The sequence below is a fragment of the Cupressus sempervirens genome, chromosome 8 (genome assembly GCF_028749045.1).
Source record: "Cupressus sempervirens isolate cs-2001-9-10 chromosome 8, ASM2874904v1, whole genome shotgun sequence".
NCBI lineage: Eukaryota > Viridiplantae > Streptophyta > Pinopsida > Cupressales > Cupressaceae > Cupressus > Cupressus sempervirens.
In genome coordinates this window covers 284,951,990-285,024,078 of record NC_143125.1, presented here as the reverse complement: position 1 = coordinate 285,024,078, position 72,089 = coordinate 284,951,990, and positions in this window count along the sequence as shown.

Sequence of the window (72,089 nt, the reverse complement as noted above, 5' to 3'; positions counted from 1 at the left end):
TGTTCCTCCCCTTAGGAAGAAACAATGCCAAGGGTACAAATGAGATGCTTCCTTTGTGTGTGGAAAGAATCTCATGGATGAGTGATGTCTCTGAAACCTACTCAACTGGCTGAAGAACCTATCCCAAAGAACTATTTGTCTCTGTAATTGACGAAGAACCCTGCTGCAACTGCTGATCATAAGTATCCACAATCACTTCAACCTGTGAGGACTGATCATGTAGATAATGAACAAGAGAGTTAGATGGAGCTCTTGTGACAACTAAAGAAGGTAATTTTGCATCAAGAAGAAGAGGCAAATCATGAATGTTGTCCCCCAAATCTATCACTAAGCTTGTATCTGGAAGACTAGATGTACCTTATTGTTCTGGACTTATCACTGTGGTGATGTATGCATGTGGACTAAACTAATGAAGTGACCTATCATTGTATCTATCGATAGAACTCCACGTGTCTGAATCTATTGAAGCACTATCATTGACATAACTATTAGTATCCACACTATATGATGTGCAAAGAGGAGCAGAGGAAAAGCTTGGTGAACTTTCCTCAAAATGTACATCCTTCTCCACAAATATTTGATGAGTCTCTAGATCTAGAAGTCTATATGCCTTTACACCATCTTTATAACCAATGAAGGTACAAGGCTGAGATGACTGTGCCTTGCATCCCCTGGAAGATCTATTTGCCCATGCAAGAAAACCAAAGACTCTGAAGTGTGTCACAATAGGTTTTCTAATGCACCGTGCCTCAAAAGGAGTTTTTCCATCTAAGGCTGGATGAGGAGAATGATTAAGAATGTGAGTGGCACTTGAGATTGCTTTGACTTCTAATGATGGATCTAGAGACTTGGCATGAATCATGCAACTTGCCATATACTTTAGAGTTCTAATCCTCAAAGCTGCAACATCTGTCTTATGTGGACTGAAAGCTAATGGAGTCTGTCGATCAATTCCCTCATGTCTGCAAAAGTCCCTAAGTCTTCTGCTCACATCCATGTTTCCATTATCCATGTGGAGTACTTTCATGGCTTTCCTGGATTTTCGTTCTACATGAGTCTTGAAGTCCAGAAATGTGTCCAATACTTCACCCTTACTATGCAGAAAGTAGACCCAAGTGAACCTTGAAAAGTCATCAACTAAGGTAAGTATGTAGCGACCTTGGCTAAATGCGAAAGGACTTGCTAATACCATGTGAAACATCTGAAGAACACCTGTTGCTCTAGAAGACTTCCCTCTTTGTAACTTCCCCTCTGGATGCATATCCACTGAATCTGTTGAACACTCACCCTTACAAAAGTTGATTTGAGGTAGACCTTTCACCATGTGGTATGTGCAAAGTTGCTGAAGATAAGGGAAGTCAAGATGACCATACCGCTCATGCCATAATTGCATGTTTGAATTTGATTGAGTTAACAAGGCCTTTCATGAAGACTTGGGCACAAAATGCGAGAAAGAGTACAACCTCTTGTGATCATTCACTTTCCCCACTACAACCAAGGAATTCTCTTTAAGACTATGCACTTTTACTGAGTCAGGAATGAACTCAACTCTATGTCCATCCCCAAAGTGAGTGACTTGGTAGATTGAGAGGAGATTCAAACTTAGGTTTGGAACATAGAGAACCTCTTGAAACTCTCCATTTTCCATCTCCATGTTTCCTTTTCCTTCAACTTCCATTTTCCTATCATTCCCCATGAAGATGTGTGGTACCTTGGACTACTTCGTTGAAGAAAAATCCTCCTTTGAAGAACCCATGTGATATGAGGCACCTGAGTCAAATATCCATTCCTTTGAAGAGTTTGCATTTGCCATGAATGCTTTCCCTTTGCCCTTGGAATCTGAAGATGACCCTATATCCTTGTAAGCATTAGGCAATGGAACATTATGTTTCTTCATGATGTGATTCAACTCATCAATCTTTCTAAGATAACACTCATGCTCTTCATGACCCAATTTTTTGCAATAAGCACACTTCTTCTTCTCCATATTGTTGTCCCCTTTCTTGTTGGAATTCGAGGACTTGCCTTGTTGATTGGATTGAGGTGTTGTCTTTTCTGCATCCTCAGATTTACTCTTCCATTTCTTCTTACCCTTTCCTTTATTTGAAGACTGTCCAGTTGAATTTTGAGAACCCTCATTTGCCACCAATGCTTTGGATTGAGATGATTTGAGAATCCCCATTGATTTCAACTTCTTTTCTTCATCATCTAATAGTTTTGCATATTCATCAAAAGTGACTTTCTTGTAGGCAGACCCTAAGGTAGTCTTTGAGGTGTTAAAAGAAGATACAAATGTGGAATATTCCAATGGCAGCTTATTATGAATGAGATAGATCAGTTTGTCACCTTTTATAGAGTTCCCACAATTAGCAAGCTTCGTCCTTAATTCATTCACCTTGATGATGAAGTTTGATATTGATTCATATGACTTAGGATCTAAGGAAACAAGCTCGTCTTCGATTTTGAATACATGCTCTTCAGACACTTTACCATATAGGCTTTCGAGGGTATCCCAAGCTTCCTTGGATGTAGTACATTTCTTAATTTGATACATGATTTTATCATCTACCCCCAAAAAAATATCACCTAGGGCTTTCCTATCCATGGCTACCCAATTAGAAATTTTACTTATTGATACATTATCACCTACTAGTTTAGGAAGAGTACCATCTACATATTGTGAAACTCCATTATGCATTAAGTGATACAACATTTTGATTGACCACAAAGCATAGTTATGAGGAGTTAATTTAGGAAACTTAAAGTTGCCCATAATGCAAAAAATGAAAGAAAATTGTAGAAAAGAGAGAACACAACACCAAGAACACCCCCCCTTTTCACTAAATCAAGAAACCCCCCCAAAATAGATGCTTTGGGCACTTTATCAGTAGTGCGATTAAAATGGGCCACTTGCCAATTTTGGCCTTTGTGGACTTTTGATTTTGCTTATTACAACCTCTTAGTAGAGTACAAATCTGAAACTTTACAAAGTGCTACAATTCTAAAGCATTACAAAGCAAAGAAAGGCCCTATTGCTGAAAATGACAATTTTGTCCACAGAACACTATAATCTGATGCTAGACCTAGAAAGTAGACAAAAAATAACACACTTTCAAAAAAATAGAACCTGTTTCTAACTCCAGATGTGTCTGTACGGAGCATTTGAAGTTGCAAAATGCAAGATCATCTAGGTACAGTCACCAAAAAATATACATTTTGAATAATTCGTAAACCAAAACTAGAAAAGAGCTACACCACTAAAAAAATTAGAAAATTTTACCCAATTTCAAAAAAAATTGCACCTGATTTGGAGTCCGGATGTGTGAGATATGACCTCCTGAAGTCAGACTACAAAAACCAAAATCAATTTGGTGAAGGGTTGCACCAGAAAAAGATGAGGTTAAATTTGATGGTTATATGGCCGTCACAAAAGTTGAATTTGCCCTAGAATAACATCCAAATGGGCATCAAAATTAAGACTAGGAAATGATGATGTCGGCAAAAATTTTGGCCTCCCATAGATGTGGCAGATGATGTGGGTTTCCCTACTGTACAGATAGTACAGTCTATATAGAAAATGATAGCATGGCTGGTGACTGGGATCAAATGTGTCATTGACTGTATGTTTCAGCATATGCTAACTGGGCTTCCAGGTTTGGATGCCACATAGATTCCTATTGGGTGCTAACTGTGTAATTAAATTGCCGCGTGTCTTCTGCAAGTGGGATGCGTGGAAGTAGGTTGCTGAGGCTGTGTGTTTGAGGTTTGTGATGCTTTCACAGGTGCCAAATTTCTATCGATGATCGTTAGAGTTTGAAAAGTCAATGGTAGATTTTTACACTACTGCTGGAGTTCGCTATTTATCCCACATTCGTGGGTTTTGTGAGTTATGTGCAGTGTAAATACAAACTTCTGCCAACTACAATGTGAAATGTGAGCACTGTCGGCTTGCGGATTGTGTTGCCAGAATTGGAGGGTTTGCCAAAAATTTTAGTGGGCACTCAACCATGGGAAATTTTGGCATGCTATCTGTGGGTGCGGTTTGTATATGCCCAATAATGCAATAATAGAACCCTATGAATAATAATAAATTCCACCAAAAATAATAGTGCCAATCCGAGGTGTCACTGCTCAGTTTGGCCAAAAAAATTTCTCTGACTTACAACTGATCTGAAAAATTCCAAAATCTCAGTTCACAAATAAAAGATAGAGAAATACAATAATTGCAAATCTGAAATATAACAAATCAGATCAAATAAAAATAGTCATACCCAATTGCAAATCGGTGCCTTCGAGTGACGGTTCGCAAAAAAAAAATTTGCCTCACGATCAACTTTCACCAAATATAGGCAAATTTATAGTTGATCTTCACCGAATCAATGCTTTGGATGCAACGGAGATGTTAGATCTGGCTCTAGACACTCGTAATTTCTATGGATCTTCCAGAATCATGTCGAGGTGCTGAAGCGTAATCAGTCTCGAATGGCTACGTGATGAGAATCTCCCTCAGCTCTGATACCATGTAAGAATTTGGCTTAGGACAGAATTCACCCAAGAACTAAAGAACTCAACAATAGAAAATAGTAGACCAAAATAGACAGAGTGTGATCATAATGACTATATTCATTCAATAACTTGATTCGAGAGTACACTAGGAGTGCCTGAATATAAAGGCCTCAGGAGAGCTTCTAGAATGCATAGAAGTCAACATCATGATATGTCATACAACTAGGCACATGTCCACTAGATATGGATTATCCTCCATTAAGCATGAGATTAAGTGTGATGATGTGAGGATAAGTGTACAATGGTGCAGCACGCAAATCAGTGGTGTAGACAACATGTGCTAAATGAGGAGTGCGGATAACTATGTTGTCATCATGACAACTCAGTGAATGATGCATACTCCTGTGTTGTAGACACCATGTGCATAATTAGAGTTGTGTAACTCAATGAGAGTTCAAAAACTCCTAAGTGTCTCACCTAAAATAATAATAAAATAATGCAAAATAATTAAATAATGCATTAACCTAAGTAAAACTTAAGTAAGTGTAATAAGTGAATACTTATTTACACTAGCAACATGCATAGACATGAATATTTTATGGGTTCACTAAGCTAAGAGAAATGTCTTATTTGTACATTTGGACCTTGAATAACTGATTGACCCCCTTCCACTAGTTATTCTAAAGAATTTTAACAATTGGTATCAGAACTATCTGTTAAAGAGGACTAGTTTGAAGGTATTAGAAGCACAAGGATCAAGATGTAAAAAAAAGCATTACCCAAGCTTAATAGAAAAAAATTTCCTACATGGAAAAGTTTGATGAAGTTGCATCTTGGAGGAATAGCAGATCGTGCACAGTCCACCATCTCAGTGGAATATGCTAATCCTACTAGAGTTCCAACTAGTGAAAATATGAAGAAGAAGAAAGAACACAATCAAGCAATGTTGGAGATTGCCTCTACCCTAAGCTATGCAGAATTTGATGAGATCAAAGGTCATGACACTACAAAGAAAATGTGGGATGCCCTATACACTATCTAAGGAGGAGACAAAAATGTTCAAAGAGCCAAATCTGAGAGCCTCAGAGGTAAGTTTGATGACAAGAGAATGAAACAAGGTGAGAATATTTCTCAATATGTTGCTAGGACAAAAGAACTTGTTAGTGATTTAAGAGGAGCTGCTAGTCATATAGATGATGATACTATTTTAGGAAAAGTCTTAAGAACACTACTGCCTATTTATGCTATTAGAGTTTCTGTAATCGAAGAATTGAAATGTATTATGGAAAATAATCTAACTCTTGAAGGTCTAGTAGGTAGACTCACTACTTTTAAGCTATCTAAATTTGATAATTATAAACCAGAGAGTTTTGAATCTTCTTTCAATGATAAGTTGTTATTGAAAGATTCAGATGAGAAGAAGTAGAAGAAGAAAAGAAAGATAAAACATGTGACTAGTAATAGTGATACAGATGTTGAACAACTAGAAGCACTACTGGAAAGAAGATTTGACAGAGAAAAAGGAAAGTTCAAAGATAAGTTGCTTATCATTTGTTTCAATTGGAACGAGATTGGTCATATTGCTACTAGATGTCTAGAGAAGAAAAACTATAGAGGTGGTGATAAATATAAAGGTAGAAGAAATGAAGATAGGAAGGATTACAAAGACAAAGGCAAGAAGTGCCACATTGCTGAAGATAATGATTCTGATGAACATGATGATGAAGTAGTTTATGTTACAATGAAGAACAAATCTGATGAAGATGAGGCAACTGCACTTGTAACTTGTGTGAACAAAAATGATAGATGGATCATTGATAGTGGATGTTCACATCACATGACAAGAGACAAAGGTATGTTTATTACCTTAAACTATTATGATGGAAATAGTGTAAGATTTGGTAATGATGCACCATGTTTGGTAAAGGGAAAAGGTTTCATCAAATTCATAGATAAGATCTCATGTGGCAATTCTTACTATGTTGAAGGACTAAATTATATATTTTGAGTGTGTCACAACTAAACAATTTGGGATGCAAGGTTGAATTTGGAAACAAGATAGCTAACATATATAACACTAATGGGAAACTGATTGGAAAAGGTGACCCAATTAGAAGTAATTTATTTTATGTTGATATAAATGATGCTACTTGTCTTGTTATAAAATTTGATGATGTATGGCTATGGCACAAAAGGTTATGTCATGTTAATTTTAATAACCTGATTAGTATCAGTAACATGAAGAAAGTTAGAGGTTTTCCCAAGTTGAAAAAGCTTGATAATGTAATATGCAAACAATGTTAGCTAGGCAAAATGACAAAGTCAAGTTTCAAGAGCAAAATGTATACCTCTAAAGAAATGCTAAAGATTGTTCATATTGAATTGTGTGGACCAATTGAAGTACAAAGCTACAAGGGAGACAAGTACATAATGTCATTGGTAGATGATTATTCTAAAATGATGACAATCATGTTCCTAAAATAGAAATTTGATGCTTTTCAAATGTTTGAGTGGTTCTTGACAAGAGTTGAGACAGAAATAGGTAAGAGTCTAAAATGTTTGAGATCATACAGAGGAGGAGAATTCACATCAAAAGAATTTGAAATGTCCTATAATGATAGAGAAATCAAAAGACAGACATCTGCACCTAGAACCCCTCCACAAAATGGAATTGTTGAAAGAAGAAATAGGTCAAAAATAGAATGTGCCTAGACACTCATGATGGAAAAGAATATTTTTATGAAATATTGGAGAGAAGTTGAAGCCATAGTTGTCTATACCCTAAATCATGTGAAAATCAAGAAAGGTACTCATTCAACACCTTTTAAACTATGGTATGGATACTCACCCAATGTAAAATACTGTAAGATATATGGGAGAAAATGTTACATTCTTAAAGATGTTAGGAATGGTAATATTGATGCAAAAAGGAAACAAAGTATATTCCTTGGCTACTCCATAAGAAGTAAAGCATATAAGTGTTTGAATACTAACATTCAGAAAATTGTGGGAAGTGCAAATGTGAATTTTGATGAATATATAGAAGTACATGATATTGAAGACTTGATATGGGAAGAACTCTTAATCTACCTAGTAAGAGGGAGTTAGAAGAAGAAACTCAGAGAGAGTTATAAAAAAGAATTTTGTAACCTAATCAAAAGATGGAAGTTGCTAATAAGAGGAGAAATTTTGATATAGGTTTTCTTTTTGGTATTGTCTTACTATTTTAACTTAGTTTGGTTGAACAAAGTGTTTTACCATTTAGGTGACTTGGTTGATCAGTTTGGTTTGTCATAAATGTGAAAGAGAGAGATTGATGAGATCTGATTGAAAAGATCATTGTTAAAAGAGATTATTAAAAGAAGGAGATTTTTGAAGTAGAAAATTTGTTTCAATCACAATTTTGTCATTGATGTCAAACCTACTATTTGTTGGTAAGACAACTGCTTATAAGATTCACGTACTACCACTTAGTTGATTGATGAAGAGGATTTGATCAATAAGATGTAATAGTAGCACCTAGAGGAAAGGTTGAATTATGATTATGTAATGAAGTCCAAGGATTAGTTAAGATAGTGATGACATGATGTATTAATAATCTACTAAAGGTTATAAAGGCTGGTTATACTTAGAAACTTTAGAAGAACAAGTTACACAAAGACTATCTTCCAAGCTTGACCGATTTGTTAGTAGGTTCTGAGCAAAATTAGTACAAGCTAAGCAAAAAACTAGTTGGAGTGAAGTAAAAGAAAATTCTAGTTTATGCTAAGTGAAATATTTAAAACCAAGTGAATTCACATCTAATGTTGAGTAATACAGTATGTGTCGAGCATTAGTAAACTTTAGCTGATGCCAAGTGAGTTCACAAGTGATGTTCAACAATGCAGTATGTGTTGAGCATCAGTAGATTGATAATGCCAAGCTGCTACATTATTTAAAAGATCAAAGATTTTCCAAATATGAGCCAACATGTTTTTTTTTCTGAAATTTGTAAACTAGGTGGAAGATAAGGTTGATGAGTTAGTGGCAAAATTTTTGATATAAACTGTTTCTAGGAAAATTCAAATAGATACTAGGAGAAGTTTCTAGAAGAAATATGGAATATGAGGTAGATACATTGTAAGGTAAAAGCACATATTTGTGTCACCATTCGTGATACCAAAACCTGTTTTGGGCACATCTCATTTCTCTATCAAAACTCAATTTTTTTCAAAAAATAAAAATACTCTTTTATAGATCTCAGATTCAATATCATCATTATATAAATTTTTGAGTGTTTTAATTAGTTATAATATGTTATAATCTCAAAGTATTATAAGTTAATATTTCAACATTTCAGAAGATGCTCCCTCAAAAAAGGGAAAAAAATAGTATATCATATCAAAAAAAATAAAAAATAAATTTATCTCTAGAGGAGAGAATTCTCTTCATGAATATGTAATTTTTTTTCAAAAAGGTATAGATTTGAGAGGGAAGTTTTGATGGGATAAAAAAATTGTTGGATTCTGATAAGGTTGAACTTGAGTACTTATAACAAAGAAAATATACATCAAAAATAATTATTTCTTTTTTTGCTCACTAGATATACATGCCATCTATAAGATATTTTCAAATCAGAACAAAAAAAGATGATTTTCATATACTTGTTTGATGGGAACTACACTATATGTATTTTACAATTAAAAAAGGGACTTCAATAAAAAAATTAATAAATAAATTCTTACTCAAAAAAATTATAAAAATTATAGGCATAAAATTCATCTAATTCTACGCATTTCATTAGTTGACATCATCTTCATATTTTGAACACAAATACCATTTTTTTTGTCATTAATGTTGAATTGTCACATTCTGATATCATGTTCCTTTATAAAAGGCAACACAGGTTTGTGCTTTTACCCTATATCCTACCTAATCTATCCAAACACTAACATGGACAATGTAAAATAGAAAAGTATCTTAATTTCCTATTTATTGGAATGTCTGGTCATGAAGCAAAAAAAAGGAGAGAGGGTTAGAGAAGAAAAGGAAAAAATAAAAAGAAGAAGGAAGACAGGAAGTCAAGGACTTCTCTTCGTCAAGTGACCTAAAAGGTGACTACATTGGCATGCTAAATAAGAAGGCTTAAGGAGATATATGCTTGAAGGGTGAATAAGTTGTCAAAACTGCAAAGTATGCAAGCTAAGAAGAATTGAGGACTAAATAGTGATCTATAATCTAGAAGAGAAGTTTTAAGTTGAGTTAGATAAGAGGTCTACTGTTACTCTCTAATAGTTGTATCAGTTTAGGGTAAATATTTTGGATTAAGGTTGACGAAACATTTATTCGAAAATCCTTTAATCGGGTGGCATTCCAAGTGAATGGCTTAGAGTCCTCTAACAAGGCTCACTTCTAATAGGCTGATTGAAATCCCTTAATCGGGTCATATTTAACAATGTGTGTTGTAACCTTTAATAGGACATCAATTCAGAAGAGTGAAAAGGAGTAACTATTGGAAATATTTAGGACTAACAAGGTTACTGAGAGGGGAGGAGTGAATCAGTAAACTTTAAAAATTTAAACCAATTCAGCATAATAACAAATTCACCATTCATTCATCTACTTTACTGTACGCATGAAAAGATTAACACACTAATTTGGTGACCCAGAAACCTTTCAATTTGAAAGTAAAACTGGGGTGGGGATGATGCCCATGAAACTTCAATACTGCAGTATAAAGTTGGCCGGTTAAGGCTTACAATGATCACTTTTGGTGATCTGCCCTGTTAGGAGCAAGTAGGACTGCTAGATCCACCTTGTTAGAGGATTTACAAACACACAATGAAGTATGTACTCTGTTAGGAGATTTACAAAAGACTGTTAAGTCTACCCTGTTAAAGGATTTGCAAATTGATTCACCTGTTAGGATGAAGCAGTGGATCTGCTTGCAACTGGTTTGCTAATTAGATCTTGTGTACTGATCACTTGATGTGATGGATATATCTTTGCTGCTCCTTGATAACCTTTTTGAATGCTCCGCTGCTGATAATCTTTCAATTCGCTCAATTACATTCTTGCTTTGCTCTTACTTCTCTATCACTTCTCTATGACTTTTGTATATTGTAAATGGCACAATACATTACATATATACCATTCCAATATTTACAACAACAAGGTCGGCCAAACACAAGTGGACAAAACATTACTGAGTTGGCCAGATAGTAGAAAACTCAGGTTCCTCAAACTCACTCGGTGACCTTCTGACACACGGCATCCACTACATTACACGGCATTGTCATGCACTTGGTAGAGGTAGGGGCTCGATCCATACTAATCACTCTAAGTAGCTTGGAACTTGGTAACCACTGGTGACTCAATAAACATTGTGTCACTCGGTAGAAACTAACTCCTTCGATTCACTTGGTAAGCACTGAATACTTCTTTTACCTTTCTGTCTTGGTAATCACTAAAACCTTCATTTACCTTCCTGACTCGGTAAACACTAAATCCTTCATTTACCTTCCTAACTTGGTAAATACTAAATCCTTCGTTTACCTTCCTGACTTGGTAAATACTAAATCCTTTGTTTACCTTCCTGACTTGGTAAACACTAAATTCTTCGTTTACCTTCCTGACTTAGTAAACACTAAATCCTTTGTTTACCTTCCTGACTCGGTAAACACTACTGAACATACTTGGTAACCAACTAATGCTCGGTATGAACTGTAAACTGTGTAATGAACTTGGTAAGCATGCAGAATCAAATAAGTGTTGTAACTAATGAAAAATGTATCATTATTCCAACAATCTCCCCCTTTGGCATTAGTGACAAAAACACTTATGAGCCAAAATTTATATACAAGATCTGACAAAACTGACTTGATTCTACTATGCTAAATATACATGGGCTACCTTACATATAACTCCCCCATACAATATACACAAGGTTTTTACATGAGTTATATGACTTTATTCTTTATTACTTTATTGCCTTCTCCCCTTTTGTGTCTGATTTTCCTCTATATATTACTTTATCCCCCTTTTTGACAATAATGCCAAAGAATAAAGAATGTATTTACATGGAGACAACAAAATGTGTGATAAACTCAGAATGTACTTGAAGAATTAGTTGCAGAGTTTTATCCCAATTGTCTTGCAGGATTTTACATGTGGAGAGAGCTACTTGAACTTCTGCAGAAAGTTCAATCACATGGTCTGCAACAGAGAAGTTATTGTCATGGATCAATGTTTTTGAATATGCAATATGCTTTTGCATTGTATTCATGACAGGAAGGATCATATTCTGGATGTCAATCAGAGTAGACCTGATCCTTGCTTCCTCTCTTAGCAATTCTACCTATTTCTCTAACAAAAATTTGATTCTCAGATGATGGGATGAACTTGTACTGTGGTCAGATTGTAGCATTTGGGCACTGACCTTCATATCCGCATCAATTTTATTCAACTTTTCTTTTATTTCCTTTGTATACTCGGTAACATCACAAAGTTTTGCAAAAAGTGAGGTTACATTATTAAAAGAATTTTCAATGTCAAACACAATTGAGGTTAATTCAACCTATTTTATTGCTAAGTGCTAAGCAATGTGCTCAAGCACCTTATTTTCAAATTTCCTTTCTGCTTTCTCCATTAACTTTTCTTGTCCTGAGATATCCTCATTAAATTTATTCACCGCTTCTTCTAGCTGCAAAAAAATGTGTTGAGATGAATCCACATCAACACTTATAGGCTCAGTTATTATGTTTTTAGCACTCTCAATTATGTTGAATTCTCTGTCCCTTTCATTCCTTAGCTACATTTGCTGTGCCTTTTACTCTAGACGCTGACTAGCGAATCTTAATTCATTAACTGTAGCAATTTCTAGATTTATCTGTGGAATGACAATTTCTTCATCCAAATCTATATCACCATCTAATACTTTTCCTGTAAGTAGCAGTTTCAGTGGTGTCTTTGCTTTATCTGCAATACTTACCTCTTTTCCTTTTGAAGTAGATACAATGGTCGATGATGCAGGACTAGCAATCAAAATTGGAATGGGACCAACTAAAGGTAAACTAAGAAAAGTGCTGGCTGTATCAAAACTTGATATACTTCCCAAAAATGATGTACTACTCAAAAATGATGTACATACTAGTATATTTACAATTGGAGAACTGACTAGAGCAAAAATTGGGGCCAATGTGGCTGAGGAAGACAAAATTGATAAGAAACTTGGAAGACTTACTATATAAGCTGCAGGTGCTGCAGTGGATGACTTAGTGGCTGATGATGTACTTTGAAGCTTGGTAACTGAAGAAGTGACTGTCAGCTCGGTAGATGAAGTGCTTGGCACTTGCACTGCAGAAACCTAGAGCTGAGAGGAGACAGGTGGAGATTGATCAATTGATAAGGCTATTGAGCTCACAGTCTCACCAGTAGAAGCTGCTTCTTTCTCCATTTCTCTTTCAGCTTCTTCCTCCTTAACTTGTTCTGCTTCTTCCTTCATTTCTCTTTCAGCTTCTTCCTCAATTTCTAACATTAATGATTGCAGGTCTTCTAGAATGTCTTCAATGTCATCACCATCATCATCATTATCATTATCATCACTAGGTTTGTGTAGATGATAGATATTTTTTCACATGTTTGTTGCATCATTTACTACATGTTCAATGTCTTTGACAAGTATCAAACAAGTGTGGAATCTAATCATCATATTACCTTCGTGGTCTTTCAGTGATTTCTTCACTTTAGCATTAGTGAGACTCGGCAGGAGATTCCTCAGGGTCTGCTCATAAATGTCTTTGATAGTCTTGGTTGTAGCTTCCCATCTTGGTTGCAATCTTTCCAATAGCTCTTTGGAGATCTGAGAGGCTATCTGGTCCAAGGAGTATTTCCATTTACCCATTTTTTTCAGTACCAGTTCCTCAATCTGCATTTTCTCCTATTCTATTCTCGTTTCAAACTTTAATGCTTTGAATTTTGTGAAGCTAGCTCCTGCATCTAATTGCTTCAATCTTGCTTCAAAGGTGAGTGGAGGCTTAAGAAGTACAGGTTCCTTCTTTCCCTATCTTGTTCTCCTAGAGAACACTACAATGGTTTGCTTTGTAGGTTTGGTGATAGTCACCTTACCCTTTTTCTTTGTTGGCTCTGCTTCCTTTTTTGGCTCCTCTTCTTCTTCTTCCTTTTCTTCATCCTCATCATTGCCCTCAGTAAGCATAAGAGGTCCAGTATCAGCTTTTAGCTTTTCTATCTTTCTCTTGCCTTTAGAGATTGCTTGAGGAAGCTTGATTTCAAGCTCTATTCTAACCTTTGCCTCTTCATAGGTTCCAAATGCAGGCAACTTGGGATCCACTGGTTCATTTACCAGTGCCTAAATGATATCTCTGGCATCATCAATATTTAGCTCATAGGGCAATGGTTTTACCCATGCCACTCGGGGTTTGACTGCTTGGATGTAGACTCTATCATAGTCAACCATGAAATAGACATCATCCTTATAATCTTCAACAAGTTTCGGAGGTATCCTAAATCTGTTGTTCATCCTTTCCTTGAATTCTTCAAAATAATTATCCATTACCTTGTCAAAATTGATACCCATTTCTACTCTGAATTCATTTATTTGATACAAAATTGGAGTATCTTTCCTCCATACAACTACACCTTTAGATGGAAATAATTTCTGTACATAAAAAAATAAACAAACTAGCAAAGAATCAAATTTACAGGGGTTTGTCTTTGCAATCCTTATGCTATTTATGTTTTTATTCAATTGTTTTAATAGCACATCAGCTAGGTCAAACTCCATATTTTTCTTTACAATCTTATATGCCAAATCTACAGCCTCACAGGGTACACTATTCAGCCTGCTGAAACTATATAGTTTGTATGCAATAACACAAATACCAAATTTTAGATCTATATCTAAAACATTGTTAAGCTTTAAACCTCTGCCATCCCATACAGTTTGGGTTAATTTCTGAAGTTCATCTCGACCTAGGGTTTTGGTGGTTTTGGCTTTGGTCAACATTAGTAAACTCGTGATCTTGTGGATCATATTCTTCATTATGAGGATGGGTTGCTCTAACCACAATTGTCCATTATGCACACGGCTTAAGATATACCTCACCCATTTCACTTGGAAACTCCTTGGTAGATGCAGGATATGGGTTAAACCTTTGGTTTTCAAATGTTTAAACTTGGGTTTTAGGGTTCCATCCATGCATAACTCGGCTAGGGTACTATCCATATCTAGTGTCCCTATTTCTTGCATAGTACACTTGAAATGAGTACAAATATCATTGATAAGAAGTACCTTTGGAGGGATCTGTGATTCAGCTCCATGCTGGTCGAGTGATTCAACGATGGTAGGAACAATTTTGAAATTGGGTGCCTTCCATTCGACTCCCTTCACAAGCATTTCAGAACCTCTCTTTGCCTTGCTGCCACTGGTGCTTGTGGATGCCATTGCTGCTCGGTGAGAGAACGATTTCGTAACACAAATTCTTTACTAGAAAATCACTTCAAATCACTTGAACTCGCTTGGATGCACTTGAAAATATATTTGCTCTATGAACTCTGAATTCGTGATGAAAAATGAGATCAAACTCTGCCTTTTTGATCAAAATTCTGTCATTAATGCTCAGGTACAAAGGTAGCTAAGAATTAGGGTTTTATAAATAGTCACCAGCTTACTCGATAAACCTTGCAACTCGGTGAACACACAAAACCTTTCTTATTTTCCCGACCAAGCTCGGTAAAGTCTGAAAACCAACCTTACTCGGTAGATGCAACACTGTGAACTATGACTTGTATCTGCAATACTGATTTATCATTTCCACTCCTTCTTTCTAGAACTACTTAGGATATGGCTTGAAGATGCAGTCCCTTATCCTTCTTGATAAGTCTAATTAGGAATGGTGGAGTCACCCACTTCTAGAGTGACATTTCCATCATTTGAATTCTCTTGCTTGGTAGACTTAGGAATCCACTGTTGTTTCATTTGCTTTCGAATATGATCAGCTCTAGTTTTCTTTTCATCTTCAACCTTTCCTATATTCATGCAATTCTTGGCTATATGACCAATTTTAGTACAAGTATAGCATCTTATGGTTCTATCTTTCTTCCTTAGGTGATGCCTTCTATAGTTTGTTCCTATGTGTCCATATTCTCCACAATAGTGACATCTGCACCAGGTATTGTAATCCCAACCAAATATTGCTTTGACAATTTGTTCTACTGGATTGAATGATTTTGATCTACATTTAGATGCCTTGTGTCCTTGTTTCTTGCATTTGTGACATTTTCCTTCAAACTTTGGTTTCTCCTTGTATTCATTGGCTTTGTGACCATGCTGATTGCAATTGAAACGTTTGCCATTGAATTTACCTTTACCATTACTCCAACATTTGTTAGATGTATGACCTATCTTGCCACAATGATTACAAGTGGGTCTTTGATTCCTTTGGGTACCTTGTTCAGAAGATTCACCTTCTTCCTTGTACCCATCTTTACCTTTTTGCTTATAAAAATTCTGCTCATTTTGCTGATTCATGTCTGCTTGAGATTTCATCATCCTTTTATTGACTTGTTTTTCAACATTTAGATCATTTTCCAAGCTTTCATTAATTTGTCTCTCAGTTCTTAAGTCACTCTGTAGACTTTCATTGATTTGCTTTTTGGTGTTTAAATCATTCCTTATTCTTTCATTTTGTGCTCTGAGAATCTTGATTTCTTCATTTGCATTAGAGAGTTGGTCTGCTAGATCTTCATGTTCGAAGGATTGATTTTGAGTTTCATTACTTCTATCTTCCAATTCTTCTTGTGCTTTGTTTCTTTGTTCCAAAACTTCACATAGCCTGATTGATTGTATTTCTTGCTCTCTTTTAAGCTTTCTTACCTCTTCTTGCAGAGATCCATTCTTTTCTAGAAGTTCTTTGATTGCTTTGTCAGCTTCTTCTGAATTACTTGATGGTAACAAATCTTCAATCCTTTCTTCAACATAAAAATGGTCATTTATTTGTCTTGCAAGTTCCTTTCTTCTTTTTAGGGATTGAGAAAGATGTTCCTTTGCTTCTTTTAGTTGAACCATGGCCATCTCCAAATCTAGCTTCTCATTCTCAATAGTTTTGTCAAGTCTGAATATCTCCATTGTCCTTGATCTTTGCTCAAGCTATCAAGCTTTGTCCTGAGAACCAAATAGCTCTAATACCAATTGTTGAAAATATTTAGGACTAACAAGGTTACTAAGAGGGGAGGGGTGAATCAATAAACTTAAAAAATTTAAACCAATTCAACATAATAACAAATTCACCATTCATTCATCTACTTTAATGTACACATGAAAAGATTAACACACTGATTTGGTGACCCAAAAACCTTTCAATTTGAAAGTAAAACTGGGGTGGGGATGATGCCCACGAAACTTCAATACTGCAGTATAAAGTTGGCCGGTTAAGGCTTACAATGATCACTTCTGGTGATCTGCCCTGTTAGGAGCAAGTAGGACTACTAGATCCACCTTGTTAGAGGATTTACAAACATACATTGAAGTATGCACTCTGTTAGGAGATTTACAAAAGACTATTAAGTCTACCCTATTAAAGGATTTATAAACTGATTCACCTATTAAGATGAAGCAATGGATCTGCTTGCAACTGGTTTGCTGATTAGATCTTGTGTACTGATCACTTGATGTGATGGATATATCTTTGTTGCTCCTTGATAACCTTGTTGAATGCTCCGCTACTGATAATCTTTCAATTCGCTCAATTACATTCTTGCTTCACTCTTACTTCTCTATCGCTTCTCTATCACTTCTATATATTGCAAATGGCACAATACATTACATATATACCATTCTAATATTTACAGCAACAAGGTCAACCAAACACAAGTGGACAAAACATTACTGAGTCGACCAGATAGTAGAAAACTCAGGTTCCTCAAACTCACTCAGTGACCTTCTGACACATAGCATCCACTACATTACACGGCATCGTCATGCACTTGATAGAGGTAGGGACTTGGTCCATACTAATCACTCTGAGTAGCTTGGAACTTGGTAACCACTGATGACTTGGTAAACATTGTGTCACTCGGTAGAAACTAACTCCTTCGATTCACTTGGTAAGCACTGAATACTTCTTTTACCTTTCTGTCTTGGTAATCACTGAAACCTTCATTTACCTTCCTGACTCGGTAAACACTAAATCCTTCATTTACCTTCCTGACTTAGTAAATACTAAATCCTTCATTTACCTTCCTGACTCGGTAAACACTAAATCCTTCGTTTACCTTCCTGACTTGGTAAACACTAAATCCTTCATTTACCTTCCTGACTCAGTAAACAATAAATCCTTTGTTTACCTTCCTGACACGGTAAACACCACTGAACATACTTGGTAACCAACTAATGCTCGGTATGAACTGTAAACTAAGTGATGAACTCGGTAAGCATGCAGAATCAAATAAGTGTTGTAACTAATGACAAAAGTATCATTATTCCAATAGTAACATGTTACTAGTGATTTTTTCCAAATTGGGTTTCCACTTTAAATCATTGTGTCAAGTGTGTTGATGAATATTTTATATTTTATATTTACATTTATGTAAGTTGATTTAATAGTAACTTGCATGTTTTAGTGATTGTATGAATGCATACACATATTGGAATGTTTTATGAGTTCACTAAGCTAAGAGAAAAGTTTTATTTTTACATCTAGACCTTAAATAACTCATTCACCCCCCAGTTATTCTAAAGAATTCTAACATTTTGTCAAGGTTAACATTACATGTTATCCCATCTCACAATTTCTTTTGTTGATTTTGTAACTACCTCAAATCAATATAGCCTTGGTAGACCATCATGTGGTGGTGAATAAGAAGATATATGTTAGATTAAATTATCAAGTTAGATACATAATGAAAGGTGTTATAGTGCCTGCCCCAAGTTTACATTTTTTGGTATAATTTGTAAACTCTTTTAGGCTAGTTTTACGCTTGATGATTAGTAACATTGTTTTGAGATTATCATTTATTGTTTTAGATTTAGGTGATTTATGATGAGATTACTTGTTGTACTTCATGTATACATGATGATTATCATAGTATTTTTAGTTATTGGTGATGATTAGTTAGATGGATTATCATATGTGCTTCCTTATTGATACTTACCCCATACTGTATGTGTATGGTGTGCGTGTATATTATCTATATGTATGGTGTTTCGAGTCATAGTCACCTACTAGTCGAGATCTACACGATGCACCACTCCCTGCCATTGTTTGTTTAACTTAGTATATATATGTTTGTATGTGTATGAATTTTATGCAGATTGCAGGTACTGGGTATTGACTTCCTTGAATTGCCAAGATGAGTGTACTCTATTGCATTATCTCAATAGTAAGAGAGGGGAGATAAATTCTTAAGTCCAAATCCTAAACCTTTAATCCATTTTTCCTAGAAAGTTATGACAAGTATCTGAGTTGATTACTTTCAGAATGCATTGTATGATGTAAATTCGTGATTATAACCCTTTACTTTGATCTTGCATGTGTTTTTCTATGATGGTATTTCATATTTTTTCTTACAAGTCTTTGGTAATTTTTATATTAATTAAATCAAATTAAAATATTAAATTAATGATTTAATTTAATGGAAAATTGTTATGATATTTTAACATTTAATTATATTCAATTAATTTAAAGAATTAATTAAATAAGAAGAATTAAATTTAAAGATAAAAGTTGTAGGATTAATTTTGGAATATGATAATATTTATTTAATTTAATAATAATATATTTAGAGTTTATTTTTAAATAAATGTTAAATACTATTGTTATTTAATTAATAAATATTTTATCAATTAACATTTCAAAAATAAATTAAAAAGTGAAAATATATTAATTTATTAAAAGTTTTAAAATTGCATAAAGTGTGCATGGTATTAAAATTTAATAAATTTATTAAAAAGAGAAGTAAAATGAAATTAGATAAAGTTATTTTATATTTCAATAAATGTGCATGAAATAAGATAAAGAAAATATAATAAAGAGTTAAAAACTAGTAAGCAAGGAGTCCTCTCGGGTGATCGCAGAATTAGTGCACCAATTTTAAGCGAGAACTCCATATTGAGGGTTCATTTTTGAAGGACCACAAATTTTTGAAGAGTGATTTCTACAAGAGAGAAGGTTTTAAGAGGAGAAATTTCTCTCACAAATATTTTTGGGTGTTGCATTGTTAGGATCAGAATCCAAGTAGATTCTTGTGATTAATTTACACAGTTAATTACGCTAGTTCTTTTCATGTCTTCTTCGTGACTGTGAAATGGTTGTTTCAATAATTCCTTGTGATGAGCGCTTCAATATTATGAATTTCTGGTATGAATGTTAATTCTTCTGTATACATAGAGATTGAAATATCTTAGAATCCTCATCCAGTAATTTTGCAAATTAGATATCTAACTGGGATAGGTTTTGAAATTTAAAAAAGAAAATTTAAAGAGAAAATTTGACTAGTTGGTCATATTTTCCCTATTAGATTAATGTTGGAACTATTATTTAAATATGTATAAATACATACATACATACATATATATATTTATATATTCACATGATGGAAGATTATTTTTTAAAAAAAATTATATAAATTTTTTATTAAAACAATTTTTTTTTTTTAAATATTAAAAAAATTTAACGAAAGTGGGTTGCCACACAATAGACCCCTATCACGTACATCGGGGTATCTACTATCATAGGAGACCCTGCCATGGAGAGCACATCTTGTTGTCATGATAGTGAGGCTACCGTGGGCATCCGACCCACCCCTAATTTTGAAAGGGGTTTATTAAATTTTATAAATTATTATTATTTATTTATTATTAATTAATAACTTTATTAATAATTTTTATTAATATTTAATAATTTAATAAATAATTAATGAATTCTAATATATATTTTATTTTCTAATTATTAACTAATTAAATTAAATTTAGTGTTTATTAAAGTTTGATTAGTAATGAATAATTTTTAAATCGTAATTTATTCAATAATTTTATTAATATTTATTATTTAAATAAATAATTAAATAAAGATTAAGATGATTATTTTATGTAATTATTAATTAATTTAGTTAAATGAAATTTAATTAATTTTAATTATTAAATGGAAGTACTTAGTGGATTTAGATTTATTTTATTAACAACGATATTTACTTTAATAAAATTGAAATTATTTTTATTGGAAGATCAATAGTTACTATTTTAATAATTTGAATAAATAAATGATTATCCTTGGAGTATTTTAGGAAATTGACTTAAAATATAATGGGTTAATTCTATATTCAAATAAATAAATAGGTTAATTTGTAAGGCTAAACTGTGAACCTGATCTACTTGAAACATACATTGAAAATGAAAATTGAAAACTTACATTTAACTCAACAATATGTTTTCAAAATCAAATCAAACTATGAAACCTACACTTTGTTATCTGTAGATTGTCTATGTTTTGGGTTTGGGTTGACTAAAGTGTTGACCAATTTTAGGACGTCTACTAGAGGCTTGGGAAATCTGTGATTGTGGTATTATGCTGATTTGATCTTTGATCTTTTAAACTCAAGCATGGTAATGTGTTGGTATGCTCTATGATGAGTGTGATTATATTGTTGGTTATTGTTTTCATTATCATTGTAGGATAGCGTGATGAATTCTATGATATATTTGACTTAACCATTTTGAGTCTTCGATCAATATTTTTTGGATACTTTCTAGTTTCTTGTAGAGAATTGATGGGTATTGTGATTTATCTTTTGATATTTTCTAATCACTTGTATAGGACTAAGGTGATATTATAATTCTTTGATTTGTGATTTCATGAGCTTAGGGTAGGTTATCTATATGTAAAGTCAGGAAGTGGCTTGTAAATGAGGTCGGGGCCCTAACTAGCTGCCACGGTAACCCATTGTAAGTTGTTTAATAAGTGAAAACACTATACTAAATGAGATTAAAATGAACCTAATAAGAGTCTTTGTATGTTCTCACCCATGGATCAAGTGCTAGTACATACTAGGATGGGAGTAGAGAGAATGCTTGGTTTTGACCATGCATCGTTAGTATGCCTTGTCAGATGAAAGGATACTAGTGCTGCATAGGGTCACTAAGGAGTTGGGGTCCTAAGAGACTACCAGGGTAACTCTAGTGTTGATTTGTAAGATGACAATTTTCCACTTACATAGTTGTAGATGCTTAAAATCATCCCAAAAGGCTATATTAATTTATTTAATATTACCCTTGACATTATAATTAATTAATTAATTATATTTTCCATATTCTTCTACTTTTTAAAATAAATTTATTTAATTAAGTAGGTTCACTTGCCTAAAGTATTTAAACTTCATTTAAATACTTCTAACCTTAATGTGTTAAATTTATTTAACACATGATTCTCCATAATCTCCTTTTTAAATAAATCTTATTTATTTAAATCCTCACATCTCATTAGTTCTTCTAAACCTATGACTAAATTAAATCCTATTTAATTTAATTTGAAGCCTAGCCTAAAACCTATCCTATACCTATCATTTTCATCCTTCTAAGCCTACTTTCTAACTTAACCCAATTTAATCATGCTAATCACTTTCCTAATCCCCCTCATTAGCCAAAGTGTGTGCTCACACATGTGTGAGACCACTCCTCTTACACTCTTGTCTCCCACTCTTCCTCTCAAGTTTGCTCACACATGTGTGAGCAAACTTTGAATATTTGACCACTTGCATAGCTTGCATGTCACCTTACGTGGCACCTACATGGATGCCACCTCACCAAGCCCTCCCTCAAGCCTATAAATAGATGCCTTGTCTAAAACATTTTCATCTCCCATTATTGCATTTTTATAATATTGGTTTGAGGTTTGAGCTTTCATAATAGCTCTAGTTTAGAGCTTGCATAGTGATTTCTAAGTTGCATACTAACCATTTGGTAGCTGGTTTTAGTTTTCATTTGCATTGTTCATCTAGTTTACTTATGCATTGCATCTCCATTTCACTTTCATGTTAGTATAACTTTCATATCTAGTTAGTTTCTTTGTTGCATTTCATATTCTCATTTTGAATGCCTTCAAGTATGACTTTCTTCATAGCCATTTTTTGAGGTGTTCTTCATCTTATGTAGTTTATGTTCATAACTTCATCACTCACATTTGCACATCCACATTCAAGAGATTCACTACATTTTTGTGTTAGGGAGAGTACATAAAACATACCTAACATCCTAACACACCAACAAGGCCTCTCATGGGTGCCTTTGTTGAGTTGTAGAGGTTGCTTGAGGGCTTGATTTTTTGGCTACTTTCAGTTACAAAACTCAAGAAAGAATTCATTTGTTTCTTTCATTTTGTGAGCATTTGATGCATGTGTTTTAACTAATGTTTGTTTGTTTATTCATGCTCCCAATAGGTCATTTCTTCTAGCATACATTTTTGCATGCCTGGTGGACCCACATCCCTAATTTCATCCCAAAAATCTGTAAGCAAACCCTATTGAGTCACAAAAATATATTATTTTCATTTTCATTGGCCACAACATTGTCTTTGTTTGTCATCTTTACAAATCAGCATCTGTGTAGACCAACGTCTGCAATAACTAACGTCTCTGCCTTGTAACTGAAATCACTTGTTTCATCACTAGAAAACCTATTTTAGTATTTGCATAGTATTCCATTCTGATGTCTAGGTTTCCTTTTTGTTGTCTGCAAAAAACTATTCTGTCATCTACACATCATAAACTATCGTCTGTGACCTATCCTTTGTCATCCTTGACTTTCGGTGTCTTTACAATTTACTTTGTCATCTATGTCTGATAGAGTGTCACATCACCTCAAAATTGTACTTAGTTGTCCTTTTTCATCTACATTAATCACCATCTGTGCATTTCAGCATCTCTGTAGTTTAGCGTTAGCATCATCTATCGTTTGTGCTTGCATTTTATCGTCTGTGCTTGTAGACAGAGTTGCACAAGTTTTTGATTTTTTTTTGCTAACTAGTAACTTACAAGTTTTTACTAACAGTTTTTATGCAAGGAACTAACCTTGAAGACTTAAAAAATAAAAAAAATAATAATATCACTAAGAAAGTTTGTAGTGATTCTTATCACTTTAAACTTAAGAGCTAATGAACTAGTATGGTTTAATCACTCTCATTTGAATGAATGAATGTTTAGGATAGAAAACATTTAGACTTGGTGCTTAAAATTGATATGAATGTTTAGCATAGCAAACATTTGCACTTGGCTCTTAAAATTGACATTAATGTTTGGCATAGCAAACATTTGGACTTGGTGCTTAAAATTGACATGAATGTTTAAGGTAGAAAAAAAATTTGGAATTGGTGCTTAAAAAAGAATTCATACCCTCCTGAATGCTTTAAAGGATAATGTACATGTATGTTAGAGTAAATAATTAATTAATTATTAATTATTTATTCTATTTACTAAAGCTTACTTGGGTTAATGCATTTCTTTAATATTTAGTATTTAATGTATGTAGTGATGAGTTGTTGACAACATGAGAGTTTGTTCCCTTCTAGCTTGTTTTACCTTTTTGTGGATGCTTGGTTGTCAACCTTATCTTCTACCACTTTCCAACTTGGTCTACAAGCTTCCATGAGGCCTTTATAAGTGGTCTCTCTCTCTCTCATTGTAAACACAACTCATATTGCAATTTATGGTAAATATAATTTCATTATTTTGCATTATTTCTCTCTCATGTCTGTTTAGGGTTTTTCCTAAGGTCCACCTCTTCCTTCTTAGTTTCCCTTCAATAAGTTATTTTTCATGTAGGTGATCTTGGTGACCATGGAGTTGGATTTCATCAACTCCTACATGGTATCAGAGCCTCCGTGCTACTGCTTTGTTCAAATTTTTTTGAAGCCATGATTCAGAGACACAAACCTTTATTTGTTTATGTATTTCTCTTTAATCTGGGGGAAGAGCATTTTTTTTGAGCATATTGGGCCCAAACGAACACTGCCATTGGATCTGGAAGGCTATTTGCAGTCAAGATTCATATAAAACTTTCTGATTTTGGAGATAGGGCTCTAGGAGGCAAAAAAAAATTTCTCTAGGAGGTTTCCATACGGTTGTATAGACTATTTACCAAAAAAAAATTTTAAAAAAATTATAAAAGGCAAGCGACACCATAGAGCCGCCACCCATGTGCAACTCACAACAACAATAGTAGGCAGTGTCACCCGAGCTCCACCTCAGCTAGGCTTAACACCTCCTCCACTGGGTGGCTCAACCTCTTCGGCGCTCTACCCAAGTCCTGCACCAGCGGCTAGATCTCCTAGGTTCCTCTGCTAATTCCTCCACCTCTGTCATCCTGTAGAGCAGGATCTCGCCACTGCACTAGCTATTTTAGCATGTCTACCATTGTCTTCATTAGTAGCACCAGTAGGGATATTCTGCATAGTTAGCCGCAGTTTGTGCACAGTCAGCAGCACATGGGTTGACATGTGGCACATGTGCTACATGGCACCTTGCCACATGGCCACTGCCATGTCACTTGCCATGTCATCATTTCCATGTGGTTGCCACATGGCTTTTTTTTTACTGTGACAACCTTCAAGCCATCAAATTTAAGCTTGTGATCTCTTTACATCAACATGACATCATCCCTACATCAGCCCTTGCACCTCTCCAAGGTCATTTTGACCCAATTGTGTTCTTTTGGCCATAACATGAGCATATAGAGGTATTTTTTCAATCTAAAAGAAGCACCAAAAGGCCAGTTCCAAGATAGAGACATTGTTGTACGTATTTTTAGGCTTTGATGCAATTTTGCTACCTATTTTTTTTGTTGAAGTCTATAGTTTATTTTTTTGACTCCGACATGCATATTATTTGCATCCCATGTTAGTTTTTTAAAAATGTTATATTTTGGAAAATCTAGTTTTGTCATCTTTTTAGAAATGTTGTCCTTTTCCTTAAATTCTAGCCCATGCTCTTTCTATCATATTTTCGGTGTTTTTTCTATATGGTGGATATCTTGGGTGTTTAGGTCTGAGAATCATTTTTCTAGCATGGTTTCTCTTCTTTTGGGCTGTCCTTTCTTTTGTGTTAGCTTTTTTCCTATTTTCATCATTGTAGATATCATTTGTAAGCTCTTTTGTATATGCCCTGAGATAAAGTGTCACTTTTGCATTTCAGGTTCATGAATGTTATATCATGAGAATTTCTGGAGTTTGATGGAGATGCTTAAAAATTACGACACAATCAAACTCCAGAAATTCTCATGATATTACTAATGGATTGTGGAAATCAAATGACATTAATTCATGAATGTTGTTTTTAAGTCAGTTGTACATCCACTATTTTTATAAAGCACCATGGGGGGGATAGTTGTTTATTGTTTTAGGCCTTCTTCCTTTGTCAAGTGAGTGTCCCTTCCATGACATTAACCTCATGTAGTGTTGTTGTGGCCGTGTCTTTATACGTATTTGTACCTCTTCCTCTCTCGTCATTTTTGGTTCATCTACAGGAGATTTTTGGCCCACCTTCTGAGTTGTCTATCATCTCACCGTGTTTGCATTAAGGGAGGGTTATTCTGTTGTTCTAATGCATCCTTGGTTTGATGGTTTGATAGGGTGAGCTATGTATTCAGTGGTTGATCCTATATACAAGGTGATTGTACTGGCTGGCTACCTATGCATTTCGGTGAGATGGATCATCTTGCATATAGAAATACTTAGTTCATGCCTTGTTCTTCCATGGAGGTTCTTCAAATCAACAGTTTTCTTTCTGATGATAGATTTTTTGGCTTCTTCATGCTTAAGTGATTCTCTTCATGATGACTCTTTGTTCTTGTTTTAGGGGACATTTCCCTTGTTGGAGGCATCTTTAGTTGTTCACTAGGTTCTTACCTCTTTTTGGGGGAGGGCCTTTCCCACATGGTTTTCTCTCTTTCCCCATTTATAGAGGTTGCATCTCTTTGCATTGTACATGGGTACCTAACTTGGCTTCATTGCTGGGACCCATTCTGCATTTCATCTTAGTTTTGTGAGCTTAAGGCATTCCCCTAAGTTGCATTTAAGGGGTGGTGCTAGAGTAAATAATTAATTAATTATTAATTATTTATTCTATTTACTTAAGCATACTTTGGTTAGTGCATTTATTTAATATTTAGTATTTAATGCATGTAGTGATGAGTTATTGACAACACAGGAGTTTTTTCCCTTCTAGTATGTTCCACCTTTTTGTGCATGCTTGGTTGTCAACCTTATCTTCTATCACTTTCTAGCTTGTCCTACAAGATTCCATGAGGCCTTTATAAGTGGTCTCTCTCTCATTGTATACACAACTCATATTGCATTCCATTGTAAATACAATTTCATTGTTTTGCATTATTTCTCTCTTATGTCTGTTTAGGGTTTTTCCCAAGCTCCACCTCTTTCTTCTTGGTTTCACTTCGACAGGTTATTTTGCATGTAGGTGATCTTGGTGATTACAGAGTTGGATTTCATCAACTCCTATAATGTATGCCTAGGCTAGAGAACATTTGAAATTAGAGCTTAAAATTGACATGTATGCTTAAGCTAGAACACATTTGGATTTGGTGCTTAAAATAAAGTCATATACTCTTGAATGCCATAAAGGAAATTGATTTTATTGTTAGCATCTTTCATTTTTAGCATTTCATTTACACATGCTTGATTTACTTTCTTGTTGATGAATCCGCACTTTTATTTACATTGACAACATTTCAAATTAGAAAGAACCTTGCATGTTTTAATCACAAGTGTCTTCAAGTAGATAGAAAACTTAAAACTTCATTGAGAAAGAACAAATATCTTTTAAACCCCAAGGTCACTTATGTATTCTCTCCCCTCGCATCTTCGGGTGATCTTGGGTGCACAAGAAATAAGTGGTCTTGTTTTTCTTTTCTTAGGAGGCTTGCTTGGGGATTTCATCACCCCTTGGGAAGACCTCAACTCCAATGTTCTGGCAGAGTATAAATAGTGGGAGGTGAATCAAAAGACACCTCTCTTGGAAGTAAAATATTGTCACTGTGGGCTAAGCCCCAAAGAACTTTGTACCTTTGGGAAGTGGAGGAGATTTGGGTTACCATCTTCCCCCTAGCTATGTGGCAGTATTTTCTTTCATTTATAAATTTGGGCCTCACATACCTTGCGTATATCGAGGATGCCCCATAGATAAGCATTTTTCATCCTAGAGGCAACCTTATTAGGATTGTTGGCATGTTCAACATGCTTGTTCAAACATTCAAAACCTAAGCCAAACATCAAACAAGTTCTAAAATGAGTGAAACTATGAGGTAATCTTTCATTGAGTGAAACAGTGGTAAGTGAGGTCCTCTTGACTCATGGTTATTTTCAATGGGTTGAGTCTAGTTACATCTTGTTGCAAAATTTTTTGTGCTTGAAATTTGGGTCTTGTTTTCATTCCTGTCATGATCAATAAATTCAACCAAGTCAAACATAAGAAAGTGAAATTGTCCAAACCACTCATCTACAAGGAAAGGAAGAACCTAATACATGGTGACAAACAATTCTAATGCACTATCAAAGATATTCAAAAGAAAGAAGCTAGACAAGACCATTATGATAGAATTAAATACAATGGAAAACTTCAAAACTGGTCTGCCTTCCCAGGAGTGAACGCAAGGTTTTTGTTTCTAGTGAATGAGGATTGAGTTAACTACATAAGTGACCATAATATCTCCATATCATCCTCCATTTTCCAAATTTCTAGTCTTCCATTTCCAAATTTTCTTCTAGAGAACTTGAACATTAAAACTTGGCATAAAACATCTTTTGAAACTGTGACATTAGACCTTTTACTCACATGCAAACACCTATCACTTATTTGGGATCACAAGTCCATCTCCCAATAGTGAGTAGTCAAACTTGGTTTGATAAACCAAGGTCTTTTCTTCACACTTGGGTAGTTCCCCTTTTTTATCATGTAAGGTTAATAGCTCTCATCCTCATTTTCTCCTTCTCCCATAATCTTCCACCCATTGATTTGGTCACTATTGTATGGTACACACACAATCAAGTAGGTTCACATTTAATCCTATGTCATGTTTGCTAGATTCATTGAGGCAATCTGAGATGAAGAATCCATTCCCTCCACTCACAACTTCATTAGAGAGAACACTTCCCTCTAGTTCAAATCTTGGCATGCCTAACTTAACATCCATGCAAGAGCTAGAAGATCCCTTTTGTAACACCACTTTAGGAGGTAATGATAGAGAAGTATACCAAGATGAAGACCCTATTGACCCTTATGAGAATGAGTTAAGGACATTTCTTGTCAATCCTTAGAATTCGGAAATGATGAAGAAATCCATTAGGGAAAACAAGACTGAGATATTCCTAAATTTGATCAAAGATGATGTTAATGTTCCCACGAGCTTTGATGAGAGTCCCTTGTTTAGACAAATTACAAAAGGTGGTGATCCCATATTGCCCACTTCAAACACAGCTCCAACATCTAGCAAAGGGAAAGAAACCATGGTAACAACTAGTGCTATGCCTACATCTAGCACTTCAACACAACCAACATTTCAATTGAGTGCAAAACATATTCAACAAATCATTAGTTCTATGCCCAATGCTACCACACATGCTAGTATTCCACAATCCACCTTGACAGGTACCACTATGGGATACTTAAACATTGGGCAAGTGCCTACTCAACCAATGGAAATTCCAACACAACCAATGCACTCATCTTATTTGCAAATGCCAACAAGTATGGTAAAGATATCCATGCCAATTCCAACAACTGCATATCAATAAATTGGCCAAAGTGGAGTACTTTCAACACCTCACAATTCATTTGGAAATCCCTACAATTTAGGAGGTGGATTTATGAACTCCCAACAATCACAAGTGCAACCAAACCAAGATTTAGCCCAACAATTCCAAGAATTGTGAAATTTGGTCCTTAACATGAATAATAAAGGGGTGAAGGACTTCTCTTTTGAGGAAATTTGTCCTTTTCTAGTTGATAAATCCATCAATATGGTACCATTTCCATTAGGCTTTGAAATCCCTAAATTTGACAAGTACATGCCCTATCACACATCTCAAGGAATTTTCCATTTTGTGTCAAGAGGTAGCCTGTAGTAATGATTATCTTAAGAGGCTCTTTGCACGAAGTCTTGGAGGCCCCACAATAGAATGGTTAATGAATTTACCTAAGGGCTCCTTTACTTCCTTCAATGATTTAACATGCATGTTTATAGAAAAACACTCTTAGAACATTGAACATCATGCCTCATTGAGTGATTTGTGCAATAGAAAACAATAAAATGATGAAACATTTGCCAACTTTCTACATCTTGCTAATTGCATGCCCTACAAAATTGAGGATTCCTACCTTGTGGATACATTTATTAAAAGCTTGATACCCAAAATGTCTTTCCACATGAAGATGGCTAACCCCCAATGATTTTTCCACCTTAGTTAAGAAGGGAAAGAACATTGAAAATGGACTTTTGTAAAAAGGTACCATTAAACATTATAGCTCATAATCCTCACACAATGAGGCAAACAACAATAACAAACCCAAATTCTAGTCCAAGAACAAAGGTGTCACGCATGATGGTGTCACTGATGTCAAAAACCTTCAAGGAGGGAACAACAATGACTGTTGTAACCAAAACAACAAAAAATTGAACAATGACAATCAAGGATGGAGTTCTTTTAAAGAATGGACTTCTTGTCATCTTCCACTTAATAGTAAATTGCATTTCTAACATACATATATGGACTATAAAACATTGCCCTCGTGCATCAAGTGGAACCAAATCTATAATAACATTTAAAGATGTTTTTGTATTTTTTGGTACCTCCTCTCTCATCATCCTACATGACTATGGCCTACAACTAATACAATTTTTTCAATGACCTCCATAAAAACTCCATCAACCCTTACTGAATTATACTCTGCAGAGATAGTTTTTTATTTTAAAGTTAATAAGTGTTCAATAAAATTTTTCAATGGGTTTATGGGCACAGTTGGAGATATATGAGAGCATCATGAGATAACAAGGGCACATCCTATCCATCCCATGCACACAACTACTCCCACTTCTATTCAACCCATACCCTACAAAAGAGTTAGGTGATAAGTCCTTGGTTCCTATGATGAATATCATGGGGATTCTTTGAATTCTTTTAGTGGTGATGTTATTAAGAATTACATAGATTATCAGGTTCTCATAGTTATTAGTTAAGAGGTCTATCATTCCTATAATCAGGAACCATGTAGGGTTTATTCAAAGAGGCTTTGGAATCTCTCAAACTAAAAAAGCCATTTATTAAAAATTGTATAGAAAAAAGAGTCATTTATTCATAAAAATGTATAGAAAGAGGACCCATTTATTAAAAATTATATAGAAATCCTAGGTGTGTGGTGGGTAAAGAAAATGTGGGCACCTCCCACACAAGCAAGAGGGTTAGGAAAAATAACATCAAACTATTAGGATGAGCAAGTTTAAAATTTTTTCTTACATTTATGATGTTGAATAAAATTGATTAATTGTGTATTGTATTTGAAATTACACAAAATGTCATATCATTATTAGTTTTTGTATGCCATGCTCACTTGGGCAGTGAAGACAATTTTCTATTTCTATTGAGCATTCTAGAGTTTTCCTAGTTCAAAAGGTAGTATCTACCGAGTTCACTCGAGAATCATAAGAAAGTTTGCAGAAAATGAGTGTTAACTAAGCTCACTCGATTAATGAAGGAAATGTTGAATGGAACCAATGTTAACTGAGCTCACTTAGTTACTAAAGGATATGAGAAAGTATACAGTGTTAACCAAGTTTACTTGTTTAACATAAGAAATTTATTTCTTAGTTAGTGTCTACCGAGCAGGGTTAGCTAATGAAGGATTTTCTTATTTGGGCATATTGAGTCTAATTGTTTTATTTGATGGTTGTAGCTGACTAAATATAAATTTTAATTATTCTAAGTTGCATTCTAGTTGACTTGAAAATACAAAAGATATAAGTATAAGGTCAAGTGGAGGATTAGTTATATGAAGTGAATGTGTGAAAGATTTGATGATGCCAAGAGGAAGTGAATTAGAAGGATAAACAAAATATCCTTGTGGAGCTGAAAAGATATATTTGATCAGGAAGGTTCAAGTATATAAGCTATAAAAGATATGTATAATCAACAATTTAGTTGCATAAAAAATAAGGCCATCTCATTGTTACTCTGTAATCATTGTAGTAGTGATCTGAATCTCTTAATAGAGTTAGCTTAGTAGCTATTTGTAAATCCTCTACTAAGGTCATAGTTCTATTGAATTATCTAAAGACGTCTAACAAGGCCATTCCTAGTGGGGTGATTAAATCCTCTAATAGGGTCACACCTAATAGTGTGTTTTGTAACCTTTAGGAGGGTTGGCTCTTAACAACGCTCACTTCAGAAGAGTGAAAATCAATAACTAGTTGTAATTGGTGGTTTTTTTCCAAATTGGGTTTCCACATTAAATCTTGGTGTCAAATGTGTTCATGCTATTTCTTTTTTTTGTTTGCAACTAAGTTAAAGTAATGATAATCACTAATAACATCTTAATATTTGCATGTTAAGTAATTACAGAGCAATTACAATGTTTACAACATTTTATGTGTGTTTGACGAGCATCAGTAGTGTTTAGTTTTTAGAGTTTATTTTTGGTACTGAAATCTAAGGGATCTGGGATATATTTTTGTAGTAACTAATTCACCCCTCCCGTCTTAGTTACTCCTCTTATATTTCCAACAATTTCATCATGTCATGTAATTGGATTATTTCTATTTGATTTTCTAGACCTTATCTTGCATTTGAAGCTATTGTTTAAATTTGAATGTGATAATATTAAGGAATGCAAAAAAACATAATCCTTATGGCACATTAAATAATAATTTACAGAATATTATCAATCTAGTTTTGTAATCTACTTTGGGAAAAAATCAATAGTCTTTGACATCTCGACATATCTTTACAAAGGCTAACATAGTCTAGGCGGTAAAGTTACATATCAAAAATAAGAAAGCTGCAAAGTAGATTCTTTATACTATTGGTGCCAAGAAAGCATAGCCACAAATGTATAAATTTATATCAAATGAAATGGATGCACAATAAGAAAATGACCATTATCCTACATATCACCCTAATTTACATTAGTCATACAAGGAGCCTTTCAGTTCCTTCACAAAGCAGTACAACAAAAGTCTTTGTGCCAAATCAAGTATTAGAAATGCACAATAATGACAACCTTGATTTTTTATAGAAAAACATATTTGGACATTCTTGTCTAAACATAATTAATCTCCTCCATAACATGCATATGATACAATAGGGAAAAATTCATTCAAATTTACACTATGGTTTGTGAGGTCTTGTGAAAATGGGGAAGCCTAAAAAATTGTAAACTATAGGCATAGGAAGACATATAGTTAGCTAGGAAGAGGTGTAGATTTCTAACTAGAAAATTAAAGGGGTTGGCTTCTTTGTAAATATAGGCATGCCTACCTAAATTAGTAAGTTGCAATTGAATATTTTACAAGTATTCCTCTATTGCCATGCTAGAAATAGACAAAAGTGGATAAAATTACACCACTACATGACATGTAGGAGATTGGTTTGTATAGAACACAAGAGATGAGCATCACCAATCATTGATGGGAAAAGTGAGTTAGAAATATTGAGAATGGGTACTAACTAGAAATTGCACATTACAGTGGAATGGTGTACACCAAATAGGTTTAGATGGAAAATTTTGAAAATCCTCTCAAATAGGATTATGATCATAGTCCATTACCAAAAACTTTAACATAAATTATATCATAATACTCCGAGGGAGTAGGTAACAAGAACAGAGACTCTACTTGACGTTTGATCCAACACAAGATTTGCATTCATATTCCTTTATGTGTGTTGGTTAATAGTTTCTTCTCCTATTAGATTTTATTATCTTGACTCTTTAATACCCAATGCTTGGAGAAACAAAAGGGTGTTTACCAACAAATGGGTCAATCGATGTATTTTATTATTACCCTCTGAATTGACTAGGTACAACTCCCTATGATTTGCAAAGATATGCAATGAATATGTTTTTATGAGATCAAAAGTTTTTTAAAGCTTTTAACTTGAGAGTAGTAAAGGATAACCAAATTGTTCAAAGGAAAAAATAAATTAAGCTAAATAGATTTGGATGACCTATCACACCCAATAGAATGACTATAATAGACTATCTTGAGATTTCCAACTCTTCTATTCTAAATGTAGTATTAACCATCTAAATGCAAACGAGGAAAAGAAGAAGAAATGCACTTGAGGGAAAATGGAATTTTTTTGTCTAGTAGGCTTGAATGAAATGGAATGCAAAAAGTTACTAATAGATTCGCACACATCTATCCTTCAATTCTCGATGAAACTATCTATTATAATATGAAATGAATAAGAGAGGAAGTAGAATCATATATGAAGAAAGAAAATGGAATCACCTCTACTACAAATATCAAAATGAAATAGAATCCACTTGATTATCAAACGATCACATATAATTGTCCTTCAACTCTTAATGAAAAAACTAATCTATCCATGGGCAAAAAAGCATGACGAGCAAATAGGGTAAATGGAATTATAGAGAAATTCACTATCAAGTTTGTTGAACCTTTGTATTGTCAAATGAGGTTACATTTATAGTTCTATATCATCCTTTAGTTTTGGTAGAGCAATAGTCACATAATAAAAAATAAAATGAGAATAAAATGAGAATAAAATATGAAATTATCCAATTTGCATCATGATATCAGCACATGATATCTCTTCTACTGACAATTTTGAATCCACGATATTCCTTAAAATGCCCAATGACTATTTATATTCACGTAATTCCACAAAATCTTGTAGAAAATAATTAGTTCTTCATATTCTTCTATTTTGCACCAACCTACATATTTTCCAATAGTCATTGGAACTTTGAATTCCCATCATTGATCTCAAACTGATCATCAAGATTAAATTATTATAAACCTTCTTTGTAGCTTCCTCTCCAGGTTCTGTTATGTACACGTGTATTTCCATCATTATGCTGCTATGATTATTGACTTACAACTTTACATAGCGAGATGGTGAAAAATGTAGATCTTGTTTTGATCTAATGGTGGTAATAAAATAATGTTATGTCTCTTTGTTTCACAGTGTGGGTTTGCTTTCTAACTAGGCACATCATGGGAGACAAATGACTATAATTCATTGCCTGGAAGATTTGACATTGACTTAGTGTTGCTTGGTAAAATATGATGGCTCATAAGATACATGTCTTTCCATTGCTTTGTCACATAGATTATCAAATGTGCATCTTTTTATGACGACATAATGACCTCCATACATTTTTTTTGATCTAACAGTGGTGAAAAATGTCTTAACCTTTTTTTTTTCTCTGCACCATGGGTCCATTTTCTGGCTATACACATTGTGGTGAATAGTTAGATCTTGTTCATTTCTCAGAGAGTGATGTTGTCTTGTTTATAGCCCATGGAATATAATAGTGACATAACAATAGTCATGGATCTTGTAAGATATAAGGGTTGAAGGCATTCATCTTTCATTTAATATTTTAATGGGACCCAATCTAATAGGTAAGCATTTTTAATTTTCAACTAGACAATAACACACATTATTTTGTTCAATTTGACTTTTCAACTTTGTAATGTATCCACATAGATTAAATCTTAACCATCAATTTCATTTCAAAAAGGTTCATACCACTTTTGACTTGATTCTTCCACCATTTCTACATTTTGAGCACTCACTTCATATTGAATTCAATTGATCTTGCTTATGACTTGTTCTCATGATCTTCATGTCAATCATTTAGCCTCAGTCATTGATGTTATCTACTAAATTTTCTCTATATATTCCTATGATCTCTTTAAATGTACTCTTCCTTTAGATATAGACCTTTGACCATAAAGTTATGAATTCTTAGAGATTTAGAAATGCTTTCATGAAGAACTACTTCTCAACATGAATCTATGTCTTCAACATGATTAGGAAAAATGAAATATGAATTAGTATTATATAAAGACCTTCTCATCAGGATAACACATGACAAACCCTCCAAACCCTAATCACCTAGATTTGGATTGATGCTTTTCTCATATGATTCCCGCATTAGGTTAACTGAAAGGAATGATGAGAAGAAAGATCATACTATAGGAAATATTGACTTAGACTCAAGACATTGACACTTGACTCAACTCAAAACCCTACATAAAAAGACATGAACTAAAAATTGGGCAACACTTGGCTCAGTCTGTGGATTTAAGTATGATAATGCTTAAAAGAACTCTAGCAATGTCTAGTTTCACAAAAAATGTGACAACTTGGAAACAAAAAGAAACAAACTAAACTAGGAAAACAACAACAAAATACCTATAAAAACAAAAAAATAAGCTAAAACAAACTACATGAAAGGAAACCTACCTATCTAGCTATTATGCAGGGGTTACATTCTTTCAATTTTGTATTTGACACAACTTTAGGTCCTACCCATTATAAGAGCTTGGTAGGGTTCCTCCTATGGGATATGCCAACTTGAAGGAATTATTCCAATTTTCTTGTATGATCTAAAATGGTCCTTTCCATAAATATTGACATTTTGAATGCATACCTCTTGGCTCGTGTCTCTTATCCCAAAACAATACCAAATCACCTTCTATGAATTTTCTAGGCTTTTCTGTTTTATCAAACAACTTCTTTACCCTTCCTTAGTCTTCAATATTTTTTCCAACTATCTCTTCCCTTTCTTCTTGCAACTTGGTGAGATACATGATTCTCTTCTCTAATCCATTTTTGAAAAAATCTTCTTCAATGATAGTCTTTCATTTACATGCAACAGGTTCTAGAGGTAATGGAAAATTAGCTTCCACTCCATAGACTAAAAGGTTAAATACCCATCAATTTTTTACGTGTGATTCTATCAATCCATAAAGGATCATGAATCTTCTTGTGCCATACTTTCTTATTGTCTAAGACCAATTTCTTTAAAATGTTATTTTGATTCTTATTACTAGACTGAGCCTACCCATTTCCTTGAGGGAACTAATCAGAGGAATGTCCAACTTGAATATCATTATCATATCAAAACACAATGATTTTTGAGGAAGAAAAATAAGATACATTATCCATTATTAGTTTCACAAGAACTCTAAACCTAATCAAAATATGTTTTTTGTGAAAATCACATACCACCTCTAATGAAGTCTTCTTTGTTGGCTTTTCTTTATCCCATTTACAAAAATAATTTGTGGTAGCTAGTATATATGCATGTCCTTGACTAGAAGGAGGATTGATTGGGCCTATAAAATCTAAACCCCATTGATGAAAAGGATCTTCAATTTTCACTAGCATAAGATGTAAGGTAGCTAGTTGAGGTTTACCGATAAACATCTTGCATTTCTCACAATTAAAAAGCCACTTATATGCATCATTAAACATACCAAGCCAATAATAACATTGTCTTAGAATTTTGAATGTAGTAACAATGCTAGAAACATGTCCTCCACATGCTTCATCATGAAATGATCTTAACAACTTTACCTATTTCTCCTTATCCACACATCTTAAAAATGTTCCATCAATTTCTCTCTTGTACAGCACATCATCATGAGTCACATACTTCAAGGCCCTTAGTTTTAGATCTCTTATTTTCTTAGTTGTTAATCCATCATGACATTCACCATATGTCAGCAAATAAGAAATGTTTGAGAACCAAGGATCTTGAAGACTTACCATAGGAAATTTTAAGTATCTTCTTCTTTACATTGTTGATCCTCTACTAAGGCTTTACAAAGTGCATTTCCTCTTACAAGTTTGGTTGGCTTAATTTCTATTTCATATTATTGGACCTTTTTTATCTATACTTCTCTATTATTGCAATCAACATTTCGTTGTGTCAAAATACTTTTTACTGCATGATCTAGCACATATATTACTGAATGAAAATGCAAAATATAAAATCTAAAATTCTTAAGGGATCTCTCCACTGCATATGCATGTTTTTCCATCTGTGAGCATCTCAATTATTTATTCTTCAATAGTATACTCATGAAAGAAATTGGAACTTGTATTCTTTCTTTATTATCTTGCATCAATATAGCTGACATAGTATGTTCTGAAGCATAAAAGTAAATGATTCCCACATGAGGTTGACTCAAAGGAATGATGAGAAGAAATATCATCCTATAGGAAATATAGACTTAGACTCGAGACATTGACACTTAACTTGACACAAAACCCTAGAGAAAAATATATGAACTAAAAATTGGGCAACACTTGGCCCTGTCTATGGATTTAAGGATGAAAATGCTTGAAAGAACACTAGAAATATGTGTTTTTTCTAAAAAGGTGACAACTTGGAAACAAAAAGAAATAGACTAAACTAGGAAAACAACAAAAAACTACCTAGAGAAACAAACAACTAAGCTAAAAAAAACTACATAAAAGGAAAGCTAACTATCTAGCTATTATGTAGGGGTTACCTTCTTTCAATTATACATTTGATACAAATTAAAATCCTACCCATTATAAGAACATTATAGGGTTCCTCCTATGGGATATGCCAACTTGAAGGAGTTATTCTGATTTTCTTGTATGATCTAAAATGGTCCTTTCCATAAAGATTAAAATTTTGAATGAATACCTCTTGGCTCATGTCTCTTATCCCATAACAATACCAAATCACCTTCCATGAATTTTTTAGGCCTTTCCCCTTTATCAAACAACTTATTTACCTTTCCTTGGTCTTCAATAAAATTTTCAACCATCTCTTCCCTTTCTTCTTGCAACTTGGTGAGATACATGATTCTCTTCTCTAATCCATGTTTGAAAACATCTTCTTCAATGACAGCCTTTTATTTACATGCAACAAGTTCTAGAGGAAATGGAAAATTACCTTCCACTCCATAGACTAATTCAAAAGGTGAAATACCTTTGTATTTTTTAGGTGTGATTCTATCAGTCCATAACACATCACGAATCTTCTTGTGCTAGCCTTTCTGATTGTCTACTACCAATTTCTTTAAAATATTATTTAGATTCTTATTACTAGACTGAGCCTACCCATTTCCTTGAGGGAAATAATCAGAGGAATGCCCAACTTGAATATCATTATCAAAGAAAAACTCAATGATTTTTGAGGAAGAAAAATAAGATGCATTATCCATTATTAGTTTCACAAGAACTCCACACTTATCAAAATATGCTTTTTGAGAAAATCACATACCACCTCTGATGAAGTCTTCTTTGTTGGATTTTCTTTATCCCATTTACAAAAATAATTTGTGGTAGGTAGTATATATGCATGTTCTTGACTAGAAGGAGGATTGATTGGCCCTATAAAATCCAAACCCCATTGATGAAATGGAGCTTCAATTACCACTAGTCTAAGAGGTAAGGCAACTAGATAAGGTTTAACAATAAACATCTTGCATTTCTCACAATTAGAAACCCACTTATATGCATCATTAAACATACCAAGCCAATAATAACATTGTCTTAGAATTTTGAATGTAGTAACAATGCTAGAAATAGGTCCTCCACATGCTTCATCATGAAAAGATCTTAACAACTTTACCTATTTCTCCTTATCCACACCTCTTAAAAATGTTCCATCAATTTCTCTCTTGTACATGACATCATCATGAATCACATACTTCAAGGCCTTTATTTTTAGATCTCTTCATTTCTTAGTAGTTAATCCATCATGAAATTCACCATATGTCATCAAAAATGCTATGTTTGAGAACCAAGGATCTTGAAGACTTACCATAAGAAATTTTGAGCATCTTCTTCTCTGCATTGTTGATCCTCTACTCAGGCTTTATAAAGTGCATTTTCTCTCACAAGTTTGGTTGGCTTAATTTCTATATCATATTCTTGGACCTTTTCTATCTACACTCCTCTATTATTGCAATCAACATCTTGTTGTATCAAAATACTTTTTACTGCATGATCTGGCACACATATTACTAAATGAGAATGCCAAATATGAAATTTTAAATTCTTAAGGGATCTCACCACTGCATATGCATGTTTTTCCATCTGTGATTATCTCAATTATTGATTCTTCAATAGTATACTCATGAAAGCAATTCGAACTTGTATTCTTTCTTTATTAGCTTGCATCAATATAGCTGATATAGTATGTTCTGAGGCATGATAGTAAATGATAAATGTGTTAGTGTAGTTAGGATGGACAAGCACAGGGGCTTTGGCAATGACATCTTTGATATCTTCAAAAACCTTTTTGCCAATATCACTCCATTTGAAAGTTTTATTCCCTTTCATCATATCAACTATACATTTAACTATCTTAGAGAAATTAGGCATAAATCTCCTCAAGAAATTTACCTAATCAAAGAAGGGCTTTAGTCAAATTTTACTTAATGGAAGACTCGATTGATGAACAACTTTAAATCTATCTGGATCAATCTTTGCTCCTTCTTGGGATATAATATGACCAATAACCTTACCTTTTGCCACACAACATATTGACTTCTTTTGATTTAATGAGATACCATAATCTTTAAATATTTGCAACATCTTTTCTAGATCTCTAATATGATCTTTTCTCTTCTTGAAAAATACTATCAAATCATCAAGGTATATGACAATAATTCTATCTTTCAAATATTCAAAAGCCAAATTCATGCCATATTGAAAAGCTACGCCTATATTGATTAGGCCAAAAGGAATTCTATTATAAGAAAAAATACCCCTATACATAGTAAATGTAGTCTTGAACTAATCTACTTCATCTATCTAAATCTGATTATACCCAAAAAAATGTTGGAATTCTTTAAAATAAGTGAGAGGGGGGGGGGGGCGAATCATTTATCCAAGGTCCATTTACACAATTCAAAATTTTCACAGCATTGGGAACACATATCCATAAAATATCTTCATCATGCATGCATCCATTAGATCATACAATCACTTATATTTGTAGGTTACTATCAAATCAACTTTGCAAAAATGTAAGCATTAAACACAATAGATCCAATAAAACATTTGACACATTGATTTAACATGGTAACCCAATTTGGGAAAAAAACCACTAGTAACATACTACTCATTCTCACTCTTCTAAAGTGATGCCGTATGAAAGGCCAACCTTGTTAAGGGTAGAATGTACACACTATTAAATGTGACTTGGTTAAAGGATTTCATTCATCCTATTAGGAGTGAGCCTTATTAGAGGACTTTATATCATTCACTTGGAATGTCATGTAGTTAAAGGATTTTAAAATGACTGTTAGGTCAACCTTAGGATTAACCCTAGATAGGTACAATGATTAGAAAGTAGCAGTAAGACTTGATCTAGTAACAACTTACAATACACTTACAGATTACAGATCTCAGTTTCAATCCTCCATCTTGCTTCGCTTTTGCACATTTTAGCTCTGATAGCTTGTTCACCCTTCAAGAATCCATACCCTTAAGCCTTCTTGCTTTACTTTCCAATGCAATCTCTTCTCTTAGGTCACTATATGAAGCATTAACCTAGACTTCTTGACTTTTTTAGTTTCTCGCACATGAAAACTTTGGCTTCTAACCAACCATCTCTATAAATAGAGAATTAAGATCCTTTTCCATTCATCCTCCTTCATCCATTTTAGGGTTAGGTTAGATTAGGTAGGATTCAATGAATCTACCTATCTTTTCATTTCATTCCTTTCTATAAAAATCTCCTTCAATCTTCTTTGAATTCACCTAAAAATCATTTGCCATGAATTTTGTGCCACCAACTCATCAATCTTATCTTCCACATGGTTCAAACAATCTAAAAAATAAAACTTGTTAGCTTAGATTCATCAAATTCATGAATTTTTTCATAATTCTTAGCAAAAGCTACATTGCTCAACATCCACTATCAAAACATTTAGCTTGAACTAAATTTTATTGGTACTCGACATCAACTAAACTTTACTTGGCTTACACTAAAATTGACTTTTCTCAACTCCAACTAATTTTTTGCTCGGCTTACGCTAACTTTTATGGGCATGTGCAGATTGTTTATCTTGGTAGACAAACTTTGTGTAACTTGTTCTTCTGAACTTAATTAGTGTACCCATCCTTCACAACTATGAGTAGATTATCAATGCACTATAATATCACTATCTTAACTAATCCTTGTACTCCTTTTCCATATCATAACCTGACCTTTCATCTAGGTGCTATTTGTACCTTGTTTGATGAATTCTCATCATCAATGAAACAAATGATAGTACTCAAATCATATAAGCAATTGTCTTACCAATAAGTAGTAGGTTTGACACTAGTGATAAAACAATGATTGAAACACATTTATCATACTTGTATCAATTTTTTTTCAACAATCTTCCTCTTTTGTATTGATTGCAAACCAAAATGACAAAAAATATTTAGTATAACCAGCAAAACACCAAAAATAAAATAATTTCTTGTGTTGAAATCTCTCCATCTATCAATAACTTTCATTTTTTGAATAAGTTACAAAATTCTATTCTCATCAACAAACAATCAATCAACTCATCCTTATGACTCATTATTGACCTGTTACATCAATATAGCTAATATAGTATGTTTTGAGGCATAACAATAAATGATAAATGCTTTAGTCTAGTCAATATGGACAAAGACAGGGGCTTTGGCACTGACATCTTTGATATCTTCAAAAACCTTTTTCACAACATCACTCTATTTGAAAGTTTTATTTCCTTTCATCATATCAACTATAAATTTAACTATCTCAGAGAAATCAGGCACAAATATCCCCAAGAAATTTACCTAGCCAGAAAAGGACTTCACTCCAATTTTACTTAATGGAAGACTCAATTGGTGAACACCTTTAAGTCTATATGGATCAATCTTCACTCCTTCTTGGGATACAATATGACCAAGCAACTTATCTTTTTCCACACAACATATTGACTTCTTTTGATTTAGTGAGATACCATAATCTTTAAATATTTACAACAGCTTTTCTAGATCTCTAATATGATCTTTTCTCTTCTTGGAAGAGACTATCAAATCATCAAGGAATATGACAATAATTCTATCTTCCAAATCTTCAAAAGCTAAATTCATGCCATATTAAAAAGTTGCACCTCCATTGATTAGGCCAAAAGGCATTCTATTATAAGAAAAAAATACCCCATGACATAGTAAATGTAGTCTTGAACTAATTTGCTTCATCTATTTGAATCTAATTATACCCTAAAAATATTGGAATTATTTAAAATAACTGAGGGGGTTGGGGGGGGGGGGGGGGGTGGTGGTGAATCAGTTATCCAAGGTCCATATGTACAATTAAAACTTTTCATAGCATAGGGAGCACATATCCATAAAATATCTTCATCATGCATGCATCCATTAGATCATACAATCACTTATACTTGTAGGTTACTGTCAAATCAACTTTGCAGAAATGTAAGCATTAAACACAATAGATCCAATAACACATTTGACACATTGATTTAACATGGTAACCCAATTTGGGAAAAACCACTAGTAACATGCTACTCATTCTCACTCTTCTGAAGTGATGCTCTATGAAAGGCCAACCTTGTTGAAGGTTAGAATGTACATTATTAAATGTGACTTGGTTAAAGGATTTCATTCACCCTATTAGGAGTGAGCCTTGTTAGAGGAATTTATATCATTCACTTGGAATGTCACACGGTTAAAGGATTTAAAAATAACTGTTAGGTCAACCTTAATCAAAAGGATTTACCCTAGAAAAGTATAATGATTAGAAAGTAGCAGTAAGACTTGATCTAATAACAACTTACAATACACATACAGATTATAGATCTCAGTTTCAATACTCCATTCTACTTGGCTTTTGTACACTTTATCTCTGATAGCTTGTTCACCCTTCAAGAATCCATACCCTTAAGCCTTCTTGCTTAACTTTCCAATGCAATCTCTTCTATTAGGTCACTAAATGAAGCAATAACCTAGACTCCTTGACTTTTTTAGGTTCTTGCACATGAAAACCTTTGCTTCTAACCAACCATTTCTATAAATAGAGAATTAAGATCATTTTCCATTCATCGTCCTTTGTCCATTTTAGGGTTAGGTTAGATCAAGTAGGATTCAATGAATCTACCCATCTTTTCATTTCATTCCTTTCTATAAAATTCACCTCAAATATTCTTTGAACTCACCTCAAAATGGTTTGCCATGAATTTTGTGCCACGAGCTCATCAATCTTATCTTCCACATAGCTCAAACAATCCAAGAAATAAAACTTGTCAGCTTAGATTCATCAAATTCATGATTGATTTCATAATTCTAATGCTTGACATTAACTTACTTCTAATTCTTAGCACAAACTACATTGCTCGACATCCACTATCAAAACATTTAGCTTGAACTAAACTTTTCTGGTACTAGACATCAACTAAACTTTACTCAACTTAGACTAAAATTGACTTTTCTCGGCTCAAACTAATTTTTTTTCTTGGCTTACGCTAACATTTCTAGGCATGTGTAGATTGTTAAGCCTCATATAAAAACTTTGTCTAACTTGTTCTTCTGAACTTAATCAGTGTATCCATCCTTTGCAATCTTAAGTAGATTATCAATGCACTATAATATCACTATCTTAACTGATCCTTGTACTCTTTTCGATATCATAACTCAACCTTTCATCTAGGTTTTATTTGTACCTCATTTGATGAAATCTCTTCATCAGTCAAACAAATGATAGTACTCAAATCATATAAGCAATTGTCTTACTAGCAAGTAGCAGGTTTGACATCAGTGATAAAATAATGATTAGAACACATTTATCATACTTGTATCAATCTGTTTTCAACAATCTCTCTCTTTGGAATTGATTACAAACCAAAATGACAAAACTTAATTAGTATCACCAAAAAAATACGAAAAAATAAAATAATTTCTTGTATTGAGATCTCTCCCTTTATCAATAATTTGTATCTTTTGAATAGGTTGCAAAATTCTATTCTAATCAATAGATAATAAATCAACTCATCATTATGACTCCCTCTTGACCAATTCTTATTTCTCCTTTGACATTAACTCTCTCTTTTTAGGTATTCATGTTTCTTCGATATTTTCTTTTATCTCCCTCAACAATCAAACTTTCTCCCTCAACTAGATCAGGCAGATGAGGATTTCCTCGTCAGAAGGACTTCTCCCTCTTTGCTAATAATGCCAAAGACTTGTCATCTTAATATGGAGATATGAACCATTTATTTTCTCCCTCAGTCACCTAGCTCATGGCTGATTTGTAACTCCATCTCTTTGATTACCTTAGGTGGCTCGTAAAGTAAGATCCATTGCATCAATGTGTAACATAGGTCAATTAACTTGTTTGATGTATGGTACTCCTCATGCTTCTTAGATAGCCTTTGATAGGGGTATCACCCCTAGTTTTCCTCTTGGATACTCATGAGCATCCTTATGTTATTATCTTGTGAAAATATCAGCTATTTTCTCTTTTGTGTTAACATATTTTGTATTCACCTCTTTATCTTGAACTTACTCTCTCAAGTAATGAGACTTGATTGTAATGTGCTTAGTCTTTGTATGCATCACAAGATTCTCTGATAATTTTTTAAAACTTGTATTATCACAATTAAATATCACAAGTTCAGTGATTTCTTCCTTCATACCTTTGAGTAGCTATTCAATAACATATTCAACTTCAGTAGTAGATTGAGGGATGTAGTTTTTTTTCTTGCTAATCCATTTAACAATCATTTTGCCCAAGAAAAATGATCCTCCATTAGTGCTCTTTCTATCATCAATATTTCCAGCCCAATCAAGATCAGTGTAGGCTCTCAATTCAAATGTCTCATTTTTCTTATAGTATACACCATAGTCTTTGGTTCCTTTCAGATATCTCCTTATTCTCTTAACTTCCATCAAATGATTATCCTTGGGATTAGCAGAGAATCTTGTAACTATCCCAATAGATAATGCAATATCAAGTCTATTGTGTACAACATATTGTAAATTTCCAATCATAGACCTGTATAATGTTTTATTCACCTTATCTAAATCATCATTCTTTGACAATTTATCTCATATCAACATAGGTGTGCTTACTAGCTCGGAATCCTCCAATCCAAAATTTCTCAATATCTCCTTTACATACTTTGACTAGGTGATGTATGAACCATTTTTCATCTGATGTACTTGCAAACCCACGGAGAATTTGATCTCTCCAAACATAAACATCTCAATTTATTTCTTCATTTCATTTACAAAAGCCTTACATAAAATATCTTGACCTTCAAATATGATATCATCAACAAAATTTTAGATAATAAAATACCTTTTCCTTTCTCTATCTTCAAGTATATATTTTTGTTATCATCATTCCTCTCAAATCCAATCTTCACAAGATAACTATGAAGCATTTCATGCCATGCTCTTGGTGCTTTCTTAAAACCATATAAAGCTTTCCATAGTTTATATACCATTTTTTTTGTCAACATCAACAAACTCTTCTGGATGTTCTATATAAACCTCTTCCTCCAATATAGTATTAAGACATGTGGACTTAACATCCATTTGATAAACTTTGAAACCTTTGTATGTAGAGTAAGCAAGAAAAGTTCTTACTCCTTCCAATCTTGCAAGAGAAGCGAATGTTTCTCCATAGTCTATCCCTTCTTCTTGTGCATATCATTTACAAACTAATCTTGTCTTGTTCCTTGTGGCTTCACCATTTTTATCTAACTAGTTTTTGTATACCCACTTGGTATCAATTACATTTAAATCTTTTGGTCTAGGAACTAGAGTCCATGTCTTATTTTTCTCAAATTTTCCAATGTCTTCTTCCATGTCTCTACTCTAGTCCACATCTTCTAAGGCATCTTTCACTATTTTAAGATCTTCCATGCTCAACAAACATGTCTTCTTTCTCAAATTGTTCCTTGTCATTGGTATAGCATCTTTATCTCCAATAATTTTTGCAGTAGGGTGATGTCTCTTGAAATACTTAGATAATCTTAGTTCTACTTTGGTTTTTTCAGTTGGTATCTAAATTTCTAAATCACTACGTACATCTCTGTTAGGTAGTTCAACATATCTTTCATGTACACTAATCTCACAATTAGAATTTGCCTCAACTTCATTCTATAACTTAACACCTAAGGGCAGTTCTATTCCTGAATGCAACTCAACATTCATAGTATGTGACTCGATAGTCACTAAAACTTGATGTTGGTTTGCAAGTTGATTTACAACATCTTTATCAACATGAATACCTTCATACAAGTATACAAATGATTTTTATCCTTTTGGTTCCTTCATAGGTTCAACCTCACATACTTTATTTATCAAATTTCACATTTGAAATTTCCACAACTTTGTTAGTGTTAGTATTTAAACTCTTATAAGATTTACTTCTTGTGGAATAACCAAAGAATATACCATCTTCAATTTTTTCATCTAATTTTCCATTCATGAAATCTTTGAGAATATAACACTTGCTCCCAAATACCTTAAAATATTTTACATTAGGTCAGTGTCCATACCATAGTTCAAAAGGTGTTGAATGCGTACCTTTCTGGACTTGCACATGGTTCAAGGTATAGATAGTTGTACTTACAGCTTCTCTCTATTATTTCAAAGCAACATTTTTCTCCATCATGAGTGTCCTAGCATAGTCCATTATAGATCTATTCCTCCTTATAGCAATTCCATTTTGTGGAGGGGTCCTAGGAGTAGATGTCTATCTTTAGATTCCTCTATCATTAAAAAACATCTCAAACTCATTTGATGTAAATTCTTCACCTCTTTCAGATCTTAAACATTTAAGACTTTTACATGTTTCTTTCTCAACTCTTGCTTCTTTCTCAACTCTTGCTTCTTTCTCAACTCTTGCTAAGTACCACTTCAACATTTGGAAACCATCATATTTCTATTTTAGAAACATAACACTCATCATTCTATAATAATCATCAATAAGTAGCATAATGTACTTGTCTCCATTGTAGATAGCTCAAAAGTAGAGACTACCTACCAAACCTTCAAGAGTTAGATTAGTCCCTAGTATACATCTCAGTTCTTGTATTGTAGAAACTCTAATAGCATAAATAGGCAACAGTGTTCTCAAAAAATTTCTTAGTAGAGTCTCATCATCTATTGTAGTAATAGATCTCCTTATTACATTAAAAACATCATCTTTCCTAGACCAATATTGAGCAATATTCTTTCCTTATTGCATTCTCATATCATTAAACTTACCTCTGAGACTTTCAAATTTGGCTCTTAGAACATTTTTGTCACCTCCATAGATAGTGTGTAGAGAATCCCACATTTTATTTTCACATTCACAACCTTTATATCATCAAACTTGACATAACTTAGGGCAAAGGAAATCTCCAACATTACCTAGCTGTGTTCTCTCTTATTTTTTAGATCTTCAGTAGTTAGGACTCCATGAGGATCTCCATACTCAAAAAAAATGGTAGATTGTGCATGATCTCCAAGACCTCCTAGGTAAAGATTCATTAGTCTTTTCCATATAGGAAAGTTATCTCTATTAAGCTTGGGTACCCATCTGTTTGACATCTTGATCTTTTTGCTTCTAATACATTCAAACTAGTCCTCTTAAGAAGATGGCTCTGATACCAATTGTTGGAATGCTTTAGTAATTGAGAGGGGGGGTGAATCGGTTATTCAAGTTCCAGATGTATTATTAAAAAATTTCATAGCTTAGTGAACTCATATACATAAAATATTTTCAACATGCATGCATCCATTAGATCATACAATCACTTATAATTGTAGGTTACTATCAAATCAACTTTACATAAATCTAAGCATGAAACACAATAGATTCAATAACACATTTGATACAATGATTTAAAGTGGAAAACCAATTTTGGAAAAACCACCAATAACATGCTACTCATTTTCACTCTTTTGAAGTGATTCCATATGAAAGGCCAACCTTGTTAAAGGTTGCAATGCAAACTGTTAAATGTGACCCAGTTAAAGGATTTCATTTACCCTATTAGGAGTGAGCCTTGTTAGAGGACTTTAGATCATTCACTTGGAATATCACCTAGTTAAAGGATTTTTCAAATGACTATTAGGTCAACCTTAATCCAAAGGATTTACCCTAGACTAGTAAAATAATTAGAAAGTAATTGTAAGACTTGATCTGATAATAACTTAAAACAATCTTGTAGATTATAGATCTTTGTTTCAGTCCTCCATTCTTCTTGGCTTTCACACACTTTAGGTCTGATAGCTTGTTCACCCTACAAGAATCCATACCCTTAAGCCTTCTTTCTTTACTTGCCAATGTAGTCTCTTCTCTTAGGTCACCGAATGAAGCAATACTCTAGCCTCCTTGTCTTTCTGAGGTTTTCACATACGATAACATTTTCTTATGACCAATCATCTCTATAAATAGAGAATTAAGATCACTTTTCATTCATCCTCCTTTTTCCATTTTAGGGTTAGGTAAAATTAGGTAGGATTCAATGAATCTACCCATCTTTTCATTTCATTCCTTTCTAGAAACTTCTCCTTCAATCTTCTTTGAATTCACCTCAAAATAGTTCACCAGGAATTCTTTTCCACCAACTCATCAAGCTTGTCTTGCACACGGTTCACACAATCCAAGAAATAAATTTTTTTGGCTTAGATTCATCGAATTCATGATGTTTTTCATAATGCTAACACTCAAGATTAACTTTCTTCTAATGCTCGATAGAAATTGAAATACTCAGCATGAACTAGAGTTTACTGGTGCTCGACATCAACTAAACTTTACTTGGCTTACACTGTATCACTCAGCTTACACTAAAATTAACTTTTGTTGGCTCTAACTAATTTTATGCTCAACTTACACTAACTTCTCTTGGAATCTAATATGCAGATTATTAAGCTTGGTAGAAAAACTTTGTTTAACTTGCTCTTCAGAACTTAATCTATGTATCCATTCTTTGAAACCTTAAGAAGATTATCAATACACTATAATACAACTATCTTAAGTGATCCTTGTACTCCTTTTCCATATCATAACTCAACCTTTCCTCTAGGTGCTATTGTTACCTCATTTGATCAAATTCTCTTCATCAATCAAACAAATGATAGTACTCAAATAATATAAGAAGTTATCTTACCAAAAATTAATAGGTTTGACATTAGTGACAAAACAATGATTGAAACACATTTTTCATACTTGTATCAATTTTTTTTTTGGATAGAAAATCCATCTAACATTGACATCATCTCTGACCCTACAACAATTTGTAAGACATGGTCCATATTAGGGAGAGAAAAATTATCGTTGAGTGAGGCTTGATTTAGATTTCTAAAATCTACACAAATCCTTCTCTCCATTCTTCTTCCTCATTGGTACAATATTAGAAACCCAAGTATAATGATGAATAGGATATATAATCCTAGCTTGTAGCATCCTATTAATATCCTTGAAGATTGCTCCCTCAACTATAGGGTTATAGTTTCTTTGTTTTTTCCTGAATGGTGTTGCCTTTGGTTTAAGAGGGATTTCATATTTGAACTTTCCACCCATCAAATTCTTTAGGTATTCATAACTCCAAGAAAATACATTTTTAAATTCAATAAGTAATATCCTAATCTCTACCCTCTCCTCTGGCATGCAACACTTTCCTATGTTTTTCATCTTTGGGCTTACTTATGTCCCTATATTGATTCCATCATATTCACCATAGGTTTTTCCTTTCTTTTGTCTTTCCCTCTTTATGTATGCATCATGTCTATCAAGAAGTTTTTCTACAGAGATTAGATGGGGTAGAATCTTATTACCTTTTAATTAAATCATATCAAGCTCTATTTTCTTTTTATCACATGTCACTGAATCGTCATCACATTCATTAGTTCTTCCTTCAAAATACAAGCATTCAAAAGGATCTTCCCCCTTCAATGAATTTTAGTCTTCCTATCATCTTCAAACACCTTCCATGAATCTTCATTATCAAGGACATAAGGTTTGAATAGAACTTCTACTTTATAGGTTTGATCTTTAAAATTAGGATGTGATAAGAGAAATGATGCAAAAACTACCGAAGAATCAGCTCTTGAATTGAATTCTCTAAATACTAATGTAATTGAAATGGAATCAAAACCCTCAATTTCATCCCACACCTTATTACGATAGCTTCTCAATCTTGAGTTATTTATTGCGTATTGGTTTTTGACTTGTCTTACCACTAACTCTACATCTCCTTGAGCTTTAATAATCTTGACTCCTTTTCTTTTCTCTGTCATTATTCCAAGGAGAAGAGCTTCATATTCTATGCTATTGTTAGTATTTTTGAAATCTAACTTATAGGCCAAGAAAGTCATTTCCCCACTAGGTGATGTCAACACTACCTTACACTTGAACTGACATTAGCATAACTATCATCAAATTCTAGGGTCCACAAATGATCACCTTTAGTTTTTTCTAATTCTTTTGATATATTAGGGGTGTCAAAGAAACGCATGTAATTATTAAACTGCATTTCATGATATAGGATTTGAGATCCAAGGTCATCTAATTTTAGGATAGTAAATTTTACTTTTTCTTCTGGTCCTAACTTCAATTTTTTATCTCCAACTTGGATAATAGCACAAGACCAGTCTAGTTTTATCTCTCCCCCCATATCTTTGAAAAAAATTATTCTTAGGAGCATTCCATATCTTGTCAAGATGTTTGTTACTAGGATGGTAAGTTTAAGCCTTTTTGAAGGATATGCAACTAGAGAAACTTGAGCATCTTTTATTTGTCCAAGCAAAGGTACTTATTTTACATCTAATAAATAACATCTACCAAATGTTTTAGCTAGTGGAAGCCCTAAAGCTTTTTCTACAGAGGTAGGTATGACATTATCAAAGGCTCCTAAATATATAATTTAATTACTCAATCTATTTCCATTGATGAACAAGGAAATGTAGAAGGGATCTAGTTTTTCATTTGGGCATGTGGCTAAGACAAGAGGTTCTTCTTCTTTAAACAACTTAGGAAGTGCAAAATCTTCACCAATTAAAGAAAATCCACTAGTACTAGCTTTACTAAGATAATCAATATTAGCATTAATACTAACCTATTCTTTATCTTTATTGCAATGTTCAATTGACCTTCTCAATTGATCAAGATTAGCTTTCAAGTAATCTAGTGGAGAAATCCAAATTCTTGTCTCTTCACAGTATTGTATTGTGTCAAAAGAATCAGACAATTTTCCTTTGTGTTCCTTCTGTAAAGTTGAAGTTACCATGCCTTTATCTTTATCAGTTTTGTTTGATGATGCATTATTTTTGACAGGGAAGGAAATTTTTATCTGATTTCTATTCTTCCAACCTCTGGTTGATATTGCCAACTTAAGCCCTTGTAGAGTTGTAAAGCAGACACCTCCTATCTGTGAATCGAATTCATACTACAAGAAAAAAATTTTAGAGTAGCCACAAGGAGCATGATCATCCTCAATTTTAAGATATTCAATTGTTTGTTCTTTATTTTCCACCATATGCTTATATATGATCATATCATCACATGTATCTCCATCATGGTCTACCCTTAATTTAAAAGCACACATTTTTTTTTCTTTTGGGGGCACCTTTAATTGCTAATATCTTCTAAATAGGTGTTACATGCAATGCTTTACCTCCACTTGGGTTTCTATAACCTTCTTGATGAGGTCTATGAAAAGAATAAGTAGGCCTATTGATTTGTTTCTTCAATGAAATCAGCTCATTAGATAATTTTGAAGCATGGCTTCTATATTGTTAGAAGTACTAGTTGTATTACCAATGGTTCCATATTGGAATTCTCTTTTTTGCTTACCAAAGGTTATCATGTCATCCTTCATCTCCATAGCTAATGTCTGGGAAGATTTAAAGTTGCTACATTTGCTCTTCTAATTTGATATCCCAAATCAAGAGGCATAGAAATAACATATAAATTCTTATTGTTATTATTTGTAGGTGCACTTGTAGCAAGTATCCTTTTGATGATTTTATTGAATCTTGCATTAAAATCTCTCATAGAAACTGATGGTTCTTTCTTTATCTGTGAAAATTGCAAAAATAATACTTGTGTATCCTTTGTACTTTTATAACATTCTTCAAACCTTTATTTCATAGTGTCCTAATTTGTGATGCATCCTATAGGGAGGTCTTGAAACGACTCAACAACATTGTCCACTAGTGTATCGATAAACACCCTGATAGCCACATCCTCATGTTAAGGATTTATTACACCACAAGCCTTGTGGAAATAACTTAAGTTTTGTTTTTTAGAAGTGGTACTATCACAATTAAATCTTGGGAATTTCTTCCTTGATACTTTTGGAAAATCATTGTTAGCTGCAAGGGCAAGATGACCAATAACATTTCCCCATGGTTGTACCATAACTACTGATACAATGATTTGATTTGTTTGAAAGGTGACATAAAGTGGGAGTATTGCACCAATTAATAATAAAGGATCAAAAGAAAAAAGGAATGGAAGCCCTAACAACAGGAGGAGCAAAAGATTGACTTCTTTGTGTTCTATTAGGAGGAACAATTGCAGACAAAATAGTATCTTGGAGTTTCTTGGTTATAGATTCCCTTGCACACATTCTTCCTCTTCTATAAATGTCTTCTAGGATAGGAAAGTTAGCCTTCTTGAGCTCTTTGTATATTGGGTCAATATTTCCTTTCTCCTTAGCACTCCTGGTATATTTGGAATCTAGAGTGCATCAAATATTCAGAAAAATAGTGTATTTGAATTTATCTTACCAGTCTTCAACTTTGGATTTGCTACTTTTCTTCAATAGGTTGAGGTTGTAAAATTGGTAACAATTTCTTATGGAAAAAACCTAACTACCATAGGTCCCTTCTTGCAACTTAAATATATAGAATTAGGTGGCAAATTAACATGAAGGAAAATTCTTCAAAGATTTCATTTGAATTTCCCTAAACGAGTCACCAAAAACTGTTGGTTAACAATTTGTTTTCCTATTAGATATTATAATCTTGACTCTTTAATACCTAATGCTTGGAGAGACAAAATAATTTCTACCAACAAATGGGTCAATGTATGTATTTTATCACTACCCTTTGAATTGACTAGGTACAACTTCCTATAATTTGCAATGATATGCAATGAATATGTTTTTATGGGATCAAAAGTTTTGACATTATAAGCTCTTAACCTAAGAGCAATAAAGGATAACCAAATTGTTTCCAAGCACAAAAAATTTAGGAAAAATAGATTTGGATGACCTATCACACCTAATGGAATGACTGTAATAGACTATCTTAATATTTCTACTTCTGTTCTAAATGCACTATTAACCACCTAAATGCAAAAGAGGAAGAGAAGGATAAATATGCATTAGGGAAAATGGAATTTATTTGACTACTAGGCTTGAAAGAAATGGAATTCAAAAAGTTACTAATAGATTCACATACATCTATCCTTCAATTCCCAAAGAAACTATCTAGCATAATATGAAATGAACAAGAGAGGAAGCATAATCACATATAAATAAAGTAAATGGAATCACCTCTACTATAAATATCAAAATGAAATGGAATCCACCTAATTATCATAGGATCACATATAATTGTACTTCAACTCTTACTAAAGAACTAATGAATCCATGGACAATAAAGCATGACAAGCAAATAGGGAAAATGGAATTACATTCCAATTGAGCATCAAGTTTTCTTGAACTTTGTATTGTCAAATAAGGTTACATTTGTAGTTCTCTCTCATCCCTTAGTTCTGGTAGAAAAATAGTCACATAACAAAAAAGAAAATGAGAATAAAATATGTATCCAATCTACATCATGATATGATCACATGGTATCTATTCTACTAATGATTTTAAATCCATGGTACTCCTAAAAACACCAAATGATTGTTTGTCATCATGTAATTCTGCAAAATCTTGTAGAAAATCATTATTTCTTCATATTCGAATATTTCATACCAACCTATGTATTTTAGCTTCCAATGTTCATCATAATTTTGAATTCCCATTATTGATCTCAAACTGACAGTCAAGATTAAATTATTATAAGTTCCTTCTTTGTAACTTCCTCCATGGGTCCCTCCGTGTACAAATATATTTCCATGTTATGTCACTATGATTATTTTCCTTGCAATTTTCAATAGTAAGATGGAAACGAACATAGATATTTTTCTAATCTAATGGTGGTAATAAAATAATGTTAAGTCTCCTTGTTTCATGGTGTGGATCTAGTTTCCAACTAGGCACATTGTGGCAAATAGATGATAGTAATTCATTACTTGGAATATTTCACATTGACCTAGTGTTGCTTCAAGAAATGTGATGGCCCACACGATACGTGTCTTTCTATTGCTTTGTCACATAGATTATCAAATGAGTATCTTTTAATGACAAAATAACAACCTCCATAGAATTTTTTGATCTGATAGTGGTGAAAACGGTGTTAACCCTTTGTTTCCCTCTATATTGTGTGTCCATTTTCTAGCTATACACAGTCTAGTGAATAGTTGCTACTTTTTCATTGCCCAGAGAGTCTGACATCAGCCTATCTATACCCTATGGAATACAATGGGCCCATCAAGACATGTGATGTTCCTTCATCAAGTTGCTATGAATAATTATTGAAATTTTTTTAATAGCAACATAATGATGATCGCATCTCTTGTAAGATCCGAGGGATGAAGGCATTCACCTTTCATTTAATATTTGAATGGGACTTGATTTGACAAGTAACCATTTGGAATTTTCAACTAGTCAATAACACATGTTCTTTTGTTCAATTTGACTTTTCAACTTTGCAACATATTCATGCAAATTAAATATTAAACATCAATTTCATTTCAAAAAGGTTTGTACCACCTTTAGCTTGATTCTTTTTCCATATTTGAATTTTGAGAACTCACTTTGTATTGAATTTAATTGGTGTTGCTTTTAACTTGTTCTCATGATCTACATATCGATATTTTAGCCTCTGTTTTCAATGTTCTCTCCTACATTTTCTCTGTATATGCCTGCGATCTCTTTAAATGTACCTTTCCTTTATATCTAAACATTTGACCCTATAGTTAGAAATTCACAAAGATTTAGAAATACTTTCATGAAGAACTACTTCTCAACATGAATCTTTGTCTTCAACATGATTAGGAACAAGAAAATATGACTTAGTAGAACATCAAGAACTTTTTCTCATTGGGATAATGCATAACAAACCCTCCAAATTCTAATCACCTAGATTTGGACTAATGCTTTGCTCATATGATTCTTGCATTAGATTGATTGAAAGGAATTATTAAAAGAAAGATCATCCTATAGGCAATCTAGACTCAGACTCAAAACATTAACACTTGACTTGCCTCAAAACTCTAGAGCAAAAGATATGAACTAAAACTTGGGAAATAATGTGGAATCAATACTATTCAAACTATAAATATGATACATGCATAAAAAAACTTTTTCAAATGTTTGTGTTTAACTTATAGACGGGGTGTAACAGGATCTTTACACATTTGTGGTTTTATGGCCCAGGGAATAGAACACTTTTTTTTTTGAGTACTAAATGATAGCTAAATATTATCATTTCTAAAAACTATAAGTATCTACAAAAGATTATCTAAGACCATTTAAGAGGCCAAACTCATAAATTTGTATGAAGCTAAACAAAAATTCTTTTAGCTCTTTCTTCTTTGTGTTTAGTTTCTACTTATTTGTTCTTGTGACTATCACTATTGGAGGTAGAAGGATTCATGTATATTCATTGCTGAATCCATTGAGATTGCTACCAATTTCCTTGTTGCCAAATGTCATCCTCCAAAATTTCTTGATGTCTGCATCACTTTCCAATGCTCTCACCGCCAATGGGAGATGAACAAGATATTTTTATTATAGAAAGGCATGAAATTGCACACAATACCCCGAAAGTCACAAATTGATTATGTATCATCTAGAATATTTCACTCTAATTAAAGTTATTCTCAAGCCTTGGGTCAATCACTGCTTTTAAATTCCCATATTCAAGGGCATGACAAAGTAAATATCAAGCCTGCCAAACTCAAATCTCACTAATATAAAAGTAGTAGCCACTGAATATCGCAACAACATCAAACATCATATCTAAACACCAACAACTACTCAAGTTCTGAAGGCAAAAATTTAGCAATAATATTGGAAAGAAAAAGGATATAAAGAAAAAGAGAAACATCAAAATGGCCAAGGGAACAATAGAAACTTAATAGAAAAATGTAAATCTTGAATGGCCAACCTAGTCCCATCTAGAGCCTCTAATGTGGAGGTTGAACTACTTATTCTTTTAAGAAAGTCATAAAACAGGTACTATATTTTCCTAGTGAAATCTTTTTCATGTTTCAAGTACTATACTATTTTAGATTTCTTCTTGAGTCTTCTCATTCTCCTTGTATTTGGTAACAAGTTAACAAGAATTTCAACATAAAGCTTAAAATGTCAATTCTTACTACTTATATTTTCATTAAGATAAAATTGAACTAAAAAAATCAAGAAGCACATAGCCATAAATTTGGGCTTTCATCCTGCTATCTGTAGTAAATATGTGATAAATTGAATATAACAACAAGAATATGCAAGTACAATAGATGTTCCCTCTTGCAGGGCCCATATATATGAAACCATTTTTTAATAGTGTAAATCAACATATCAAGCATAATTTTCATGCTATTATCCAAATGGTGGTCATTTGGAAAAATACACAAACAAAACTTGAAATGAATTTTATCAAGATAGAGCTTTGTTGAATGTAGGCTTACTTTCCAATGAAAAAAAAGTTGGCGACAATTGTCAATATCGGTGCTCTGAATTTACCATTTACTATAGGAATCTGTGGATTGAACTAAGAGATTAGTCACATCAGTTTTCTAGATGTAGTGCAAATACCATTTAAAAACTAATTTATTTCTCAGTCATACTTTGTAATTTTATATTGAAGAATCTTTTGGTTGTGATTTAATAAAAAAATTAAACTAAAAAATGTGTTGGCTCTGCTAGAGTTAAAATTAATTTTTTTAATTTCATTGAAAAATAAATGTCTCTCTATTATTCTAATTTTAAAATTGTAATAGCATTTGTGATGCCCTTCCTCTAGCCATCTTTAAACTAATACCTTTATTTAATTTTGAAGAATTTTATGTTACATTTAAGAATCTAAGCAATTCTTCTAGAATTGAACATGTACAAACTCAACCACACCAGTCACATAAACTTCAAAACTAAACAAGAAGAAAAACAATGGTAATGCTATTTATGTTGTCTACCTGATAAGGTGTACTCAATGAATATAAAGAAATTAATTAAGATTCTATATTTTCCTTTGGTAGTACATTGCGTTCAACCAATAGCGAGAAATCCCAAAGTAGGACATATGTACCAATCACATGAGATGGTTAATGTAATCAACATGTTGATTATAATTTTAAAAAAATTAGTTACAATTTGAGCTATATACATAACTGAGTGCTCCAATGGATTTACTTTTGGCAAAAATTTATCTGAAACAATTTATCATTGTGATAGGATTTGCTTGTTCAAAGATGCAATATAAATAACCATAATTTCATGAATTTTTTAACTAGAGACTCTTCTTCACCAACATCCTAATTTTCTTTAACAATAAAATTAATTAAATTTCTCATGTGAGGTTTCACATTAAATGATGCAAACAATATCAGACAATAAGTATACTTGGACTATGTAGGTTTTGAATTCTAAAATGTATGATGTCAAGAAAATATCATATTGCATTAGATGTCAATTTTATAGTATGCTCAGAACCTAAATGTCATCTAACTATAATAAAGTATCTCAAGAATATAACTACAATTTTAGACATTGTAAAGACAATTATAGAGGAAAATAGAGAATGAATGGTTTTTGAAACCCTTCCACAAAAGCACGTGGTCATGGATGTTGTTTGTAATAGTCGTAAGTGATATATGTGAGAAATAAATCACAAATTTAAAAAACTTTGCTCGACACTAACAATTGCCGACTGCCAATATTTCTCGGTACATTAAGGTGCCGAGTGGCAATGTGCTCAGCACGTGAAGGTGTCGAGTGATAGTTTGCTTGGCACAAACTATTGCTGAGTGACAGACAGTAGGTGCCGAGTTAGCTCGACACAAGAAGAGCTTGGCACTCAAAAGTAAAAATGCTCGGCAATCACTACAACATGATACAGAGGATGCCAAGTATTCTATTTCATATACTTAATATTTTTATCACTTAAACCAGAGAGCAAAGCTGAAGCATTCAATAATAAACTTCTCAGAAAAAATAATGAATAAAGGAAGAGCAATGGATTCAAGTATGCTTGCTTGCTTTCTATTCAACTTTGATTAAAAACATTACAAAATTTGGGAGCATTCAGCTTCAACTAGAAAACCCTAAAATAACCCTAAACTAGTAAAACTTCATACTTCAATGAATTTTAAACTTGTACCTCTAATGGTTGCATACAATGGTGTCTAGAGTAATCACTGCTTCAACAGAACAAAACCAACAATAGAAAACTTATAGAGTGAACAAGGGAAACACTTGCCAACTGGATGTATTGATCTCTTTCCTTTTGCTTTACTCTACTCTGCAACTTCTATATTCTCTGCTCTACTAAACTGACTCTCTGAATGAATGAATGTAGAAAACATTCCTTTTGTCATATTCCATTTTCCCTCTCAATGTTCAAATTTCAAAACCACCTACCAAAATAAATGCTTGTCGTACATGGATGCCTACGGGAAACAAACTGATAGGGTAGATGGGCATGGGACTCGAGGACAACCTACAAGCTCTCAACATTCAATTTCAAATACTCCCCCTATTTCCTGAGACCCAGAAACAAGGATCACTGCTGATCCAAATCAACTACACCAAGACACTCTCTTAGGTGTACAAAACTTCCAATGCCTAATGGCTTTGTGAAAATATCTGCTAGCTACTGCTCAGACTTACAAAGTTTCATCGTGATATCCCCATTCTCCACCAACTCTTTGATGAAGTGATATCTGATCTCAATATGTTTGCTTCTCCCATGGAAGACTGGATTCTTGGATAATGCAATTGATGAGATGTTGTTACAATAAATTGTGGTTCCATCCTCTTTCCTTTCATTCAAAATTGTCAAGATCCTCCTTAGCCAAATTGCTTGACATGTTGCTACATTTGCTACTATGTATTTAGCCTCTGCTGTAGATTGAGCAACAATAAGTGGCTTCTTGGATGCCCATGAAATTGCACCTGATCCCATATGAAACATGTATCCGGAAGTGCTCTTCCCATCATCTATACTTCCAGCCCAATCACTATCAATATAACCAACCAACTTGAAATCATTTGATGCAGTATACAAAATCTCAAATCCCTTGGTACCATTCACATACCATAGGATCCTCTTTCCCTCTTGCCAATGGGAATCCTTTGGTGTCTTCATAAATCTGGATATCAAACTTACTGCATGCATTAAGTCTGGCCGAGTTGCAATCAAGTACATTAAACTTCCAACCATACTCTTGTATAGTGTTAGATCCATTATCTTGCTAGAGTCTTCCTTGCTTAACTTCAGACCTATTGTTGTTGGTGTCGGGGCTAGCTTACTATTCTACATTTTAAATCTCTTCAAGATCTACCTTGCATATTTTTCTTGAGAGATGAAGATGCCATCATGTATTTGTTTTACTTCTATGCCTAGAAAATATTTCAAGAGATCTAGGTTTGTCATTTCAAATTCATTTTTCATGGCCTCTTTGAATTCGCCAATTAGAGCCTTGTCATTACTAGTAAAAATCAAATCATCTACATACAAGACAACAATCAACACATTTTGATTTGTTGCCTTGATGTAGAGAGTAGGCTCACCATTTCTTTTGCTAAAACCATTGCTCATCAAATATGAGTCAATCCTACTATACCATGTCTGTGGAGCTTGCTTAAACCCATAAATAGCTCTCTTCAATATATATACTTTATTCTCTTCACCTGCAACTTCATAACCGGGTGGCTACTCCACATATACTTCTTCCTTCAATACACCATTTAAGAAAGAAAACTTCACATCCATTTGATATACCTTCCATTTGTGCTGAGCTACAATTTCTATGATAGCATACATGGTTTCCATTCTTGCAACCGGGGCATATGTCTCATCAAAATATCTACCATACTACTATTTGTGGACGTTGACTACCAGCCTTGCCTTATGCCTATCAATCTTGCCTTCAACATTACATTTGGTCTTGTAGACCCATTTCACTCCAATTATTTTCTTCTTGGGAGGCAATTCAGTTAGCTCCCATGTCTCATTTCTTTCTATAGCATCTATTTCCTCATCCATGGCCTTACACAATTTCTTCTCCTTAATAGCTTTTTCAAAATATATTGGATCACTATGAAAAAATAATGCAAAATTAACACTCTCATCATAATCTTCATACCTTTCATCTTGCTATATCTCCCTAAGACTCTTGGTCTTTCTTGGTAATAGGGAGGAGAGTATGGGATCAAAATCTTCACTGTTGCTACTTTGCCAACTAGTTTGGTCTTCATTAGTACTCGGTACTGACACTCGGTCATGCCTAGAGGAGCTCGGCAATGACTGAGGTTGCTTTCCTTTTCTTCTATTTGCTCCTACTTCTTGTTGTTCATCAACATCTTCTTCACTCATAATTGGCACTTTACTTGAAGTGCTCGGTGACTCATCAGTTGGACCATACCAAGACTGATTTTCAAAAAATTCCACATCTCTTGAAAGAATTGTGTTGCTCTTCAATGGGTCATACAATCTGTATGCCTTTGATTCTAAGTTGTACCCTATGAAGATGCACTTCACACCTTTGTCATCCAATTTCTACCTTTTCTCTTTAGGCACATGTGCATATGCAACACATCCAAACACCCTTAGGTGTACAACTATCCATCTTCCTCGTGACCATGATTCCATTGAAATTCTATCACGGACTGCATTTTTGGGACACCTATTAATTAGGTAAACTGTTGTTGCCATAGTCTCTCCCCAAAATTCAGTTGGGAGACCTTTCTCTTTCATCATGCTCCTTGCCATTTCAAACAATGGTCCTACTTTTTCTTTTAGTCACTCCATTCTGTTGTGGTGTATAACTAGTTGTGAGCTCTTTCTTTATGTCATGTTTCCTACAAAAATTTACAAAAGAATTGGAGGTATACTCCCCTCCTCTATTTGATCTTAGGACCTTGATATAGTGTCCACATTCTCTTTTAGCCTGGGCTTTGAACTCAAGAAACTTATCAAATGCTTCAGATTTAGATTTCAAAAAATACACCCATGTCCTACGACTGAAATCATCAATAAATGTCATGAAATAAGTACCACCCCTAATGGAAGTAACTTGCATAGGACCGACTAGGTCAATGTGCACTAACTCTAATGGATACCTAGCCCTCCTAGAATTTCCAGAATTAAAGGGAAGCCTATGTTTCTTACCCAAAATACAAGCCTCACACTTGTCACATGAATTTCCTATATGTGGAAAACCTTCTACCATTCTTTTATTTGACAACAAATTTAAACCAGCATAGCCAAGATGACCATACCTGAGGTGCCATAGCCGTGGGGGGTCTTCAATTACACTCCTTAGAGCTGATTGTGTGGGAGGTGCAGTACCAACTTGAGATGATAAAAATGTCTCTATCTTCAAGGGAAACATTCTGTTCTTTTTCATTTGAACTGTTGCAAGTAAGTTTTTGCTCTGATCTTTTTCTTGAATGATACACTTGTCATTCTCCATCAACACTTTGTATCTATTTTGAATGAGCTAACCAATGCTCATTAGATTGTGCTTCATACCAGGGGCAAAATAAACATTTTTTATTTCCTTTTTCTCACCTTGCTTGGTGCAGACCATAATAGATCATTTGTCCACTACTGGTAGGGTTCCATTATTACCCATTTAAATCTTCGATTTGAAACTATTTTCAATGAATGGAAAAAGAGTTTCATTACCACTCATGTGGTTGATACATCCACTGTTGAGGTACCAAACCTCAGGGCTTCCTTCTTCACAAATGTTACACATGATGAAGGCAGTGGTATTGTTTCCACTTCCCATTTTCACATTAGCCACATTTGCTTGTCTTCACTGATCATTTTGCTTCTTCCATCATTCACTTCCATAATTCTCATATTTATTACAGTAGTAGAATTCTACATTACTTCTATTTGAGTTGTAGTTTTTCTTACCTCCTCTTGAAGTATTTTGTGAGTTACTTGCTCCATCTACTCTTCCTGAGCTTTCTACTGGAACATTTCTTTGTCCTCCATTACCTTGATCTTTGCCTCCAGATTTTTTGCTTGAGCCATTTCTTCCTCTCCCCCTTCCTCTTGGATTTTACTGAGCCTTAAATGCTTGCTCTTGGGAAGAAGAAGATGCAGATTCGTTGATCCTATGCTCATGGGTTTGAAGAGTACCAATCAACTCATCTATTGTCAAAATAGTGAGGTCTTTTGCCTCTTCTATGGTCATGACCAAATTGTCATATTTATGAGGTAAACTCCTCAATATCTTTTCTACTATCCTCTTCTCTTGATAGTCTTCTCCATTTGACTTCAGTTGATTAATCACATTTGAGGTCCTTGAATTGAAATCTGCAATTGATTCATTTTCCTTCATCTGAAGGTTCTCAAAGTCCCTCCTTATATTCTGTAGCTTTACTGTATGGACTTTATCAGTCCCCTTGAAGTTTTTCTCAAGGATATCCCATGCTTCCTTTGCATAATTTGCTATTGCAATCTTGGGGAATATTGTCTCTGTCATTGTTGCTTCAATAAGACTTAATGTCTTTGCATCTCTTCTCCTTGACTCTTTCAAATGAGTCTTTTGTGCATTTGTGAGTGCATCATACTAAGTTGGGTTTGTCACATCATTGAACCCATTAATTACAAGCTCCCATAAATCATTTGCAACCATAATGTTTTTCTTGTATCTACTGCCATGTCAAATATCCCAAGAAAACAAATGACCTAACTCACTGTGGATGTGGGGCATCAAAGCTCTGATTCCATGTGAGAAATAAATCACAACTTTAAAAAACTTCGCTTGGCACGAATAATTGCTGAGTGCCAATTTTTCTCGGCACATGAAGGTGTCAAGTGGCAATGTGCTTAGCATGTGAAGGTGTCGAGTGATAGTTTTCTTGGCACAAACAATTATCAAGTAATAGGCAATAGGTGTCGAGTTAGCTCGGCACAAGAAGAGCTCGGCACTCAAAAGAAAAAATGCTCGAAAATCACTATAATGTGATATAGAGGATGCCAAGTGTTCTGTTTCATATACTTACTATTTTTATCACTTAAACCAGAGAGCCAAGCTGAAGTATCCAATAATAAACTTCTCAGAAATAATAATGAATAGAGGAAGAGCAATGGATTCAAGTATGCCTGCTTTCTTTCTATTCAACTTTGATTAAAAACATTACAAAATTTGGGAGCATTCGGCTTCAACCAGAAAACCCTAAAATAACCCTAAACTAGTAAAACTTCAAACTTCAATGAACTTTTAACTTGCAACTCTAATGGCTGCATACAATGGTGCTTGTAGTAATCACTGCTTCAACAAGACAAAACCAACAATAGGAAACTTACAGAGTGAACAAGGGAAACACTTGCCAACTGGATCTGCTAATCTCTTTCCTTTTGCTTTGCTCTACTCTACAACTTCTATCTTCTCTGCTCTGTTGAACTGACTCTCTAAATGAATGAATATAGAAAATATTCCTTTTTTCATATTCCATTTTCCCTCTCAACATTCAAATTTCAAAATCACCTTCCAAAATAAATGCCTGCTATCCATGGATGCCTGCGGGAAACAAACTGACAGGGTAGATGGGTGTGGGGCTCGAGGACAACCTGCAAGCTCTCAATGTTCAATTTCCAACAATATCATATTGGCATGGATATAATTTGTTGTATTTCTATGCTTTGAAGAATGTTGTTTTTGGTTCATCTTCAAGTATGACTTTATCCAAGCAGAGATTTATCACTTGATCGAGCCAAAATGTTTTCCTTTCATTTTACATGTTGATTTTTCTTTTGGGTTTTCATTAAAGGGTTTCACTATTTCAGTGTATCAAGCATTGCTATTAATGGGCTTGAGTGAAATGTCTTGTGAATTTTTGTCTACCGCAGAAGCTCGTTACTTGCGATCATTTTTAACATGGCATAGTTTTAGGGTCAGTGATTTCAATCACGTTCTTCTACCTTTTTAGTCTTGCATCATATCATTTTGTTGAATTGCCCTACTTTTTCATTATGTTTGGCACTATTTCTTCCTGCATAGATTAGAGAAAGTAGACATTAAACATGCCCACAAACAATTCAAAATTTTGGGCACACTGATTTGTGTGATGGGAGTAATGGCTATGAGCTTCATTACTTGTCCTACTCTAATGGAGTACTCTATCCCTTCAATACCAATGAATGTTCCTATGGATTTGCTATAGGAGATTCATGCATAAGGATCACATGATGATTTTACCTATTGGCAGCAGTGATGTGCTTCTCATGTTCAATGATTTTATAGGTGAACTACTATACTTTTTTTATAAGTGTTCCATTTATTCTCATGAGAGATGGATTCATGTTGAATCAGTACTCACGAAACATGGGTCAATGAGTATGACTCAAAATGACACAGTTAAATCCTGATAGCAATATCACAATTTGACTTGCTATGGAAATTATCTCCTACTTATCAATTGATGAGCTTAAGGGACTTTCTAATGACTGGTTCATAAGGCACAACACTTGGTGAAGGTTTTGCAAATGGGGTTGCAAGTTTTGGGTTTAACCATGGAGGAAACTCTGTAGTTAAGCGTGCTCAAGCTGGAGTAGTACTAGGATGGGTGACCTCCCAAGAAGTCCTAGTGCTTCACCCCTATGAGCATCACCTAGATCCAATGAGTGCTAAGTGTTCCATTTATTCTCATGAGAGATGGATTCATGTTGAATCACTACTCATGAAACATGGGTCAATGAGTTTGACTCAAAATGACACAGTTAAATCCTGATAGCAATATCACTACTACACCTTTTGTTAAAAAAATGTTAATTTGGATGATGTCTATGTTATGGTTTTGGAATGTGGGAGGCAGTTGGTAATTAAAAGGATGGCCATTTCTATGGGTCTTAACTCTGCATGGCTTGTGTGAGCTCAAGCAACTCAAGGAGGAAAATGATATGGGAAATATGGGAAGTGTCGAAAACTTGAGTGGTTAGAGGATTCATAATGTTGAGTCATTTAATAACACATAGATGTTGCCTAAAATATTTATAGGTTACACCACTACTTGCAGGCCAAAACTATTGTGATGGATTCCAGCAAGTATAAATTGTACTTTCTCCATTTTTTCTCTGTAATGAATTGTGTTAGGATTCAGGTTTTTGAGTACCACAATCTCAATTATACTTTTGGATTATACCACTCATATGAATCAAAGGGCTACAATGATTTATTTTTCTTGAATTACGTCGATTAGTGTATCCAATGATCCAATTGATAATCATAATTGAATATCATCATCTTAAATATGTTTCCTAATTATGCCATGAATTTGATCTAATGGTAACCCATAATTGATTAAAGGAATTCCCAAAATGCAATCTCTATAGTAGAAATCTTCTTAAAACTGTAATCTACAAGATTACTACTATTTTTTAATACTACGTTCCATATCTATCCTTCTCCACACACTTCACATTTCACTTTGTCTCTTCAAATCTTATAGAGAGATGCCCCCTTCACATGAGAGGTTGGACCCCTTTGTTTATTCATAAAGGTAAGGGTTAAAGTAATTGCACCCTTTTCCAACAAATATATCATATCATACTTAGCAAACTATCTTTATATTTTTGACAAAAGTATGATACAAATAATTTCTTCCTTGTATTTAATAGACCAAGCAAGGGTGGAATTGTGAAGCTCTTCTATTTCCTTAATCCACTACAATAGTTTTTTTTTCTTCTAGACCTTTTCCTTTATCACCATCATTAGTTATGATTTACACATCATCGACATAATCCACTTCTATCTTTATTCTCCATTCAGCATTGGATGAGCCTAATACAACATAGTTTGGTATCTAGTAATAGTTTTGTATTTTAACAACTTAGATAAAAAATAATTGTTGTTAGTATCAACTGCCTCTTCAGATTGTAAGTAAGATCCCAAATTGTTATCAATAGCCTTTAAAGCTTCCCTATCCTTATTCTCCCATGGAAAATTATTTAACTTTAACCATACCAAAATTTCCTTAACATTTTTTACTATCAAGAATAAAATTTGGTCTCTAATAAAACATATACATAACTTTCTTGTCGAAAATATATGGGTCATTATTAAGGATCTAGTCCTTATCCATTTTTGACAAACATATGACTATAAAAAGTCCATTGGTCAAAGTTTTGAGTTGTAAATGCTTGCCCCAATGTTCATCTATCCATCTCTATAACTTAGCTGTCAAAGGCCAAGGCCCTAACCATTTCATCAAAAATGTCCTCTCTTGCAAACAATCAATGTACTCCAGCCAAAGAGGGTTATCGATCAATAGAGAATAGCCCTAAAATGCTAAACATTACATACCTCCTTGTTTGATTTTGGAACAAAACCTTCACTTTTATTGGTGTTAAGATTTGTTCCTCCGTCATTGGGATGCCAAAACTTCTTTTCGATTTTTTTTCAAGTTGAATCTCTTTGGAAACTAAAACAACTTGTGTTTTTTTGTGAGAGAAGGGCACAAATTTCTCCCCACTCCCACCATTCCTCGTAGCATATGGAAACCTTCCACAAATTTTCTAGAAAGGATTCCAGAGAGGGTGCCCTGGAAGCCTTGTCTGGTATCAAACCATGCTAACTACTTTTTTGTTGAAAGGTCGCGCTCAAAAAAAATCTATAGAAACTCTTATGTCATTATCTCTTCATCTTCACTCTGGAAAAATCTATCATTTTTAGATGCATTCGAGTAACGAACCCTATTATCATGATTACTCTATTGTGAATAACTACTAGAATCCTTGGAAAATGTTGTTGCAAAGGTTATTCCCATGCTCGTTCTCACTTGCCATAGCCATTGTTGATTTTTCTTTCAAGGCCCTTTTTGTAAGACTCTTTCTCTAGCGCCTTATTATGCCAAAGGAAAATAATCCCTTCTCTAGCGTACTATACTTAGGAAAACAACTTACTATTTTGATCAATGGTTCAAACTCTATTATATTCCTTGCAAGACGATAGGTTTTGTCCGTCCATTAGTTCTCTGCCATTTTACTCGCTCAAAGTAAACCCAATTGAATAAATGAGTTTAATGAATCCTGAGTTGTCACCAATTTTCTCACAAAATACGTTCAAGAGGGTTAATTGTCCAATTTTCTCGTCAGCAATAATGCATTATCAATTAATGATTTATTATGTAGATTAAATAGTTTTGTCCCCCATCGAAACTCTCAAATTAAGACTTAGAAATAAAAATGTGGACGGGATCGTAAATACCAACGCATTGTAGAGAATTTCATAATGGATCTAATGGATCCCTCAGACTATCCAATGCTACCATCATATATTCTTTCACACGACAGGAGAGAAAAATATTCTTTCGTAAACCAGGAGACAAAAAAATTTATCCCGCTTTTAAACAAATAGTAAAGCAAATGCATCCGGACACATGTACAGACAAAATTTTATCAATTAACTGGAACCATTGTGTGTCCATTAATTTAGGTAATTCTTGTTGGCAATGTATTTGAACTTATCTAGATATAAAAGACAATTTGAAAAAAATAGAGGCATTTATTTTCATTCTAATTTTGTTTGATAATTACTTTACATATAATAATATGTTTTGATGTTACATTTATTTAAATTTTGATTTTTTATTACAAATATTTTAATATTTCTAATTAGAAAATTAAAATTAAAATTAATGTAGATATTAAATACAAATTGAAAAAATAAATACATTTATTTTTATTTGGTAGTTATTTTACGTATAATAAAATAGAAATTAAAAATTTTAATTTATCTAGACATTAAACACAATTTGAAAAAATTTATATGGATTTATTTTCATTCTAATTTTCTTTAATAATTATTATATATAATAATATTTTAAAATCCTTTTTAAAAATAATTTTTAAATATTCAAATAATAACAAAGAATATTAAAGAGCTTTAGTTTTTTTACTTATATTTAATACTAATGTACTTTTGAAATACATTTTATATTTAATTTAATAATTAGGATTTAAAATTTAAGTCATTTGAAAATAATTAATTAAAACTATTACATACAATTGTATTATTTAAATTTTATTTACTAATAAAAGATTTTAAATATATAATACATTTAGTTAAAATAAAAATATAAAATTTTAATTTATATAAGATATTGAAAACTTCAGAGGTTACAATATGAAGAAATAATATAAAATCCATATAATACTTAATATAGAACTATATTTAATTTTTTTTAAATATTTAATTTTATTTTAAACTTTTAAAATTTGAATTTATATTCGTAATTTAGTTTTGAGTTAGGGTTGCAATTATCTTGTAGGGTTAAGGCTTCCTAAGAATTAATGTTTTAGATTATATGATTAGGTTTATGTCATGGTTAGGGTTACGATTGACTTTAAAATTATACTCCAAATCTTTTTGTCTTTATTTTCTCAAGATAATAGGGAGTTAGAATTAGGATTATGTTTTAGGCTTATGGTTTTCATAAGAGTTAATATTTTAAATTAAAAGTTTACGTATATGTCATGTTTAGGGTTAAGAGTATGTTTACAATTTGGATCATTATTATTTAGGAATAGGGTTTTGGTTAGGGTTAGGGGTAGAGTTAGGGTTGGGGTTGGGGTTAGATTTGTGAATAGGATTTTGAGTTAAAATTATGATTAAGGTGAGGAGTTACATCATAGTCAACATAATGTTTAGGCTTTGAATTTGATTAGGATTAAGGTTAAGTTTGGACATAGGAATACTATTAGTTTTCTGGATGAAGTGGTTTAGTTTTATGTCATGAATAGTGTTAGGATTATTTTAATATTTTGTATTATGATCCTATGTACAACTATGACTAGATGTTTGTGACAAGGTTTATGATTGAGAGGTTTTGGACCTTATTAGTTGCACAATTATAAGTAAAATAAATAACAAATATATAAACATTTGTAAGAGGCTAAGAGAAAAACTTGAGAGTATTTAGTCAATGATAATCAATGCCTAAAAATATGAATATAAATAATTCTTGTTATTTCTCATTTTCTATTCATTTTGCAAGCTTCCATCCATGTTTCTAAATTGGCACATCTATAGGGGTAGATAAAGTTTTGTTAAGATAATAATCTAGGCTTATGTCATAATCAAAGTTAGGGTTGTGAAAATATTAGAGTTATGAAACTATCATTAACTAGATAGGTTTCCAAATGACCTAATTAGAATTAAAATTGAATGAAGAAAAATGTATTTTCTCTAACCTTCAATATCTCTTTAGTGTACCCATTACACCCTACGGTGCAATTGCTAGTTATAAACTCTATCTAGAAGACAGGAGGCCTCACCTCTTGAGTCCCCAAAATCTTGAAAAGCTATTGAGTTGCAATCTGTGCAACCCAAGTCACAGTCTAATGGACTCGAGTCATAGTCAGAAGCTACTAAGCTGTTACTAGAGAAAATTGAGTCACAGATAGTGGGACCTGAGATTAATACATAATATCATGAAGAAATCAGTGAAAATAACTCCAAATCCAAAGTACCTTTATTAGCAAGACATGTCAGAAGGCATCATGGACTTGATCAGATCATTGGAGATAAGTTAGATGGAACAATGACAAGAAATAAATTAAAAGGTACATGTTTACTTGCTGAATTTGAACCTAGAAATGCTTAAGATGCTTTGGATAATGAAAGTTGGATTTGAGAAATGAATGAGGAAATATAATAGATAGAGAAGAACAAAACTTGGACTCTTGTTCCTAGACCCAAGGATAAAAATGTAATTGGCACAAAGTGGGTATTCAAAAACAAACTAAATGAAGATGCAGAAGGTTAGTATGTAAAGGTTATTCTCAAGAAGAAGGTATTGATTATGGTGAAAATAATTCTCCTGTTGCAAGATTAGAAGGTGTTAGAACTTCAATAGCATATGTAGCTCACAAAGGTTTTAATTTTTATCAAATAAATATAAAATCTACATTCTTGAATGGAATTCTTGATGAGGAAGTCTACATAGAGCAACTTGAAGGCTTTATAGATCCTAGCAAAAGAAATATGGTCTACAAATTACATAAAGCATTATATGGTCTCAAGAAAGTTCCCAGAGTTTACTATGAAAGACTTCATAACTACTTGCTACAAATTGGCTTTCAAAGAGAGAATGATAACAGTAAGGACCAGACAAGAAGATTGTATTCCCAAAAATATTTGTGGATGGGACTTTATTGAAAGGAATTGATGACTTGTTCAAGGCATTTTCGGAAGAAACGACTAAAGAATTTGAGATGTCTATGTTTGGAGAGATAAATTCTTTGTTGGATTGAAAATCTAGCAAAAGAAAGATTATATCTACATTACTCAATTTAAATATATCAAGGAGATTCTAAAGAATTTTGGAATGGAAGACTCAAGACTAGTTGGAACTCCTTTCCAAAAATGATGATTCCAAAGAGGTAGATCATACCACATACATATCAATGATTCGAAAATTGTAGTATGTAGTGCATATAAGGCCTGCTATTGCATTAGCGGTCAGTATGGTGGAAAGATTGTCAACAAATCCGAAAGAAAATTACATGATGGAAATCAAAAGAATCATGAGATATCTAAAAGGTGCTAAAGACTATGGTTTATGGTACAAAATAGGAGGCAATTTGGTTTAAATAGTATTTGCAGATGCTGATTGGGTGGGAAGTATTGATGACAGAAAGAGAACAACTGGCGGAGCATTCTTTCTTGATAAAAGACTAATGTCTTGGACAAGAAAGAAATATAATTGTATTTCTCAATCCACAACAAAGACAAAATATGTGGCAGCAACAGTTAATTTTTCTAATATTGTTTGGTTCAAACAACTATTGGCTGGTATGAAGATAGAAATCAAGGATCTAGTGGTTATATATTGTGATAACACCAATACAGTTAATATATCAAAGAATCTAGTGATGCATACCAAAACAAAATATATTGCTATAAAATATCATTTTTTGACAGAATTGGTACAAGATAAAGAGATAAGATTTGAATATGTGAATACTAAAGAACAGATTGTAGACATATTCACTAAGCCATTACCTAAGGATGCATTTTTGTATCTAAGAGTTAAGCTAAGGGTCATTCCCCTATCCAAAGCTCACTAAATGAATTTTAGTGATGCATCAACCAGAGCATGTTGAAGATCAAATAGTTGATATAGTATTGAAAAAGGGCATATTGCAAATTAATTAGGGTAAGGTCCCATGGGCACCCGCTTGCTTAAAAATAGAGTGGGTGCCGCTGAGATTTTTTAGGAACTTTTAAAC